The sequence below is a fragment of the Macadamia integrifolia genome, chromosome 14 (assembly GCF_013358625.1).
Source record: "Macadamia integrifolia cultivar HAES 741 chromosome 14, SCU_Mint_v3, whole genome shotgun sequence".
NCBI lineage: Eukaryota > Viridiplantae > Streptophyta > Magnoliopsida > Proteales > Proteaceae > Macadamia > Macadamia integrifolia.
In genome coordinates this window covers 5,570,751-5,642,839 of record NC_056570.1, presented here as the reverse complement: position 1 = coordinate 5,642,839, position 72,089 = coordinate 5,570,751, and the positions used below count along the sequence as shown (strand labels likewise).

General features: G+C 36.1%; 6 protein-coding genes across 6 annotated transcripts; all 6 read right to left on the bottom strand.

The window, feature by feature from the left end:
* Positions 1–13,063: 13,063 nt before the first annotated feature.
* LOC122061991 (dirigent protein-like) lies at positions 13,064–13,939 on the bottom strand. The gene has a single exon (XM_042625602.1). It carries the CDS (start codon positions 13,859–13,861, stop codon positions 13,298–13,300), a length of 564 nt encoding a protein of 187 aa, XP_042481536.1. The 5' UTR covers positions 13,862–13,939; the 3' UTR covers positions 13,064–13,297.
* Positions 13,940–18,822: 4,883 nt separating this feature from the next.
* Positions 18,823–20,250, bottom strand: LOC122060928 (acidic endochitinase-like). Its single transcript, XM_042624036.1, has one exon. The coding sequence runs from the start codon at positions 20,017–20,019 to the stop codon at positions 19,039–19,041; it is 981 nt and encodes a 326-aa protein (XP_042479970.1). The 5' UTR covers positions 20,020–20,250; the 3' UTR covers positions 18,823–19,038.
* A 1,424-nt stretch (positions 20,251–21,674) lies between these two features.
* Positions 21,675–22,844, bottom strand: LOC122060907 (hevamine-A-like). The gene is made up of 2 exons (XM_042624015.1): positions 21,998–22,844; positions 21,675–21,745 (listed from the first exon to the last, which is right to left on the bottom strand). Exons 1-2 carry the CDS (start codon positions 22,842–22,844, stop codon positions 21,675–21,677), a joined length of 918 nt encoding a protein of 305 aa, XP_042479949.1.
* Positions 22,845–27,574: 4,730 nt separating this feature from the next.
* Positions 27,575–28,727, bottom strand: LOC122061992 (acidic endochitinase-like). Its single transcript, XM_042625603.1, has 2 exons — positions 27,742–28,727; positions 27,575–27,708 (listed from the first exon to the last, which is right to left on the bottom strand). The coding sequence occupies exon 1, from the start codon at positions 28,689–28,691 to the stop codon at positions 27,774–27,776; it is 918 nt and encodes a 305-aa protein (XP_042481537.1). The 5' UTR covers positions 28,692–28,727; the 3' UTR covers positions 27,575–27,708; positions 27,742–27,773.
* A 13,757-nt stretch (positions 28,728–42,484) lies between these two features.
* On the bottom strand, positions 42,485–43,658 carry LOC122061167 (acidic endochitinase-like). Its single transcript, XM_042624368.1, has one exon. It carries the CDS (start codon positions 43,567–43,569, stop codon positions 42,667–42,669), a length of 903 nt encoding a protein of 300 aa, XP_042480302.1. The 5' UTR covers positions 43,570–43,658; the 3' UTR covers positions 42,485–42,666.
* A 20,401-nt stretch (positions 43,659–64,059) lies between these two features.
* On the bottom strand, positions 64,060–65,095 carry LOC122061311 (hevamine-A-like). Its single transcript, XM_042624538.1, has one exon. It carries the CDS (start codon positions 65,015–65,017, stop codon positions 64,115–64,117), a length of 903 nt encoding a protein of 300 aa, XP_042480472.1. The 5' UTR covers positions 65,018–65,095; the 3' UTR covers positions 64,060–64,114.
* Positions 65,096–72,089: the final 6,994 nt, after the last annotated feature.

The window sequence follows — 72,089 nt, the reverse complement described above, 5'->3', positions numbered from 1 at the left end:
TTTTAAATAATGCTCCAAATGTTGGCATTCGTTTGTTTGTTGGTCAATACTTCTCCTTCATTCCTGAGTTAGGATTATACTTAGTAAGTTCGGGAACAACAATAATACAGCAACATATATGTACGACAATTAAATGGGCCATATGGTAATTACACTTTCAAAAATCCGGTACAATAAAACATGTACGGTAATGATACGGTATGTATTTAATACGGATGCTCTGTGTTCTATAAAAATCCTAGAGCAAAAATACGTGTTTGTTTTGTTATTAAGAATGAACTAAGACTGACGGTTTATTACTAAATTCTAATATTCCATGTTTTCATAAACACCTAAATCTAATCTAGCTTTCCAATTGGGGATCATTTCTCTCTCTCTCTCTCTCTCTCTCTCTCTCTCTCTTTTGTTACATCTAATTAGGGGTGTCAATCGGTCGGTTCGGCTCGGTTTCAGTCCGGGTTGAGTCGGTTTCGGTGTGGGAAAGTTGAAACCGAAACCGAACCAATAAGAAAATTCCGATTTCGGTTTGGTTTCGATTTCGGTGCGGTTTGGTTTGGTTTTGGTTTGTCTTCGGTTTCTTAAATCGATTTGTAATCGGGTTGGTTTTGGTTTTTGGTCCAGTTTGGATTCGAATTTCCATACAAATGTTTACAAAACTATGCAAATTTTGATTTTTTTAATGAATTTTGGAGTGTTTCGGTTTCTTACCGGTTTGGTTTCTGTTTCGGTCTGGGTTTTGAGCCGGTTTCGATTTGGTTTCAGGTTCATCAGGTTTCCGGTGCGGTTCGGTTTGGTTTTGGGGTTGCAATACTCCAAACCGAACCGACCCAATAAGGCTTCGGTTTGGTTCGGTCCGTGTTGTTATCGGTTCGGTCCGGCCAGTTTTACCGGTTCGATTTAAGAATTGACACCCCTACATCTAATGTTAATTAAGTTTAACCATGTCTATCATAACAAATGTTGATGGGTGATTTATCAACCACTTTCTATCATAGCAAATAATAGTATACATTTGTCAGAAAAAAAATAAAAATAGCTTGTGGATAATCATTTAACAAATTAAAATATCATTATTGATGTTATCTTATCAAACAAAAAAACCCACAACAACCACTATTGATGCAGATCCGAATTCTAAAACTGGAATTAGATGGCATAGAGGCTCATTCAGATATTCAATAATTCAATCGTAATAATCAATGACATATTCGTAATTAAGGTAAGATTTTAAATTAGGTGAAAAAATTATAATTAAATAGACTTAATAGGCTAATAGATAGGAACAAAAGGATGGACACATAAGATATTTGATTAATAGATTTAAGATAAGCTTGGAATGAGTTAAATAAAAGGTGAAAGGTAATAAAGGAGAGAGATAGAGGGATAGAATGAAAAGCAGAGTTGAAATTAATAAAATAAGAAAGGGAAAAATGTGTCATCAACATTTTTCTAAAAACGTGTCATCCACATTTTTCTCAAAATTGAGAAACCTTCAGAAAGGAAGAAATGTCATTTTGACTTTTAGGGTTGAGTTTGTTTCTTACCCCCCAAACTATTATACCTTTTATTCACGGATAATACGACTATATAAGTACCTATAGAATACGTGTATGATACTATTTTTTTTGGATTGATATGCCAAATTGTAACTTTTTGATTGAAACGTTCAGATACGATGAAAATATGTGTATTACATGCTAATTTACTAACTATTATCTGGATGCAATCTTTCTGATGTTTAAGAATGCGTCTAATGTTTAAATATGCATTCTTAACTCATAATGCATTCTGCTCCCACTATATACAGTGATCGAAGATATATTTAGAAACGATGACTTTATTGCAAATTAAATCACAGCTTGTATTCAATAAAGGTACTTACTCATTTCTTAGTTACCTCCAATCTCCCATAACTTTAACAAAAAAAAAAAAAAAACCTCCTAAGTTTGTTAAATCCATCCATACAGCTCTATACAATCTTACAACTCCACAATAATATCGCAACCATTCATCCAAAAAAATATCGCAAGTATAATATCCTTGATTTATACTATAATTTGATGTGAATAAAATAAAGATTGAATTTCATGTGAATAGAATGAAGAAACAAACACAAAACATTGTTCATAGCGATGAAAAAAAAAATCACACAAAAATAAGGGCCCAACCGGGTTCGAACCGGTGACCTCTTGATCTGCATGCTCTACCACTGAGCTATGGACCCTGATGTTGATACAAAATAAAATATTAAATAATTAATATTAATGTTTCTTGCAAGGTGTAATTTTTTTTTATGGGGTTGGGATCGTCTACGTCTTAATCAACGTATACACCTTAAAAACGTGGCACATTGGTTAGATAATTCAAGTCGGATCCATTCGTTTGGATTTTTTTGTCGATATATACATATGAACAAAAAAAAAAAAAAAAAAAAAAAACCTTGATACGAGTTGTAAACTTGGACGTCCAAAGTTCGATTCCCACTAGATACACCTTGGGCCACTCACACAGGGGTGTTTAGTGCTCTTCATTGCTTTTAATGAAAGTTAAATGGTTTTCATTCAACCCCGGTATGACCCAGTTTATACGGTTGTGGAGTCAGTATAGGCTTGTGGGATTAGTTAGGCCGAAGGCTTGGATACCTGTCGATGGAAAAAAAAAAAAAAAACTCAAAGGGCCTAGTGTCTAGAGCATGGTTCTAAAAAATAGAATGTAACAGTCAGCATCAGTTGGATTGGATTGGTGTCGACTTTGAACGATCCTTGATTTTGATTTTTCTGATCTCAATCCACATTATGATCTAAGGGTAAAATTATAATAGAAAATGGATTAAAAAAAAAAAGAAAGAAAAGTAAAGAAAAGAAAAAGGTAGATCTATCCAATATGGTTCAATTCAGATTGTTCCAGAATGATATCAAAATGGTTTCGGCCTTGACCGCTCTCATGACCATTCCTGTATTTTAAAACCATGGTCCAGAAATAGGGTGTGAAATGACCGCCCCCCCTCCCCCCCATGAAAAGTACAAGTTCCACCTCTATTGATGTTTCTAAGTATGCTTTCATTGACTCAAGCTGATGCAAAGGACACACTGCCCTTCATGGAACCCTCTCACCATACATATATGAGATAAAGTTCTCCAAACCAACAAGGTAGAACGTAATCTCCCATGTCCTCCCATGCCAATGCCTTATTAACCATAAGATGGAGAGGGAAAATATCTCAGCCATTCAATCCATCCACTACTGCATCTTTCTCTCCATTGCCATTGCATCCTTTGCATCTCTCTCCTCCTTCACCATGATCACCCCCATTGCCACTGCCCACGTCGCCTCCAACCCCATTTTTATTGGTCGATACAACTCCATATCAGATTGACCATAGGGAAAAGGGGGCGTCAGAGATTCTATTTAATCACCGATGAAATGGATCAACCAAGGGAAGAAGAGGGAGAGGGAGAAGGAGAGGGGATACAAACTGTTGCTGCAGATTTCCACTTGCTTTGTACTTGCGGATCACAGGTAAGAAAACTGGCTCGGAGGTGGTCTCCGAGAATGGTCTTCTGATGCCTAAGTCAGTAGGTGAGGGAAGGAAACCTTCGAGTTAGCTCTGAGTGTTCTGAATTGCTTATCTCTGTTTTGGCTGGGTTCCCCTTATATCCTAGTCAGCGAGCCCTTCTATTGGTCCACAAGTCTCTTTCCTTACTGATGTGTGGACTGATTACTATCTGAGTAGAAGTGGTTGATGTCATAGTATCTAGCCCGATCGTAACGGTTAAATCAATTGTGGTTAATCCTGGGTTTAGTAACCATGGTCCTGACGGTTAACTCAATTGTGATCATGTTTGGGTGTGGCAAAAGTCTAACCTAATGACAGTCGGGTTTGATTGTTAGCGTTGGATAGGTTCGGAAATGGTAATAGATGTCACCATCTCAAGATTGGGTAACCGATCTGAATAACATGTGGATGGTAGATATGTGTCTTAAGGAGTGGGTACTTGGTAGAGGCATTGCCTTTTGCCAACTAGGATGGTGAGAGTTTCCCTGATTTCGTGGTCGGCTTGGGAAGGGGTGACCATTCCTAATGAGCCGGTCATTCTCTAGGTAAATATAGGGTTCGGTTTGGTCGTCTTCAATCGTACGAGAGGGTGGTCGGAGGAATAAGTGCCGACCACGAATGTTGTTGTCTAGTCAGATGGTGGTGTGTCTTGCTTAGTCAACAACTTATCCCTTCGACTACTTAGGACACTTGTTCATCTCTCAATGATTGGTCATATTATGGTATATCACAAACCATTTCGATCATAGTTCCATCGACCCTGGTTCAACCAAACAATTTGCATAAGGAATACAAACCATTTTGATCACTGATGAAGATGGATCAACCCTTTGAATTACTTAATTGTACATTAAAAATCTAATCATATTCTCAATATTTCAGAATTACTTTTTAAGTCTTAGGTACTGTTTGATAACGTGTCTGCTGTTTCTGTGTCTAGAATCACAGAAACAGCATAAACGACTTTTTACGTTTTTGAAAATAAAAACGAATATTTTGGTGTTTGATAAACTTATTTCTTGAAACATTTTATGCAAACATAGTGCCACAAAAAAACTCAATAGTATCATTGAATGCCCAAAAGGAAGAAGGGTTCGATTGCCTTTTTTTAAGTTTAAATAATTGAGAGATTTATCGGGCACAACAACATTTTTTCCTCTCAAATTTGTTTATAGAAATGACGAAACAAGTCTGACTTGTTTCGTCAAAGTTGTTTCTAGAATTGTAAATAGGCATAAATTTTGATTTATTTTTCTAGAAACGGGTGAAACAGAACAACTTTATCAAACACTTTTTAGGTTGTTTCTCCGTTTTTGGGAACAAGAAAATGTAGAAACTTCAGAAACAAAACATTGTCAAACAGTGCCTTAATGTTCTATGTGTGTTTTAAAATGTCCACCATTGGTTGGAAGAGGGAAGGGGAGGGCGGAAACAGCCGAGAGAGCCTGGGAGAGAGAAAAGCAAGTGGTGTACAGATTTAAGGTGCATGCTGGCATAGGAGGATGTGAGAGATTCCATTCTACCCTGCCGAAAGAGAAATCTTTTGAAAAAAATTAACCGTAGGGAGCTTGCGGACTTCCCTTCAGTTGGATGGATAGGTCTGCTAGGTATTCAATTCCATTAGATGTGTTCCTCTTCTTCGATGAGTGGTGACAGGTGCAACAATTGCAGTGGCGCTTTAGGTGCTTCAAATTTTTGGAGTTCCCTCATTGCTCTCTCCCGATGATGGAGTATTTCCCATTAACCCAAAATTAGGGACCCGTCACCTCTTCATTTGCTCTTGAATAACTACCTCCCTCTAATTTAATGCTGACATGGCACATATAGGCCGCATCAATTCACACTAGGTATGCCAATTGGTCGGGTTGGGTCGGTCTCAGTTGGACTTAGTCGGGCCTGGTGGGCCTATGTCCTTGGATCATGATCTACCTATTCAAGGAATGAGTCAGTCTCGGTCGATGTCGTGTCGGGTTCGATTGAATTCTGGGCTTTAATATGGCCTTAAACGAGGTAATGTACCAATAAAGCCTTAAACGGTCTTTATTTTTCTTAGATTTAAGATACTTTAATTTATTTTGTTCAATCATCAAACAATTTTGAAAAGATATTACACTTAATTACAAGCAAATAATTAATAAAAATATCATTTTATACCCTAATCTATCCCAAAAAAAAATCAAAATACCTATATAAAAGGTTGGGCTAAATGTGTTGGTCCAAGTCGGGCATGTAAACTGGCCAGGCTGGTTGGGAGGTTCATCGGACTTACCCTTTGCACTGTGTACTACCTATTTATGAACGGGCAGGACTTAGGCTCAACGCATTTATTAATTGAGCCGATACAGGTTAGGCCATAAACATGTCAGGCTCGATCGAGCTATCGGTGCGAGCTTGAAATTGACACCCCTAATTCACACATTTTACCCACATTTTTGTATGGTGTAGCATTAGATTCTTAGCCAAGAGGGATTCGGACTGGGTTTGGATCTAGCATTGGAAAATTGAATCTTGGACTTTGGACCCACATGGAGCCTATTCGTTTTAAGCCCTGCAAAGCTCCAGCCCAAGCTTGAGCCCATACTAACCAGCCCAACATGACTGTTGCCCTCTAGGCTTCCAATCTACTTGACTCGATTCCTTCATACCCCCTCTCTCTCAACCAAGGATTTAGCTCTTGGTTATCGGATGCAGAAATTTATTCAGATTGGATCGGATCGTATCGATCAATATTACTCTTACTTAACATAATAATAATAATAATAATAAACAGTTTTATTTATTTATTTACGATTTTACCCCTATTCTGATCCTAATAACCAATTCAAATCAACCAAGTATACAATATGACCAATACGATCAATTCAATACCAATACATAGAAATATGTTCTCAGTCCTCCTAGGTGAAGCAGGATTCAATTCCACAATATGGGAATAATATGCCATTGTCCTTACCAAGCTAGCAGGAACCCTTGATTTATTTCTATTTATTCTATATGTTATATCTTCTTTGGCTTCTACTTCTACTTCTTCTCTAATTAAGTTTTTGGAAAGTTCGGCTCTCAATAATATGACAAGATTAAAAAAAGGGATTCAATAAGAAGTAGGAACTTCAAATTTTTTTAGCTAAATGTTGAGAAGCAAGATCAATCTGAGTTCACCAAGTGACAAAACAATCAGTAGAAAAATTGAGACCGACCAAAAGGCTGCACAAGATTAGAATTGAGGGTGCATGAACATACACGATAGGATATTACATTATATGTAAAGAATTAAGTTTGCGGCTGAAATTTTATAGTTGTTGTTTAGAAATTTGCCACATCATTTTCCACATGATAAAACTAGGTCTTCTAATGGCCTCTTATTTTATAGTTGTTTAGAAAATTGTCACATCATTACTAAAGCCATGCACTCATTCCAAAAATAAAATAAAATAGGGATATAGTTTTTTTGACTAGAAACAACCTTGTAGCAAAGACATAAAGGGCATGCAATGACCACTGTGTCCTCCATCTGTAACATCGATCATCAATATTGTGATCCCATGGGACATGAAGAAGTCACCAGTACCACCAACAACTGAAATGTCCATGGCATTGTTGAGGCCTGAGGGGACCAGCTCCAGTGAAGTTTATGGTGCCCCTTATGGTCAGTAGTATTCTAAAGCCGAGAAGGTTTTCTTCTGGTCATAGAGATGGTGCCCCTGAGCACGTCCTACTGGCTTGGAATGAAGATCATTATCTAGTAGTCGCCAGAGTGATTGGGTCATTGAATATGACTAGGTACCCAAAATGATTCTGTGTGGTCAAGATGGTCTTAGTTAGTATATCATACTATTATATAAAAGCATGTACTCATGTTTCGTAGTTAAACTTTTCTTGGACTACTTTACCCATTTTACTTATTTAATTACCTTATCTTTTTCATTCTCTTTTTTCAATCATTTTTATTTTTTCAATATTATTGGTACCCTATATATATTTTTAATATTTAGTTATTCTCTAAAAAATTAATTTCTTTATTCTTCTCATATCCCTTTCCTTATCTATCCCTCCCTCACTTTTCTACTTTTCTTTTCAACATTTCCCTCCTCTCTCTCACGTTGCTCTCTTTAAAACATTATAAATTAATTTTTTTTACCAAAAAAATAAAATCTATATTTTCATCTAAAACAAAAAATATCACACGCTTCTATATTTTTCTCTTTTGATCTATATATTTTCTTAAAAAATTCTATATTTAAGGAATATTTTTTATCAAAAGAACCGTCCTCTCTTTAAAACCCTTCGATATTCCTATTCCTATATTTTAGGAATTGAAAATAAAAAATTATATTTAAGAAGACATCCATTTTAAGAAAGGATCAACTTTACTTATCTATTTTGATAGTAAGACCAAGTGGAGAACGACACCTTGCCACCCAAGCAAGGATCAAAATCATCCAAGCTTGGGCTATTCCTATATTTTAGGAATTGAAAATAAAAAAATATATTTAAGAAGACATCCATTTTAAGAAAGGATCAACTTTACTTATCTATTTTGATAGTAAGACCAAGTGGAGAATGACACCTTGCCACCCAAGCAAGGATCAAAATCATCCAAGCTTGGGCAGCAAAAGGGGACGGTTTTTGGGATCTTTATCTTATTATTTTTTTATTTTTTATAACTATTTTATGTGCTATGGATCCCTCCACTGATTGGGATTTTCAAATTAGTTTCTTTATTGGGATTCTCCTTATTTGTTTCTATCTTTCTTTCTCATTTTAGTTTTACTCCTCTCTCTCTCAATATCTTCTCTCACTTCTAATAAATTTGTTTATTTAATTCCATTAAAATTTAAGCTCCTCATTTGTCTCAAATATCAATATCAATTTAGTCGCTTAATATCATATTAGTCTTCTCCTTATTTCTCTCTCTCTCTCTCTCTCTCTCTCTCTCTCTCCATATATATATATAAATATAAATATCTTCCTTCACTCTTAATAAAATTCTTTATTTTATTCCTTAAAAAACCAGTCTCCTTATTTCTCTCAATATCAATATTATGACTTAATATTATTTTTTTTGTCTTATTTAATTTTAAATTAGTCTCCTTATTTATCACAAACTACCACGCCCTCCACTCTCTCTCTCTCTCTCTCTCTCTATATATATATATATATATATAAAATATCTCTCCCTCATGTATGGCCAATAATTTCATGCTACCTATTTTGGTAAAAAATTTCATGCCATCATATCCCTAGAATCCATCATTCTCCAAAATTTCATACAATTAGTTCATACCATTAGGGCTATTATTCGATTCCCTAGAATCCAAAAATCCCCAAAGTTTTCATACTTCTCTTTACTCATAATGGATTATTTGGTTGATCAATATTGTCTAATGGATTTTTTTTTCGAGGTATGTCCCCCCAAATTCACTACCCTTCAATGGTAGATTCTTAATTCAACGGTATGCGTTCTCAATTTCTCCTCCTTTTGATTGTAGTTTGACCTTCAACTTGCAATTTGCGAGAGAAATCCTCAACATGTTGGATAAATCAGTAGCATAGTAGTAATATTGGATAAATCAATAGCTAGATGATAAGCTAAGTTAATTTATGCTTTGTCAGTTATCATCGGCTGCAAGTTCTTTTCCAGTAGCTAGCACTCTTTCCCCTCCTTTCTTCATCCCCTTATTCACACAACTCAGTGGTGCTTCATCCCGGTGGTGCATGTTCATGTTGTCTTCATGTTGTGCTACAACATTGTCATCTTTCAAAAATAATCATTGTAAATTTTCTCCATGAATACAATACAATTGGATAAAGTTTGTGACCCTATTATGTTTAAGCAGCTTGATATTACATCACTTCAAAAGTCTTTAGAGGAGATTTTTGCAGACAAATCTTGGAGGAATTGGAATGGTGTAGCCTCTTGCTTTGACACTTCAGTTGGGTCTTGCATTAGTGGATACATTCTCCACCAAATGTGGTATAGTTAAACTTTGATGGGAATTTTTTTTGGTAATTCAAGCCCTTTGGTAAATTGGAGTGTTCCTGGGTGCAAAATTGTGTTACTCTGTTCCAGTGGTTAATGATGTTGGAGCTCTCTTTCAAAAGTTTATTTAGTGCAGGAAAAAAAAAAAAAGGTTAAAAAAAGGGAAAAAGAAGAAAAGCTACAATCCTGTAAGTTAATCAAATTTATAGACAGTTAAATCAGTTCTTTTTGTTCTAAGCTTCAATTTCTTCTCAATTTTCTTTATGCATGATTTAGTTTGACTTTACCTCTATTTGCAACTAAATTTTTATCTGTGATTTAGCTCGTCACTCCAGCTGAAAATAATATTGTTTCCCATGAAACAAGGGTATGCAAGAGTTGTTTCCTCACTCTTTTATGAAATATTTTTTATCACTCTTAATATTACTCTTTATTTTATTCCTTTAAAAAAATTAATCTCCTTATTTGTCTCAATATCAATTTTGTGGCTCAATAACTTATTTGTCTTGCTTGCTCCTCCTTTGGAACTGGCTACTTGAAACCCCCCCTAACGACACTCTGGTTCTCTCCCTTACTCACTCTGTGGCTTAATTTTCTTTTATTTTTCCTGGTGTATTACCTAACTTCAATTGTTTATAGATGAACTAGAACTACTTTCTACTTGTGGATTTGTTGTTCAAATTCATAGGAGAGGCCTCCTCCATTGATTTATAGGATTTATTCTTTTTTTACATATTATTAGGGTTTTGTTATAAAACCTTTCCTCTTTCTCTAACTGCCCGTTATGGGGTTGTGATCCACACTTACATTCCATCCTACCTGTGGCTGTGAGCTCTATCTTATGGTGGTGATTTTAAAGTTTTTAATTTCGCTTCGAACTTAACTTTTAGTATCTATTTATTCTAATTTGCAGTTTGTTGTTTTTTTCCCAGATTGGGTTTGCAACTTGACCTTTAGAACAATGATCAAATACTTAAGAAATATTTTTGGAGTCGTTGTTGAGTGCAGAGAAATGATGGGTTCATGGCCAACGTAGTGTAAAGAAAGGATCAAATGCTTTAGAAATATGGTCGTTGAGTGCAGATATCAAATTTTCCTAATATTTTGGTGATTGTTTTATTACTTCATCTCTTCTCAGATGCTCACGTGGGCGTTTTTATATGGATTTTTGTGAATTAAACAATAAGATGTATGCAAAAAACTCTCCTTGTTTTTTATTTGTACATAATCTTGATTGTTTTAGGGATGTTAAAAACTAAAAAACATTGTCCAGGCTCCAAAATAATACTATTTTCTTAATAATTTGAAAATTTTGGATTGAAATTTAATCTATTTTTGTAGCTGATATGGTTATGTTTTATGGGGAATTCTCAGTATTGGACTCCAACTATTTATCTCAGATTAGATAGAGGGGATTAGATGTTAGTCTAATTATTATTTTTTGTTCGTTCAGGTTCAACATACATTTTTGTACTTCCCCAAGTTGTTGACTTGAGAATATTCGTTGGACATTCAGAAGTTTCGGCATAGTAAGTTGTCTTTATTTTTGGATACACCTATAGATACTAATATAGGTTCTCAATGATTTTCGTTATTTTTGAACTATTATGACTTCATCTACTTTCTTGATGTAATTTATCTAAACTTCTTTTAAATGCTTCTTCACTAATGCAAAATTGAGGCAATTATCTTTATTATGGTTTGTGTGTATCTTTATTATATGATTTTTTCATCTCTTTATATCATTTTTTGCCCTTAAATTGTAAGGTGTTAATATACTCACATCCTCTACCATAAATACATCCCCTACGTCTCCCTTCATTTTATCTTATGCCCCTTGTTATCTTTATCTTTCTATCTCACACACATATCACGTCTCCCTCAAAACAAAGACATAAACTTGTGACTATATAACTAAGTAGTCGGCCAATTTTGGATGTATGTCAAAATAATATTTTATTTTCATATATTCATTTATTCTTTAATGCTTTATTTATCTTTATGTTTTTCACATTCAGTTACCCTTTCTTATAGCAATGCTTAATTAAACTTTTAATAGTCATCAATTCTCTTCTCTCTCTCTCTCCCTCAATGTAAGACAACACATATAGCTTTGATTTATTTTTAGTAATTTCTTACCCCACATGCATATGCACGTATATTTTTTACTACTATATATATATTCTTTGGCACATTGTTACTACAATATATTAGTGTTATAATAATGGGATAGGGTCCTTAAAAGGCAACGTGGCTCATATATCAGCACATGGGTCATGAGCACTAGTAGAACCATCAACATAGGTAGGAGTTGTCTTCCATGGGGGGCGGGGTGGTCATTTCACACTCCCACTGCATCTGGGCATAACAGCCATGTTGATGTGCACATGCTCCGTGACACGTTGCACATCTGACGGCCAGAAGCACCTTGGGGTATGCACCCATGTATTTGGGTGCATGCTCAGGGTGCTTGGCCATCGGATGTAGTGCACCGCGACGTAGAGGAGCCTGATCTGCCATGTTGCCTTTTAGGTTTTTTTTCCCTATAATATATTAGGGGAAAAATTTGTTTTGTTGCCTTTGTACAAATTCTTCGATACCCTTCTGAAAAAATAAACAATGGGGCCTACACCAACATTCTCTTCCCTATTCTAAACATGGGGGTCTCATGTGGATCTCATGTGGATCCTATATGGATGATACCATTTTCCAACCCCTTATTGATAAGTGTGCAGATTCCTTCTTACACTACTCTTGTAGGAAACCCTGCATTAATATATTAATATGGAGAGAAGAACGCTACTTGGTTGTGTGCTCCTGTGCTTAGACACATGGGTGACAATAGGACTACTTTGTCCCCCCTTTTTGGATTGCTCAATGCATGTTACCATTGCACCCCATGCGACCAAGTAGTATTTTCTTCCCTATTAATATATAATATAATATATTAGTATCACAATTCTGTTTGGTTTTAGTCTAAACTGATGGTTCATATTCTGGACTTGGAACCGACTAAATTGAATTGGGATCTTACATTCCAAAACCAGATTTATTTGGTTTGATTCGATTTATTCAATCTGCATTTGGTTTTGATTCAAATTTGACACCCTCACTTTAGACATAGAATTCATTGAAGAAGAGAATAGAAAAAGGGCGTTAGGAATATGTAGACAAAATCATCTTAAACATCAAAGATTGAAAAAATAAAATTAAATAAACATAAAGAACATCAAGTTTTCCTTTACCAGTGGAGTAGAGAAATCTCTTCTAGGCTCTTTGGCCATTAAGACACACAAAACATTTACCAGCATTAATACAAGTTGGTAGCAACACGTAGACAAAATCATCATAATTTTCTAAAAAATAAACTCTTGAACATCCAAGAATGGATTAAAAAAAAAAAAAAAAAAAAAAAGAAGAAAAGAAAAAAAGAAGTTTTCCTTCACGGCTTCACCCATGGAGTTGAGAAATATCTTGTAGGCTCTTCGGCCATTAAGACACAAAACACCTACCAGCACTCGGACAAGTTGGTGGAGTAGGGAAATATGTTATAGGCTCTTCGGCCATTAAGATACACAAAGCAACTACCAGCACTTGGACAAGTTGGTATCAACAAGTAGACAAAATCATCTTAAACTTCTAATTCAAGAAATCTAGAACAACCAAGATTGAAAAGAAAAAAAAAAGATCAAGTTTTCCTTCACCAATGGATTAGAGAAATCTCTTAAGAGGCCCTTTGGCCATTAAGACACACAAAGCAATTACCAGCATTCATACAAGTTGATATCAACACGAAGACGGAAATAAACCTCTCCCTCAAAGGCATCAGTCATCAATGTAGCAATCCCACGGGCCATAAAGAAGTCACCAGTGCCACCAACAACTGAAATGTCTCTAGTCTTGTTCATGAGAGGATCAGCTCCAGAGAAGTTTATAGTACCCTTATAGTCAGTACTATTGAGAACAAAGGAGAAGCCCATCCAAGCTGTGAAGATTTCCTTCTTATCATAGAGATAGAACCCTTGGGCACGCCCTACTGGATTGGAATGAAGATTATTGTCAAGAGTGATTCGGTCATCAAATATAACTATGTCCCCAAAATGGTTTTGTCCGGCCAAGATGGTCTTGTTAGCCCACGCCGGTGCGCCGACGATCGCCGCCGTTGCATTGTTAGCATTCTTGCCATTGTAAATGATGTCATGGAAGTAGAGAACTAAGCTCTTGCAAGGGTGGTGAAGCTTGATTTTCTTGCCATGCATGGCTGAGGATGGGGAGTGGAAGAAGAAGATAAGGAAGAGAATTGTAATGAGTCTTTGACTACCCATTGCTAGAGAGAGAGAGAGAGAGAGAGAGAGAGAGAGAGAGAGAGAGAGAGAGAGAGAGAGAGAGAGAGGATTGGCCTTCAGATGATGAAGTTGCATTTCTGCTACTCTCAATATATAAGGGTCTTAAGTGCCATTATTTGCATGTCCAGTTTGTTGAAACTTATCTTACAATACAATTTTTTGTTTATCACTGTGTGGCTCTTCTTCATCTGGTTCACTTCCTTTTGGAATTTTTAATTTTATATATTTGATTGGATGGGAAGCTAGGGTTTGCTTCATTTACACTTTAACTTTCATCATTTTGAAACAATAGGGGGATGATCTGAAGTCCCACTTGACACTTCCACTGTTATTATACCAAAAAAAAGAAAAAGAAAAAAGAAAATCCATAGTTGCGCTCACTTATTTAAAAATTAGTGTTGGATCTGCCGGTCTGACCCAGATCAGACTGATTCTTGTACAGAACTAGGTCTATACTTTATACACATGATTCTGATTCTAGGGCTGATCTAGGCCGATTCTGAATCACAACGCCGGGGATAGATTGATCTAGATCCCGATTCCATGTTTGTAAACCCTGGTTCCACTACTTTTTCCATGTGTGGCTCTTTCTTTTATGCTTGGGAGAGATAAAGTGATGGATTTTTTCCCCTTTACATGATACAACTCACAATTTGAGGCATGAAATAGTGGACCGTACAATATAACTCTACATCTCATATATATATATATATATATATATATGGTAAAGTCTACATTTCATATATTTAAGAGATGATTTCTATAGGCTCTTATAGTAAATTACAAGGAAAAAAAAAACCCTAAACCCTAAACCTAAACCCTAAAAAAAGGAAAAGGAAGTGAAATTAAAAAAAAAAAATGGAAACATGTATAATGATTAATAATGTTACTGTAGTGATTTGTAATGATTTTCAATGAGACCACCAAATAAGGAGGTTGGTAGGACCACCATAATTATTTGAAGAAAGTTTCTTAGGTGATATTATCGTGTAGTGATTTCTAACAAGATCACCAAATAAAGAGATTGGAAGGGATCCACCGGACTTATTTTAAAAAAATTCCTTAATTAGATAATGATTTTGAGAATTTAGAATAGAAATTAATATAATAAATAAAAATTCATAAATGAATAAAAAAAGTAGTTAAGGTTGGCGGATCAAGAACCGGTTGATTAATCCCAAAATACTGTAAATACAAAAAAGGAAAAAAAAAAAAAAATCAAATCTGGATTCTCAAAATTTTCAAACAAAACATCAATCTCACTCTTACTTTGGTTGAAATTTTGATTCAATTTTCTACCGATTTTTCTTTTCAATTAAGATGTAGGTCTATTTATTTTTTGTTCTTTGAGCAATAATTCTAAGGGATGAAATGGATTTAACATTCTGCAACCAAATTTCTTGACTTTAAGAAAGAAATAAAAATTACATTTGAAAACTTTGGTTGCCATATTTTTAGAAAAAAAAATCTATGGTGGTTAGACAATTATCATTTGAATAGTTACCCTTTCTTTTAAACTAACTTAATTTACTTCTTCTTTTACCAACCCCGCTGACTTTCACCCCAAAAAAAAAAAAAGAAAAAAAAAACCCCACCCACAGCCCATGGTGAAAATCATTATGGGCATATTTTCCTTTATGGCTTGTTATATTACTCTTTCTTGTTTCCTTCCGCAGCTCCCCTAGACTTGTATTTGTACACAAAAAAGAAAGAACAGTTAGAGACAAGAATCACTTCCATTTGTGGGCAGCAACAAAGGAAGGCTTTTTTGTGCCACGATTGGTGGGGTAAGAGGCTGAATGGGCAGACCTATTGCCATGTTTGTTACAAGAGTTAAGGTTTTTACCACCAAAAGAAAAGAAAGAGTCTAAGATAGTTAGACATTTCTCTCTCTCTCTCTCTCTCTCTCTCTCTCTCTCTCTCATGTAGTGACTTCATTGCCTTCCATTATATGAAATCATTACATTGCATCTCATTGATACACTCGTCTATCTCGCTTGTTTAGAGAATCCTTTTCTTTTTTTCTTCTTTTATTTTTTATTATATTTAGGAAGAGGAACCCTACTTGTCTGTCTTTCTCATGCCCAGACACAACCTTTGATTTTAGGAAGGTAGTGGCGTCAAACCACAAGCTGTGTCTAAGCGTAAAGGAACACAAACGAGTAATGTTCTTTCACCCTTATTATTAGATGTTACCAAAATTTATATGCAATATATATGTATATTGGGCTTGAAAGAATTTCTAATGCTCCTTTAATTTGTGAATAATTGTGTAGTAGCCATAAGAAATTATACTTCAAAGGTTAAAAAGATGGGGAAAAGAAAAAGTGCAAGCCTTTCAATTGGTAACCATCACACCACGTGCAACTGCCCTCAAAAGTTGCCTAAAAATGTTCTAAATAATATCAAAATTCACCCAAATTCAATACCTAACTCTCACCTCCAACCCCACCCCTACCCCCACCCTACCAAATAGATTGGACCACAAATCACGTCACACAACTCTCAAACCCTAATTAGTATTTGTTAATTTTGTTCCATGTTCCTTCTTTCTCCCTTATACTTCAAAGGTTAAAAAGATGGGGAAATGAAAAAGTGCAAGCCTTTCAATTGGTAACCATCACACCACGGGCCACTGCCCTCAAAAGTTGCCTAATAATGTTTTAAATAATATCAAAATTCACCCAAATTCAATACCTAACTCTCACCTCCAACCCCACCCCTACCCCCACCCTACCAAATAGATTGGACCACAAATGACGTCACACAACTCTCAAACCCTAATTAGTATTTGTTAATTTTGTTCCATGTTCCTTCTTTCTCCCTTTCCTTGTTGGGCTTTATCTTAATGGATATGTTGCTTCAAGTCACTCTTTGCTTGTGGATTGGTAGATTTGGCAACTAATTTTTAAGATTTCATCATTTGTTGTTTTTTCATGTCATCATGTGACATAAAGCCAAATTTCCCCTCACCTGTTGGCGGCTGTTGCCTTTCAAACATGTGGTTTTTCTTTTAGATGATCTTATAGTAATTTACTGAATTTGATTACTTGGACACTATATCGTCAAAGTGTTCAACTCAAAAACTTAAGCTACTAGATGGAAAAATCCAACCACTATATAAAGACATCGTTGGTATCAATGCCTTTTCAATTGTGGGATTATTCTCAACATGAGTAATGATTCGGATATTATTAAAAAAAAAAAAAAAAAAAGGAAGAAAAAAGAGTAGCAATTCGGATATATGCATGGTTACTTCATTGTAAATCGAAGTCTACAGATGTTCAACTGATTTTTTTTTTTTGTGTGTGTGTGTGTGTGTGGGGGGAGGGAGGGAGGGAGGGGAGATGTTCAACCAAATCAAAGCTTCAATGATACGACTAAACTCCTAATTTGTTTTTTGTTAATAGGTAACTAACTACACTATTCTATTAGGGGGGGGGGTTTAGTAGATAACTACACTCTTATCTTATTCTATTTGGGGGGCGCTTGAAACGCAAGACCTCTAGGTAGGATGGGCTTAAATACTCCACACACACCTGACTTATTTGTTTTGTTTACATCAAGGTGTGTTTTATAACTATTAAATTTAGGACCAAGTTTTCCTCGAGCCATGATCCTTCATCAGTGACCATCAATATGTTCGGAAGTGTGTCAAGGAGAAAAATATTGGATATTAAGTAAAGGTAACCAAGAATACTTCCAAATGTTAATTGATTGTCAATCAGAAAAGAATATATTGTAGATCAGGAATGATACATTTTATGCTGTTCCAGACCTAAGACCATTGCCTCTTTCTTCTTTTTTTGAAAGGATGGCTAGGAACAACATGATTATTAGAAAGTAAGGCCCAACCATTTCCTTATCCTTAAGTCTAGTCAGGGACCTTCCTCACCTTCCGACTACAACTCATCTAATAATTATCACAGATGGGAGCTTTGATCCACTTTCCAAGCTTGTGAGCTGTTCTCATTTTTAACCTCCACTTTACTGCAGCATATATGGATTTTGATCATGCAGGGTGTGCACAAGAAGCTAAGGGAAGGGGTATCCATTAGAGAATCTACAAAGCATTATCGATGGGATGCAAAAGGTTAGAAATTTTGACAGATTTCACAGAAACGGTGAACTAGATCATTTTCTCAGGTCACTCTACCCTTGGCCAGCCATGGCGGAATTTTCTCCTACCTTGTTGATATTCATGCATCTTTAAAACTAATGGATTTGCCAATGGGGTTGGTAGTCTAATTGAAGGAAGCCTTCGCCCCATCATTGCTTGGATCAATTGGTTGTGGGTTCAAGTGGGCCGAACCCATTATCACTACCATAGAGCACCGTTTTTTAACTTAAAAAAAAACAAAGAGTGATGTAGCAACAATATGTATCGGTGTCATATCAATATCAATACCTAAAACCACAAAAATAAAAATAAGATAGATTTGTGGGTATTTCCTCTAATGTGGGTTAAAGTAAGGGTGTCAATTCAGTTTGGTATCTCTTTGGTACATTGCATATTTACCCTATGTCAATATCATACCGATACTCTCTCAATACATGATCCTCATATTGATATCATAGAAGTATTTGGTACCAATATCCGGGGTGATATCGTTATTTTCTACAATATAGTGTGTTTTTTATATCATATCCCATATTGAATATTGACTTGATATGTGTATAATTAGTACACATTGACACTTGCCTGACTAGTCTTGCGGCCTTATACCATACTGGGGTTGAACGAGAACCATTCAACTTTCATTAAAAGCAGTGAAAAACACTAAACATCCTCGTGTGAGTGAACGGAGCAAAGAAATCTAACAAACTATTTACAGATAATGTACTTACCAAGTTTGTTGCTCACCAATTACGCTACCCCCTTGATTCCACATTGACACCTTAGATAGGCTAAAGGTGCTTGAGAATGAGAGCACCAGAGATAATTCACACAAATGAAAGGTAAATGATTGAATCTAACAAACTATTCACGGACAATAACACAAACACCTGGTGTGCACTTTGAGGTCGACCATAAACCTGAACAAGCTTCTTATGTTTTACAACTCCCAGAAAGAGCAAATGGCGTAATAACAAGATAGAAAATTCCAGTTTTATTCTATTTAGATTGGGCAAAGTATTCCATACTCAATTGGATTTCATAATGCCAACGGTTGCTGCTGTGGGAGTTTGATACGAATGCTCAGACCTAAACAATTCACATCTTCTACTCTGCCATGAACACTGTTCTTAATGGAAGAACTATACCCACTCTGATTATCATAATACTTATTCCACAGCATCACACCTCCATACTTGGGGGAAGTCTTGATCACTGGGAGTATCTGAGAATTCAATACATTTGCAGGAATGAACCCACTTCCTGCCGCCTCTGAAGCCGCCGGTAACCCCATCAATATCTTGGTCGCCGGCACAGACGATGTCCATTGCTTCCAAGAACTCAGTAGATTGTTAACATTCCCTGAGCTGTACTCGCAAGAAGGATTATTATAGAACTGAACCCAAACATAATCGAAAAGCCCTGTGTTAAGTGCACTACCCAGATAACTATCAGGGTAGGGGCATTGGGGAGCCGCCGTCAAGTACACCTTCTTCCCCTTCTTGCTGTACCCAGAGAGATACCTCGCGAGATCGTCCCAATACTGAGTCGATCCGCTCTCGATGTCGAAATCTATGCCGTCCAGAACAGCATCACCGAGTGGGCTCGACGATGAATTGCCGCCCAGGAAGTTGTTCCAGAGGTAGTCGGCGACGTACTTGGCATCTGCAAGGGATGAGAGGGAGTAATTACCGACGCCTCCTCCGATTGAGAGAATAACCTTGATTCCTCTGTTTTGGCAGTATCTTATGCCGTCGCTAACCACGGCGCAGCCACCGGAGGAGGGGTTGCAGTGACCGGCGAGGTTGATCTGAGGGGTCTGGCCGTAACCGAAAATGTTGAGAAAAGCTATATTGACGAAACCATAATTTCCTGCCCCGCAAGTGTTTGTTAAAGTGCCTTCGTTTCCGTTCTGACCCCAATAAATGGCGATTCCGTCAGCGAGAGAGCTCCCCACCAGGGAGAGCAGCATGATCGTGAGGGATAGAAGTAGGGTCGGTGTGCGATCTCGATCTGCCATAGCCACTAACAGAGTCACAGATTTAAGTCGAGTTCAAGACATAATTTTGAACTTGAATTGAAGAAACAAATTCGAAAGGGAACCCTTGTTAGAGGAGGAAGAAGCACCAGGCCAGGCCTCACTTTCTGATTATATTGATCAAAATTGAGGGGACAGCCATTAGTGTTATGGCCACACATAGTCATGAGTTGTGCTTGACTTTGACCTTTCCTTGTTGTTGCTTCTTCTCCACTGAGCCCAACCAGGAAGTCAATCAGGCGTGGATCACTCTCTCATCTTTAGGCTCTATGGGAACGAATCCTATTCGTTCCCATTACGGTAGAAATTGTGTAGACTGTCAATGTCTTGACTCTTGACCCTGAAATTTCCAAAAGTCTCGATATTGGTGGAAGGAAAACAGGACATTCATGAGAAATTGAATAAGCTTCTTTGAGAATTTCTAATTCCTTCCAGGTTATGGAGGGGTTCGATTCTAGCATGATCATGGATAGAGTTTTGTGGAGGATAAGGTTTCAGATAGCAGACCCCATGTAAGGGAGATCCCTATGATGCATCTTTGATTTTTGCCTTATTTGCTTTTCTTAGTCCCTTTTCACTTATTTTTCTTATTTTTTTTTGTATTTCTTGATTTTCCTTTTGTTAATATCGGATCTATGTAGTTGAACCCATTTAGTTGGGATAAACCTTTTTTTTGTGTTTGATATCAGATTCTGCTATGGTATGTATTATGCCATGGAATTTAGTCTTACATCGGCAATTCTTAGATAATGGAATGTTCATATAAGTGGTATCCACGTTCACATGTTTAGGACACAATTTTAACGTTGTTCAGTGAAATTTAACCAAAACAGACAGTATTGTGATGTGTGAAGGCCATCGTGGACATGTGGTGCTTCAATATGATAATTGAGAACTGTAATAGGCTGCCAATTCTGAAACTACTGTATATATTGAATGTGAAGATGACACTCTTTAATGGTCAAGTGTCAAATTTCAAGGTTAACTAACTAGACTGTACCTGAATATTCATGGACAACCTAAAAAACAGATTGTAGAATGTATGGAGAATAGGGGTCCTCTTCATCTAGTGGTGGATATTTATCAGACCTGGGCCAGGCAAGGTCAAACCCATAGATGAGGGCCTCATGTTGGGCCGGCCTTGCCTGACCTTGAGGCCTAGGCCCAAGCCCACCCTATGATGACCTGGTCAGAGTGTTGGGCTTAATGGCTAGTACCCCATGAAACACTTTTTAGTGGATAGACACTAGAGAAATATATGAAATGAAGCCAAAGTTTGGGTCTTTTGCTTTTGTTCTGTTTTCCCCACTTTCAATTTGTACCTTATGTTGAGATGTTAAATATTGTTTCAATCCTTATCCCTAAAAAAAAAAAAAAAAAGTGTTTCAGCCTTTTATACGTGTATATCCTATTATGACGAGAGGAAAAGTGATGTGATAAATCTGATAGTTGGATATATAGTAAATGTCTACTTTATTCATATTTCAAATTTTGCTTCAATAACACAGACTCCTATGTAGTCTTATACATTTGATGTGAGCTAGTACGTTAAAACACCTACAAAGTAGGAGGAAGAAGAAGAAGAAACTATAGTTCCAATTTAAGAATACTGAAAAAACTATTGTTCCATTATCTGATCAAACACTATCCCTAATGGAAGAACTATATCCACTCTGCTCATCATAATATTTATTCCACAGCATCACACCTCCATGGGTTGAAATCGTCTACAATTCCGATCTCGTACAATTCCGTACAATACCACCTTCAGGCGGTGATACGTGTATTGATACCAATACAATGGTCCAGATCTGGTACAACTAATAAAACATTAAATCAGTGAAGAGACATTTAAATCAGATCTGAACCATTGCATTGGTATCAATACACGTGTCACCCCCTGAAGGTGATATTTCATGGAATTGTACAAGATTGGAATTGCTGACGATTTTTTTTCCACCTCCATACTTGGCTGAACTCTTGATCACTGGGAGTATCTCAGAAATCAAAACGTTTACAGGGCCGAATCCACTTCTTGCTGCCTGTGAAGCCGCCGGTAATCCCAAGAATATCTGGGTCGCCGGCACTGACGACGACGACGACCAATATTCCCCCCAATAGCTCAGAAGATCGTTCACATTCCCAGATGAGTTTTTGTACTCACAAGGAGGATTATTATAGAACTGAACCCAAACATAATCGAAAAGCCCAGTTTTAATTGCAGGGACCAGATACCCATCAGGGTCGAAGCATTCTGGAGCCGCCGTCAAGTACACCTCCTTGCTGTACTCAGAAAGATACCTCGCGAGATTGTCATAGTACTGAGTCGACCCGCTCTGGATGTCGAAATCTATGCCGTCTAAAACAGCTTCACCGAGTGGCCTCGACGATGAAGTGCCACCTAAGAAATGGTTCCAGAGGTAGTGGGCGAAGTTCTTGGCATCTTCAGAGGAGATGAGGGTGTAATTACCAATGGCACCTCCGATTGAGAGCATAACCTTGACTCCTTTGTTTTGGCACAATTTTATGCCGTTGGTGATGGTGGTGCAACCACCGTGGGAGGTGTTGCAGTGACCGGTGAGGTTGATCTGAGCTTCTTGACCACTGCCGAAGACGTTGAGGAATGCTATGTTGATGATAGCAAACGCTTTCGTGCCATTTTCACAAGTATTTGTCAAGTTGCTTTCTAATTCTCCGTTCTGGCCCCAATAAATGGCGATTTCGCCAGCGAGTGAACTCCCCACCAGGGAGACCACCATGAGCATGAGGAAGAGAAGCAGGGATGGTGTCAGACCAGGGCTTGCCATGGCCTTTAACAGATTTTGACTGCTGCTGCTGAGGAAGAGTTCAAGATAGTAACTTGAACTACAAGAGTGCTGCTGAGGAAGAGTTCAAGATGGTAACTTGAACTACAAGAGCTTGAATTGAATTTGAAGAAACAATATGGAAAGGAAACCCCTCTTATAGTGTTTTTTTTCTTTTTTTTTAAATAATTAACACGTGATGAATAATTGTTTATAGTAATTACTCGCAAAAACATCTTTTTGCAGTGAGGGTGATGGTGCAATGAACATCGGATGGCAGAGAAGACCTCGAGGCGCATACTTGGATGCTCTCAATCATTCGATGCTCATTGCACCGCCTCACCCACTGCAGAGAATAATCACTCCAATTACTTTGGATGTACATTAGTAATTAGTTAACATGTGGAACACCACTATGATTTGTTTTTATTTATTAGATAAAAAAATGTTATCTAATAGTGTTGTGTACGTTCAGACACATGGAGAAGTCGAATCAAGCTGCGATGTCAATCCCTGGATCCACTTTCTCATGTGTTTGGGCATACACAACACTATCAGATATCATTCTTTTTCCTTTTATTTTTTTAGGTGAGAGAATCTTGTCAGTCTAACATAGGAAACATCAGACTAGGGGCCAATGGAGGCCAAGTAAGAATGTATTCATCACACCTTAAGGGGATAGAGTGCTCTTTATGCAGTCTGAACATTTTCTGCGCCAAACTGACTGCTATTGACAAATAGCAAGGTTCTTTTTCTCTAAATTTTATAACAAAAGGATCTCTAGCAAATTACAATTTATAAGCTAAGACATAGAGAATGGTGAAATACCATCCTACACTGGTTAGTTGCCTCTGCGCCTCTTTGATTGGTTCCATATGACGCAATGGCCAAACAATTAGGTAGCCATCTTTAGCCCATTTTTAAAAAGCCCATTTTTCATTCATCTCATCCTTGTTCTCTTGACGTAAAAGGAAATCTGGTTGGATGGATGTAACTTTTAAAGTAAATCTCAATAGTTGAAATATATCGATATGGATTTGGATACATTTTAGACTTTTGCTTCTTAAAACTATATATTAAGGGGAAGGCATTGGTGCATGAGGGATTCTCCTCAATACCATTCCCCTTTGTGTTTTCTTTAAAATAAAACCTTTTTCATTTCCAAGCCTTCTTTCAACCATTATATCCCAATGTTGGCTTAGGCGGATCATTCCAAACTCATCTATCTTGGCTTTATGGGGTATGGGGGACCTGATCTTAGGAGTCAATAATAGTAATGGATGAGATGATTTCCTCTTCCGTAAATATCTATTCTTTCTATTTATGAACTAATAGGAGTAACTTGTATTCTCTTTGGATGTACTCATGTAAACACTTAAGGGCTTTCTTATGGAAACCAATGGTATATTATTGTTTTTCTTGACACTTTTCCTGACAACACCTAGAATTTAATTCCTTCTTTGCCTCTTACCGGAGCTTCCTTGAGGACACTAATTTATTGTGTCATATCAAATGGTTTTGCCGTCAATTTCAATTAATTAAAAAAAAAAAAACATTATTTTTGAATAATTTTTGCTGTCAGCAAGAACCGTTCCACTTATACAGGATCAGATGATGGATATCAATATTTAATTAACTTGGAAGGATCCCATTTGTTTTTTGGTGAATTACGTGATGACATATGTTGACCTGCATGTTACCATTATTAGTGCATGAAGGGATTATTTATTTATTTTTTTTAGGCATAAAGGGATTTTTATGAAAATAAAAATAACAGATTTTATCACCTAACCATATGTGAAGCGCACGCATATCGGAATACATATCGATAGGTGATCCAGACTCCAGTATTACACCTTCGCATGTAATGTTATTGAAAATAAAGTGAAAATGTGGGAGGTGGTATGTTACCATTATTAGTGCATGAAGGGATTATTTTACCAATATTTTTTTTTTTTGGGTAAGGGGATTATTTTATCAATATACCTCCTTGGTTATTGGTACTCCCTCTGTAAAAACCTCTAAAGAAATGATTTAATTTTTAGCAAAGTTTCATAGCTCTATATATGCTTTCAAGCAATGTCTAGAATAAGGTTACAATTAGTGTAGTGGGATGAAGAAAATTTTCGACCTTCAAACTCTAAGTATTGGTTGGAGTATAAATGATAATCTGCTGATTTAACTGAAAAATTTTCAATTCTAATTAGCTTTTTCATAGTTATTAATACAAAAATAACAATGTACTTCTCCTCTATTCTTCCATGATGACTGGATAGATGAGGAAGTTGAACACATAAGAGAGAAAGCCATAAGAAACCCTGTCTCTTACTCACTTCTCATTCTTTTCAGAATGCACGTTGTGAATAAAGATTAGTGTTAAAGAGAGAGATAGTTCTCTACTTATACAATTTCCCAATGAATTCACTCATCACAAACCCAATGATTAACTGAAGTCCATATTAGACTAAATGATTAACCTGATTTTATCAAAGAAAAGGAACTCAATTACTATAAATTCACATAGGAAATATTCTAATAGTCTACACAATCTTTGTTATAACAAGGAAAAGATCAAAGTCAAGCACAATCCATGGCTATGGCCTATGTATTGCCATGCCCAATAATGGTTGTCCCCTCAATTTTGGTTTGCTTTTGACACTTGTCAAAGTCAATATAATCAGAAGAACCTTTAAAAGGGAATGAATAGCTCTTCAATAGTTATAAAAGTCAATATAATTAAAAGAACCTTGAAAGAGGAAGGGATAGGCATGTTGTCCACTCCAAGTAATTAAGCTGATGGGTAGCAAACACATGGGAGGGGGGAGGGGGGAGGGGGGAGATAAGGGAGGGCATGGGATCTTTTCACTAAAAGGGGGGAGAGGGAAGAGACAGACACATGCTAGCTACACGGCTAGCATGCCCAACCTTCTCCCTTGTTAAAAAAAATCCAAGTCTATGACGATAGTAAATAGGATTATAGAGGGTGCATGCACAAAATATGGTAAATGATTGACTCAGACTGTGTTTGGTATGCATTCTTAGAACAAGAATGCACATTCCCATTCTAAGTACCTAGAGTGCATTCTTAGTTGTGAATCAGAATACCAGTGTGACTAAAATGCATTATTGAGTATAGAGTGTTCCAACATTTCATTTCACACCTCATGAGTGTCTACAATTTTCTACTACATATAGAACAACAAAAACTCATAGTAACAAAGTATCCAAATCATTTCCAACTTGAATTTAATAAATATTTTCAATAAAAAAAAATATAGAAGAATTCAAATACGCCAAAGCTAGAAGTAGCGCTCTCTATTAAACCATCGATTTGCAACTTGCAACATGCAACCTATGACCACAATTCCAAGGGCACTCCTTCCCACCATTCTTTGGCCACCGAACCACAAAAAATGGAATAAGAAGAAATCAAGGAACAATACGATAACAATCCTTCAAATTCAAACCCATTAAGGAATCGTCTCCTGCGAGATGATGTGAGATGAGCCGTTGATACATGATGGACATGATCAAGGTTGATGCTGATGTCGTTGTTGGTGCCGACTTTTCCGGTCTCTCCTACGCCTACGAGCTCAATAAGAACCCATCAGTTTAATTTCAAGCTCTTCAATGCTGTGGCTTTAGGTTGATGAATCATGAAATATGGGATCTCTGGTGTGGTTACTAATTGGGCTCTAGGTTGATGAATCATGATACATAGGCGTGTATGGATCCTAATCGTGGTCACAAAGGTATCAAATGCCCTTTATTTCTGATTTTCGAATATCTCTATTCTCTGCAGCAGCGCCATGTTCGAAGAGGCTACTTCTACGAGAACGAGAATGCCAAAATGGGGTTGTTAGCCCGTTCCGAAACGAGGCTTGTTCTTGAGCCCATTTGAGGGATTTAGAATGAGAATGCATGCCAAACAACATTTTTATCGTTCCAGAACACATTTTACACTCATAATGCGTTCCAATAATGCAAACCAAACTCAACCTTAGTATGCATTCTAAGGTCAAGAATGCTTTCTAGGAAATCTTAACCAAGACAGCGTCGCATTTCTACCCATGATCTTAAATATATGGACCCATTATTTAACTGGCATATATTTTTCATTTCACCTTCTCAATCTTGATATTTTATTAGTCGCTACCCCACCCCTTAACAATCTTGATCCTAAGTTATGGTTAAAGAGAATGAATTATACAACTATACTTTAAAACATTTGGGATCATTAGTGGAAGTTTTGAGATTAAGACTCTGCATTTTTTTAGTCCCCATCATTTAATCCCCCCTATTTTAGTAGGCGCATGTCTTCTTCATCTTGTCGAATTGCATCAATATGGATAAAAAAATTCATTGGGTGTATATCCAGAGATGGATAAAAGTTGCTTTTTAACCTTATTTTTATGTAAATGATGTAATAGGTCGAGTGGCTTCAACTATCTTTTATTCCATTTGGATTTTTTATGCTCCTAGTACTTCCCAAAACTAGATAATATGGAGGTTAGGGCGAGGTTTATGAGTCAGCCATGGCCCCGCTTAACCAACCTTATCACTTCTCTCCAATGTTGTCTTGGAGCGTAACAATGAAGTTTCGCTCGGTAAAGAGAGTTGTAGATTTGTAAGATTATGATTGGGTATCCATACTTTAGCACACTACTCTGGTTTGTTTCAGAAAGCAGAGCTTGATTAAAATATGATTTTTTAGAATGGTACTGATCCAACGGTTAAAAACTGCACCATACTGTTTATTAAAGGTTGAACTTTTTCCAAAATGAAAGATCACATTCAGGTCTTCAACGTTAAACTACCAAAACACAAAGCTTCTCATGTTTTACAGCTCAAAAAAAAAAAAAAAAAGGGTAGCTAAAAAAAAAAAAAAAAAAAAAAGGAGAGTGAGCTAAGTGATCCATATCCAATTGATATTCAGACATTGTTCTTAATGGAATTACTGTATCCGGTCTCATCATCATAATACTTATTCCACAACATCACACCTCCATACTTGGCTGAAGTCTTGATCACTGGTAAGACCTGAGAATTCAACACATTTGCAGGGATGAACCCACTTCCTGCCGCCATTGAAGCAGCCGGTAAACCCATGAATATCTTGGTCGCCGGCACCGACGAGGTCCATTTCCTCCAAGAACTCAAAAGATTGTTAACATTCCCTGGGTTATATTGGCACAAAGGATTATTATAAAACTGAACCCAAACGTAATCGAAAAGCCCTGTTTTGAGTGCACTACCCATACTAAGACTGTACGGATGACTATCCGGGTAACGGCATTGAGGAGCCGCCGTCAAGTACACCTTCTTCCCGTGTTTGCTGTACCCAGAGAGATACCTCGCGAGATCGCCATAGTACTGAGTCGACCCTGTCTCAATATTGAAATCTATCCCGTCCAAAACTGCATCACCAAGTGGCCTCGACGAAGAGCTCCCACCCAGGAAGTTGTTCCAGAGGTAGTCGGCGACGTTCTTGGCATCTGCAGAGGAGGAGATAGTGTAACTACCGGAGCCACCTCCGATTGAGAGAAAAACCTTGATTCCTCTGTTTTGGCAGTTTCTTATGCCGTCGCTGACGGCGGTGCAGCCACCAGAGGAGGAGTTGCAGTGACCGTCAAGGTTGATTTGAGGGGTCTGGCCGTAGCCGAAGATGTAGAGGAAAGCTACGTTGACGAAAGCGTACTTGCCTGTTGCGCAAGTGTTTGTTAAGGTGTCTTCGTTTTCGTTCTGGCCCCAATAAGTTGTGATTCTGCCGGCGATAGAACTCCCTAACAGAAAGAGCACCATAAGAGTTAGGAAGAGAAGCAGGGGGGGTGTGAGGGTTCGGGTTGCCATTGCCACTAGTTGAGGAGATCAAGAGAGTAGCTTGAACTTGGAAGTTGGAATGAAGAAACTTGGAGGGGGAACCCTTTCTTATAGGAGGGGAAGAAGAAGGGCCCTGGGCCCCATGTTACCACCTACGGATCACGGATGGCAGATGAGAATGAATTACTAGATGCCATATCCACGGATCAAAGACATTCACATACATTCACTTATGTGAAGATTCATTGCTCTCGATGGCTAATGAAAAAACCGAGGGAATGGTCATGGTTGACTTTGACCCTTCCTAATTATTGCAGTGACTCTTAACAAGGGTTTAAAAATTCGGAATCAGGATCTGAATTACTGGGTCGGACTTGACCAGAATCGGCCAAACATACCCTAACCTTGGTTTCAATACAAGGATTATCAAAAATTGGGATTGGTCCCAAGCATGGTTTCAAGTATTTGTATCATATCAATCGTATCATATTGGTATCAGCTAAGACTGATCTTTGATTCTTGATCGATCCAGATCAGTTGCTCGTATTGCTTCAGGGGCAAAACAGTAAAAAAATGGTACCTTTGAAAGAAAAAGTAATGACAAAATTGATCGATACTCGCCGATCTGATCCAATCCAATCTGGATCAGTATCGACAGATATTGATATCGATATCGATACCATCCCCTAAATCCATGGTCTCGAGTCTTGACAGATCCAACATTCTTGAAACGGTGGTCTTTACTTTATATTGGGATCTAGGGTTATCAATCGGTCGATTTGGGCGGGCTCAATAAGGAAAGTTCAGTTTAGTTTTTGGATTTATACTGATTTGTTATTGAATCAGTTTCAATTTCAACCCGATTGAGGTTAGGTTTAACATACATTTATACACAATGGAAAAATCTTGGTTTTAATGACTTTTACGATGTAATTATGCTTTCATAATATCCCAATCCAAAACAAACCCAATAAGACCTTGGTTTGGTTCATGTCATCTTAACTAGTTCGACTCCAATTTTGACACCCCTACTGGGATCCATAGTTATTAGATCATGGTTTTAGTAATCGGAATCTACCTAGTCTTGACTCTTTCTGGTGATCCATCCCCGTTAACCATGATCAAAGTATCTAACGGTAATGGATCACCACGTAGGCTTTGATTCTGATATCTTAAACCATGATCAAAGTATCTAAAGGTTATGGATAGCTTCAAAGACTTGAGACTTCAGAGCGCATCTGATCCATGTGTTCGGATGTGAAAGAGCATAGAGTTGTTCTTCGGTGGAAAGTTCACGGTCACTGCAGAGGGGAATGAGACATTTGTCCTATCCAATAGATAATGGATACTAATCATTTCTTTTTCTTTCTTTCTTATTTTTTCTTTCCTATGTCTTATTTAAAAACTCATCCATTTTTCCTTTCAGGATTTGGATCATAATACAAATATTTATTTAGTGGAATATGAGATAAGATATGATTTCCCTTCCTCAAGTGGAAGAAGCACAACCCTATGCAACCATGCCACTAATGACTCTCTCCTTAATTCTCTCATTAGCAATCCGATGGTGGTCAAATTCAAAATGATAAAACGTGGGGTTTGGGCTTTCTTCCTTCTATAATAATGGCTTCCTTTCCAAATGGATTCCGATTCTTGCTGATTTGATTTGGACTTTCACGCCAATTCAAGAGTTTTAAACAATTTTGGTTGAACCGTAATCAGAGTCGATGCAGGCTGGTCATGCTGTCGATTCACTTTTTTGAATGAATGATTTATACACCACTAGATAGCATTTGCTCAATATTTAACCAATTTGGACTTTCTTCCAAGAGAAAGGTGTTGTGTATCAGATATACTTCCATCAACTTCATGAAATAGGAGAAAAGGGGATGTTTATATCGTTTGGATGGGCATTTATGCATATTTGACTACATTTAATGTCAATCGTGTATATGCACGGTCATGCATAGAAACTTTTGCCTTCTTGTACTTATGTAAATTTAATAAAATAAATATGAAAAAAATAGGGGAAATAGGTAGGAAGGTCTTGGATTTGGCTCCTCTATGGAGCAACATAGTGTCCGGAGTGCATCCAACGCCTAAAAACGTCTTGGGCTATGTGCGACCGGCTTGGGCTCCATGCCAAGGTGTTTCTGACCATTGGATGTGCGCCGGACACTGTGTTGTGCCATAAAGGAGCTCAATCCGGAAAGCCTCTATGTTCTTCCATGTTAAGTGTGAAATCTATTGAATGTGAAGAGGACCCCATATTAGTAAGTGTGACATTCCAGGAAGTACCTAGAAACCCACCAGTTATTATACAATTATTTTGCCTTTTCCTTTTCTCACTTGTCTAAATTTGTTGGATGGGTGTTTTTTCACATGTTTGTAAACGATAAGGAGGGTGGACCAAAACCCTTGTGAATTTTGGACCTCAACAAACCATGTGGTAGAAAATTATGCCATGGTTGCATACATTTGATCATTAAGTATTACTAGTTAGGACACCAATTTCCAAATTTCCTACGCTAAAATAGATACATGATATTCCTTGCCAAGTAAGTAAGACAGATAATTGTAATTTAATTTACGGATAGAGTTTCCCATAACACTAGTATAAGGAAAATCTACACACTGTACCAATGGCTGTTCTGAAGTAGGTATCATCCATATAGAATCCACATATTCAAAGTAGAAGAGAGAAATTGCATTCTAGCATTATGTTGCATCCTTAAGATTCAAACACCAAATGAGTATCTAAGAATCGTGATTTTGCCAAAGTTTTTACATAACTAGTCCAATCTTATATAGAGGAGGATGGTTGATGTATCGGGTCAGTACTTGGTATTGTAAAATCTTTGGCGAAACTATTTAATATTGATCCAAGAATTGTATACTTAGCATCATTACAGATTAGTATTACTAAATTCATAAATTCATTAAAAAAAAAAAAATCATGACTTCAACATGTTTCCCTTATGTTGAATAAACTTAAGGGCTGTTTACACAGCCCCCCAAAAAACAATTATTTTGAATAAAATTAAAGCTCAAAGTTCATCATTTCCTTATTAATTATTTTTTTCCTGCTACCGATGGATGGGTATTCAGGCCTTCGGCTTGAATAGTCCCGTGGTTCTATATTGACGTCACAATTGCATAGACCAGGGTTAAATAAGAACCATTCAATTTTTATCGAAAATTGTGAAAAGCACTAGACACCCGTATAAGTGGCTCCAAAAAGATAAAAGGAGTTAAACTTGAAACCACACACTTCTTCTCTTTATAATTTCATTTTCTACTAAATCTCAATTGGCAAGCAACCCCTATTTTCTGCCTTGCTATGGGGGCAATCTATCAAATTTAAGTAGGACACCGTCTCTTGAGAAGAGTCAAATCTCTGGTGTTACCTAATGTACATGATCGACCATTTATTCTACAATTTTTGGTCTTTTACATTTTCAATGGTCCAGACTCTAGGATGGACCAAATTTTTTTTTTTTTTTTTTTTGGGTAGGACCAAGGTGAGAGAGAAATTTCTTCTTTATATCCATTGGATACGACTTAAAATGAGACCAATTTCAAAATTTACTATGCTAAAATAGATATCTGATGCTCTAGCTGTGAGACAATTTTATTTTTTAATTCTTAGGCATTGTGACTCAGATTAAATACGGTTGGGATAAGTAAAAAATTAAAATTATTTTTCAAACACTCAATTGACCCAATGGGTATCCACGCCATCGGAATGACTAATTCCGTGGGTCCATACTGACCCCACAACTGCATGGATCGGGTCATACCAAGGTTGATTGAGAACCATTCAACTTTCATTGAAAGTAATGGCCCAAAGTGTGCCTAGTGGGAATTGAACTTAGGATGTCCAAGTTTACGGTTCGTACCAAGTTCATTGCTCACCAACTACGCTACCTCCTCGAGTTTGGTCAACACTTATACTATAGAATTGAAGAATTCTAAAAATACATAACTGTGGTCTTTGCCTCAACATAAGGGTCAACAAGAACACATATATAGGCATCAACATTGATAGGTTTTTATTTTTTTTATGGAGGGCAAAACGATAAATTCACATACTCTTGTGTCTAGGCGTAGGAGCCATGCAATAGGGTAGTATTCTCTTTCCATTTAAATATATAATGAACGCTACCTGCTTACATTCCCCATGTCCAAGCACATGGGGTATTTTTTCACAGCCTTCTCCACTTAGCCATGAGTCTAAGTATGTGGAACACAAACGGGTTACTTGCTTTCTCTCTAAATATATTTTGAAATTGAGCTTATGATTTTCCTTTATACTTTCATCTTATGTTGAACTATATTAAAGCTCCAATGTAATGAAAATTAACCTCTCTCTCTCTCTCTCTCTAAAGAGGTATGCATACTAATGGTAAAAAATGGAAATAGTTAGGCAAGACCCTATTCTTCTGCCATGCTAAATGGGCAATCTATTTAATGTGAAGTGGGACACCTCTATTGAAAAGAGTAACTTTCTTGTGTTACCTAGACTACACCACCTACCATATATATATGTCCAGGTATAGTCCTGGCCTATATATACCCATAACTTACAAAGGGAAAAAAATGTTAGAAGTGATAGTACTTATAACGTACTATGAGAGTATAATTCGTGGGAGTACTTATAGACTATTGTTAGTGTAATCCGTGAGATTGCAGCGTTCTTGTCACTATTTGCTTCATTCAAAAGAATGCTTTGTCCTTCACTGTTTCTGTGTTCTAATTTTCATTTGTTTCTATCTAATATTGTTGTTCTCATCAACCACCGCTTACAAACCACATGACTAGGGAGGACCTATATTCTATTGTTCCAGAACATATTCTACACTCAGAATGCGTTCCAATAACGCAAACCAAACACAATTTTAGTATGCATTCTAAGGTCAAGAATGCTTTCTAGAAAGTCATAACCAACACAACCTTGCTTTTCTACCCATGATTTTAAATATCTGGGCCCATTATTTATCTAGCGTATATTTTTCATTTCACCTTCTCAATCTCGATATTTTATCAGTTGCTACCCCACTCCTTAACAATCTTGATTCTAAGTTATGGTTAAAGAGAATGAATTATACAACTATACTTTAAAATATTTGGGATCATTAGTGGAAGTTTTGAAATTAAGACTCTGCATTTTTTTTGTCTCCATCATTTACTCCCCCTTATTTTAGTAGGCGCATGTCTTCTTCATCTTGTCGAATCACATCAATATGGACAAAAAAAACCATTAATTGGGTGTATATCCAGAGATGGATAAAAATTTCCTTTTACGCTTATTTTTTATGTAAAGGATGTAATGGGTCGAGTGGCTTCAGCTATCTTTTATTCCATTTGGATTTTTTATGCTCTTAGTACTTCCCGAAACTAGATAATAAGGAGGTTAGAGGGTGGTATATGAGTCAGCCATGGGCCCGCTTAACCAACCTTATCACTTCTCTCGAATGTTGTCTTGGAGCGTAATGATGAAGTTTCGCTTAGTAAAGAGAGTTGTAGATTCATAAGGTCATGAAAGAGTATCCACACATTAGCACCCTACTTTGGTTCGCTTCTGAAAGCAGAGCACGATGCTTTACGTCGTTTGGTATGGTTTTTTAGAATGGTACTAATTCGACGGTTAAAAAACACACCATACTGTTTATTAAAGGTTGAACTTTTTTCCAAAATGGAAGATCACTTTCTGGTCTTTAACGTTAAACTACCAAAACCCCAAGCTTCTCATGTTTTACAATTACAAAAAAAAAAAAAAAAAAAAAAAAAAAAAAAAAGAAAAGAAAAGAAAAGGAAAGAAAAGAAAAGAAAAGAAAAGAAAAGATAATGCTTCCATGGCGTAATAGCAATTTATCCACGCTGAGTTTTATCCTATTTAGACTTCGAATGACACATGCTAGGCACACGACTAGCATGCCCAACCTTCTCCCTTGTTAAAAAAAAATCCAAGCCTATGAAGAGGGTAAATGGGATTATAGAGGGTGCATGCACAAAATGTGGTAAATGATTGACTTAGGTTGTGTTTGGTATGCATTCTTAGAACGAGAATGCACATTCCCATTCTGAGTACCTAGAGTGCATTCTTAGTTGTGAATCAGAACATTTTTTGGATAACAATATGACTAAAATTCATTATTGAGTATAGAGTGTTCAGACATTTAATCAAACACCTCATGAGTGTCTATGATTTTCTACTACATTTAGAACAACAAAAACTCACAATAAAAAAGTATCCAAATCATTTCCAACTTGAATTTAATTAGGGTGTCAAAATATAACCGAAACCGTTTATCGGAACCGAAACCGATCGGTTACAATCGAACTGAACTGTACCGTAGGAATATGATCCGGTTTTGGTTTTATAGGCCATACACTGATTAGGTTCGGATCAAAACCGGAAAACTGATGGTTAACCAACACCTAGTAGTAAAGTGTTTTGAATTACAATGGGTCTCTAAGAAAAAAGAAAAAGGGAAGTACTGATGAGAGGGGAGAGAGAGGGGAGTTTCATTTTCTCACATCTTGATTTCCTAATTTGTTATATTTTATATAGAAAGTATATTGTCCTTAGAAAAAAAAATGTATTGTCTTAATTCTTTAGGAAGGTTAGTGCAACAGTTGCCCGCTAAAATGGATTTATGGTTCTCAACTTTGCTACATTTATATCTTCCTTACCTTCCATTACAAATTGAATATGCAAACCATTTTCTAAAACAACACTATTAATCGTATGTGAACAGGTTGTGAAACGAATAGCAAAACCAATTAGAAACCGCTAAAACCGAAACCAGATGAAAACGATTCTAATTTCACCTTATGCTTATCCGGTGTGGTTTCGGTTTCACCTTATCAAAATGTAAACCGAACCGGAACTGGACCAGATAACCAAAACCGCACCGTTTGACACCCCTAAATTTAGTATAGATTTTCAATGAAAAAAAGATAGAAGAATTCAAAAACACTAAAGCCAGAAGTAGCGCTCTCTATTGAACCATCGATCTGCAACCTGCAACCTCCAACCACAACTCCAAGGGCACTCCTTCCCACCATTCTTTGGCCATCGAACCACAAAAAATGGAATAAGAAGAAAGAGAGGAACAAAATGATAACAATCCTTCAAATTCAAACCCATTAAGGAATCGTCTCCTGCGAGATGATGCAAGATGAGTAGTCGATACATGATGGACATGATCAAGGCTGCTACTGATGTCATTGTTGGTGCCGACTTTTCCAGTCTCTCCTACGCCTACGAGCTCAATAAGAACCCATCAGTCTAATTTCAAGCTCTTCAATGGTGTGGCTCTGGAGGATTTGATCGTGAAACAAGGGATCTCTGGTGCGGTTACCAATTGGGCTCTAGGTAGATGAATCACGATACACAGACATGTATGGATCCTAATGCGATAGCATTAAAGATGGTTCTGAGCTATCGTCATCACAAAGGTATCAAATGCCCTTTATTTCTGATTTTTGAATTTCTCTGTTCTCTGTAGCAGCGCCATGTTTGAAGAGGCTACTTCTACGAGAACAAGAATGCCAGAATGGGGCTGTTAGCCCGTTCCAGAACGAGGCTTGTTCTTGAGCCCATTGGAGGGATTTAGAATGGGAATGCATACCAAACAACATTTTTATCGTTCCAGAACATATTTTACATTTAGAATGCGTTTCAATAATGCAAACCAAACACAGCCTTAGTATGCATTCTAAGGTCAAGAATGCTTTCTAGGAAATCTTAACCAAGACAGCGTTGCTTTTCTACCCATGATCTCAATCTCAATATTTTGTGAGTCACTACCTCACTCCTTAACAATCTTGATTCTAAGTTATGGTTAAAGAGAATGAATTATACAACTATACTTTAAAACATTTGGGATCATTAGTGGAAGTTTTGAAATTAAGACTGCATTTTTTTAGTCTCCATCATTTACTCCCCCTTATTTTAGTAGGCGCATGTTGTCTTCATCTTGTCGAATTGCATCAATATGCATAAAAAAATTCATTGGTTGTTTATCCAGAGATGGATAAAAATTGCTTTTTACCTTTATTTTTATCTCCTTTCAATAAAAGACCCTCGGTCGGTTGGCTTCATGATTGTTGTAGATAATATTTGGAGGGAAAGGAATGACAGGCGATATGGAGATCGATGTCATACTTCCCACTAGATTTTCGAGATGGTTCTCAAAGAGTTGGAGAATGTAAATTTGACATGAATGGTGTAATTAGGCTGCCATGTAATTTAGTGTGATGTCGACGAATGGGCTTGAAGGGTGTCTCAAGAATACATAGATCGATTTTGGAAGTTCACTAGTGCACTCCCACACTTGGTAGGATGAAGTTGAATGTAGATGGATGTTCAATTGGTAACCCAGGTAGGGCGGGTGCAGGTGGCATTTTTTGGGACCATAATGGTAGGGTGCTTGATTCTTTCTACTCTTTTTTAGGAAACCAATCAAATTTTGCTGCTGAATTTAAAGGCCTTGTTGAAGGAATATTGAGGGCCAAGGATAGAAATTTTGAGGCTCTCTGGATCGAATCTGACTTTGAAGCAGTGGTGGTTGCGGTTCAGGCAAAACGATAAATTCACATGCTCTTGTGTCTAGGCGTAGGAGCCATGCAATAGGGTAGTATTCTCTTTCCATTTAAATATATAATGAACGCTACCTGCTTACATTCCCTATGTCCAAGCACATGGGGTATTTTTTCACAGCCTTCTCCACTTAGCCATGAGTCTAAGTATGTGGAACACAAACGGGTTACTTGCTTTCTCTCTAAATATATTATGAAATTGAGCTTATGATTTTCCTTTATACTTTCATCTTATGTTGAACTATATTAAAGCTCCAATGTAATGAAAATTAACCTCTCTCTCTCTCTCTCTCTAAAGAGGTATGCATACTAATGGTAAAAAATGGAAATAGTTAGGCAAGACCCTATTCTTCTGCCATGCTAAATGGGCAATCTATTTAATGTGAAGTGGGACACCTCTATTGAAAAGAGTAACTTTCTTGTGTTACCTAGACTACACCACCTACCATATATATATGTCCAGGTATAGTCCTGGCCTATATATACCCATAACTTACAAAGGGAAAAAAATGTTAGAAGTGATAGTACTTATAACGTACTATGAGAGTATAATTCGTGGGAGTACTTATAGACTATTGTTAGTGTAATCCGTGAGATTGCAGCGTTCTTGTCACTATTTGCTTCATTCAAAAGAATGCTTTGTCCTTCACTGTTTCTGTGTTCTAATTTTCATTTGTTTCTATCTAATATTGTTGTTCTCATCAACCACCGCTTACAAACCACATGACTAGGGAGGACCTATATTCTATTGTTCCAGAACATATTCTACACTCAGAATGCGTTCCAATAACGCAAACCAAACACAATTTTAGTATGCATTCTAAGGTCAAGAATGCTTTCTAGAAAGTCATAACCAACACAACCTTGCTTTTCTACCCATGATTTTAAATATCTGGGCCCATTATTTATCTAGCGTATATTTTTCATTTCACCTTCTCAATCTCGATATTTTATCAGTTGCTACCCCACTCCTTAACAATCTTGATTCTAAGTTATGGTTAAAGAGAATGAATTATACAACTATACTTTAAAATATTTGGGATCATTAGTGGAAGTTTTGAAATTAAGACTCTGCATTTTTTTTGTCTCCATCATTTACTCCCCCTTATTTTAGTAGGCGCATGTCTTCTTCATCTTGTCGAATCACATCAATATGGACAAAAAAAACCATTAATTGGGTGTATATCCAGAGATGGATAAAAATTTCCTTTTACGCTTATTTTTTATGTAAAGGATGTAATGGGTCGAGTGGCTTCAGCTATCTTTTATTCCATTTGGATTTTTTATGCTCTTAGTACTTCCCGAAACTAGATAATAAGGAGGTTAGAGGGTGGTATATGAGTCAGCCATGGGCCCGCTTAACCAACCTTATCACTTCTCTCGAATGTTGTCTTGGAGCGTAACGATGAAGTTTCGCTTAGTAAAGAGAGTTGTAGATTCATAAGGTCATGACAGAGTATCCACACATTAGCACCCTACTCTGGTTCGCTTCTGAAAGCAGAGCTCGATGCTTTACGTCGTTTGGTATGGTTTTTTAGAATGGTACTAATTCGACGGTTAAAAAACACACCATACCTGTTTATTAAAGGTTGAACTTTTTTCCAAAAGTTAAACTACCAAAACACCAAGCTTCTCATGTTTTACAACTCAAAAAAAAAAAAAAAAAAAAAAAAAAAAAAAAGAAAAGAAAAGAAAAGAAAAGATAATGCTTCCATGGCGTAATAGCAATTTATCCACGCTGAGTTTTATCCTATTTAGACTTCGAATGACACATGCTAGGCACACAGCTAGCATGCCCAACCTTCTCCCTTGTTAAAAAAAAATCCAAGCCTATGAAGAGGGTAAATAGGATTATAGAGGGTGCATGCACAAAATGTGGTAAATGATTGACTTAGGTTGTGTTTGGTATGCATTCTTAGAACGAGAATGCACATTCCCATTCTGAGTACCTAGAGTGCATTCTTAGTTGTGAATCAGAACATTTTTTGGATAACAATGTGACTAAAATTCATTATTGAGTATAGAGTGTTCAGACATTTAATCAAACACCTCATGAGTGTCTACGATTTTCTACTACATTTAGAACAACAAAAACTCACAATAAAAAAGTATCCAAATCATTTCCAACTTGAATTTAATTAGGGTGTCAAAATATAACCGAAACCGTTTATCGGAACCAAAACCGATTGGTTACAATCAAACTGAACCGTACCATAGGAATATGATCTGGTTTTGGTTTTATAGGCCATACACCGATTAGGTTCAGTTCAGAACCGGAAAACTGATGGTTAACCAACACCTAGTAGTAAAGTGTTTTGAATTACAATGGGTCTCTAAGAAAAAAGAAAAAGGAAAGTACTGATGAGAGGGGAGAGTGAGGGGAGTTTCACTTTCTCACATCTTGATTTCCTAATTTGTTATATTTTATATAGAAAGTATATTGTCCTTAGAAAAAAAAAATATATATTGTCTTAATTCTTTAGGAAGGTTAATGCAACAGTTGCCCGCCAAAATGGATTTATGGTTCTCAACTTTGCTACATTTATATCTTCCTTACCTTCCATTACAAATTGAATATGCAAACCGTTTTCTAAAACAACACTATTAATCGTATGTGAACCGGTTGTGAAATGAATAGCAAAACCAATTAGAAACCGCTAAAACCGAAACCAGATGAAAACGATTCTGATTTCACCTTATGCCTATCCGGTGTGGTTTCGGTTTCACCTTATCAAAATGTAAACCGAACCGGAACTGGACCAGATAATCAAAACCGCACCGTTTGACACCCCTAAATTTAGTATAGATTTTCAATGAAAAAAAGATAGAAGAATTCAAAAACACTAAAGCCAGAAGTAGCGCTCTCTATTGAACCATCGATCTGCAACCTGCAACCTCCAACCACAACTCCAAGGGCACTCCTTCCCACCATTCTTTGGCCATCGAACCACAAAAAATGGAATAAGAAGAAAGAGAGGAACAAAATGATAACAATCCTTCAAATTCAAACCCATTAAGGAATCGTCTCCTGCGAGATGATGCAAGATGAGTAGTCGATACATGATGGACATGATCAAGGCTGCTACTGATGTCATTGTTGGTGCCGACTTTTCCGGTCTCTCCTACGCCTACGAGCTCAATAAGAACCCATCAGTCTTATTTCAAGCTCTTCAATGGTGTGGCTCTGGAGGATTTGATCGTGAAACAGGGGATCTCTGGTGCGGTTACCAATTGGGCTCTTGGTAGATGAATCACGATACAGCAATTAGCGTAGTAAAAGATGCTAGTGATTTAACAACAAACTAAAAGGTAGGAACGGCATCCATATTCCAATCTGGTGACACACATGTGAGTCTGAATTCATCTCAATCATGTGTTGATACTGTGGCTCGTTATCATCATGGATGTTACTGGTTGCCTTGTTTTACTTGAAATGCCCTCGATGAAGGAACTCACGGATTTTCTTTTTAAAGAAGGAAATTGGGTATGGTAGACAACGAATGATGGTACATAGACATGTATGGATCCTAATGCGACAGAATTAAAGATAGTTCTGAGCTATCGTGGTCACAAAGGTATCAAATTCCCTTTATTTCTGATTTTCAAATTTCTCTGTTCTCTATAGCAGCTCCATGTTCGAAGAGGCTACTTCTACGAGAACATGAATGCTAGAATGGGGCTGTTAGCCCGTTCCAGAACAAGGCTTGTTCTTGAGCCCATTGGAGGGATTTAGAATGAGAATGCATACCAAACAACATTTTTATCATTCCAGAACATATTTTACATTCAGAATGCGTTCCAATAATGCAAACCAAACACAGCCTTAGTATGCATTCTAAGGTCAAGAATGCTTTCTAGGAAATCTTAACCAAGACAGCGTTGCTTTTCTACCCATGATCTCAATCTCAATATTTTGTGAGTCGCTACCTCACCCCTTGCCAATCTTGATTCTAAGTTATGGTTAAAGAGAATGAATTATACAACTATACTTTAAAACATTTGGGATCATTAGTGGAAGTTTTGAAATTAAGACTGCATTTTTTTAGTCTCCATCATTTACTCCCCCTTATTTTAGTAGGCGCATGTCTTCTTCATCTTGTCGAATTGCATCAATATGGATAAAAAATTTCATTGGTTGTATGTCCAGAGATGGATAAAAATTACTTTTTACCTTTATTTTTATCTCCTTTCAATAAAAGACCCTTGGTCGGTTCGCTTCATGATTGTTGTAGCAAATATTTGGAGGGAAAGGAATGGAAGGCGATATGGAGATCGATGTCATACTTCCCACCAGATTTTTGAGATGGTTCTCAAAGAGGTTGGAGAATGTAAACTTGACATGAATGGTGTAATTAGGCTGCCAAGTGATTTAGCGTGATGTCGATGAATGGGCTTGAAGGGTGTCTCAAGAATACATAGATCGATTTTGGAAGTTCACTAGCGCACTCCCACACTTGGTAGGATGAAGCCACATGTAGATGGATGTTCCATTGGTAACCTAGGTGGGGCGGGTGTAGGTGGCATTTTTCGGGACCATAATGGTAGGGTGCTTGATTCTTTCTACTCTTTTTTAGGAAACCAATCAAATTTTGCTGCTGAATTTAAAGGCCTTGTTGAAGGAATATTGAGGGCCAAGGATAGAAATTTTGAGGCTCTCTGGATCAAATCTGACTTTGAAGCAGTGGTGGTTGCGGTTCAGGCAAAAGTAATCCCATGGTTTGTGCTGTAGGACTGGGGTGCTGCTAGTCATTATCTAAATTCTATGAGGTGGAAATAAACTCATTGCTACCAAGAAGCTAATGTGATAGCTAACTTCCTAGCTAAAGCAGTTGCAAAAACAGGTGCTTCGGAAACCTCTCCTTCCTTTCCATCTCATATATGGGAGGAGATTTCTAGAGATGCTTCAGCTAGGCCGAGATACAGGTTTATGTAAAGTTTTGTAAGCGTCCCTGCTGATGGCATTGCCGAAGATGTGGATCTTAGCTCATCAAATCATCTTGACGTATTTTTTTCTTCTTCCTTAATAATATTCTTCGATCTTTGGCAAAAAAACAGTGGCTTCAACTATCTTTTATTACATTTGGATTTTTTGTGCTCATATTACTTCCCAAAACTAGATAGAAGGGAGATCAGGGGAAGGTATATGAGTTAGCCATGGGCCTGCTTAACCAGCCCATCACTTCTCTTGAATGTTGTCTTAGAGAGTAAAAACGGAGTTTCGCTCAATTAAGAGAGTTGTAGATTGGTAAGATCATGATAGAGTATCCGCACATTAGCGCACTACTCTGTTATGTTTTTACAACCCAAAAAGAAAAAACACAAGAAAAGATAATGCTTTCACGGCTTAATAGAAGTGAGCCACGCCCAGTTTTATTCTACATAGAATCTAGAATGAGATTCAGACGTTGTTCTTAATGGAATTACTGTATCCACTCTGATCATCATAATACTTATTCCATAGCATCACACCTCCGTACTTGGCTGAAGTCTTGATCACTGGTAATACCTGGGAATTCAACACGTTTGCAGGGACGAACCCACTTCCTGCCGCCCCTGAAGCCGCCGGTAAACCCATGAATATCTTGGTCGCCGGCACCGACGAGGTCCATTTCCTCCAAGAATTCAAAAGATTGTTAACATTCCCAGAGCTATACTGACAAGAAGGATTATTATAAAACTGAACCCAAACATAATCGAAAAGCCCTGTGTTAAGTGCACTACCCAGATGACTATCAGGGTAAGGGCATTGAGGAGCCGCCGTTAAGTACACCTTCTTCCCCTGTTTGCTATACCCAGAGAGATACCTTGCGAGATCGTCATAGTACTGAGTCGACCCTGTCTCAATATCGAAATCTATGCCGTCCAAAACTGCATTACCGAGTGGCCTCGACGAAGAACTCCCACCCAGGAAGTTGTTCCAGAGGTAGTCGGCGACGTTCTTGGCATCTGCAGAGGAGGAGAGAGAGTAACTACCGGAGCCACCTCCGATTGAGAGAAAAACCTTGATTCCTCTGTTTTGGCAGTTTCTTATGCCGTTGCTGACGGCGACGCAACCACCAGAGGTGGGGTTGCAGTGACCGGCGAGGTTGATTTGAGGGGTCTGGCCTTTGCCGAAGATGTAGAGGAAAGCTATGTTGACGAAAGCGTACTTGTCTGTTGCGCAAGTGTTTGTTAAAGTGTCTTCGTTTCCGTTCTGGCCCCAATAAGTGGTGATTCCGCCGGCGATAGAACTCCCTACCAGAGAGAGAACCGTGAGCGTTAGGAAGAGAAGCAGGGGGGGTGTGAGGGCTCGGGTTGCCATTGCCACTAGTTGAGGAGAGCAAGAGAGTAACTTGCACTAGGAAGTTGGAATGAAGAAACTTGGAGAGGGAACCGTTTCTGATAGGAAGAGGAAGAAGAAGGGACCCGGGCCACGTTTTCCTTGGTCATTTTGATTTTGAACTTTACCACCGACTACGGATGGCTCATGAGAAAGACTCATGGAAGACTTTGACTTTGACCTTTCCTGGTGAGCGTTTATTCTTTGCAGTAAATGCGGTGGTGTGATGAGTATTGGATAGCGAAGAGCATCTGGGCATGCGCCCTGAGGTCTTTTCGGTCATCCAATATTCATCACACTGCCGCACTCACTGTAGAGGATCCATGTCGCTCTTAATCAAGGTTTAAAAATCCAGAATTGTAATCTGGATTACTAGATCGTTCTCAACTAAAATTGGCCAAACAAACCCTAACCTTGGTTTTTTTACCTAATAACCTGGTTTTAATACAAGGATCATACAAAAATTGGGATTGGCATATTAAATGTGTATTTTTGCCACATCTAAACACATTTTAATTTATATAAAATACTAAAATATTCATTTATTAAGAGATCGTATTATTTCTTTTATCAGTATTTTTATTAAAAAAAAAACCAAAAATCTTTGTTCCAATAAAAAATCCAAACCTAGAGAGGGGTGTAGGAATACTCCTTATATGCTTCTTTGCCTTAATATATATTTCAACTAATCATAAAGAGGGTCTTTTAAGTTCTTTTTTTACTTAAAATCCAAAATACATGAATGTTTTATATATATATATATATATATATCTGTATTTTTGCTTACCAAGCGACCATATTAAAAATATACCGTATCATTATTATACACGTTTTACTATATTGGATTTTCGAAAAGTATTATTTTCGTATAGCCCATTCAATTGTCATGCGTATCCGTTCTCATATCATAGTTGTTCCCAAACTTACTAACCATGGTCTCGACTAATCAAACATCCTTGAAATGTTAGTCTTTACTTTATGCTGGGATGTAGGGTTATCAATTGATCGGTTTGAAGAGATTTTTTTGTAAGAAAAAATTTGATTTGATTTTTGGATTCATATTGATTTGATATTGTTTGGGTTTCTGTTTCAATCCGATTGGATTCGGTTTAAGATGAGCCAAATACAGGTTATGGATAGCTTCAAAGACTTAAAGATCTCAGAGCGTATCTGGTCCGTGTGTTTGGATGCGAAAGAGCACAGAGTTGTTGCTGTTCAGTGTAAAGATCATGGTAACTGCAGAGGAGAATGAGACCTTTGTCCTACCCATTAGATAATGGATATTAGTCATTTCTTTTTCTTTCTTTTGTATTTTTCCTTTTCTACCTCTTGTTCAAAAACGCGTCAATTTCTCCTTTAAAGACTTGGAGCTTTATACAGATATCTATAAAGTGGAATACGGAATAAGATGTGATTTCCCTTCCTCCAGTGGAAGGGTCAAAGTCAAGCACAACCCATGGTTATGCAACCATGCCACTAATGATTCTCTCCTTAATTCTCTCATAAGCAATCCTATGGTGGTCAAATTCAAAATGATCAAACTTAGGGTTTGGGCTTTCCTCCTTCTATAAGAATGGTTTCCTTTCTAAATATGAGAAAAAGGGGAAATAGGTAGGAAGGCCCTATGTTCTTCCATGTCAAGTGTGAAATCTATTGAATGTGAAGGGGACCCTGTATTAGTCAGTGAGACATTTCTAAACACATAATAATATTCATTTGAGCCTATCATGAACCAAGGAAGGTGGACGAAAACCCTTGTGAATTTTGAGCCTCAACAAACCATGTGGTAGAAAATTATGCCATAGTTACATACATTTGGCCATGATATGTTACTAGTTGGGGCACCAATTTCCAAACTTCCTATGCTAAAATAGATACATAATGTTCTTTGCCAAGTAAGGGTGTCAATTTCAAACCGAAATCGAACACCGAAATCAAAACCAAAACCAAAACTGAGCCCAATTAATCAGACCGAACCGAACCAAATAAATTCTGTTCATATTTGGGTCTCGGTATGTGAGTATTGCTATTTGGTTCGGTTCGGTTTGATTTTGGTTTAGGATGTTAAAACCATCGGTTTGGAATCAAAACCGAACCGAATTACTCCTAAAATTTAAAACCAAAAAATTAAAAAAAAAAAAAAAAAAACAAAAAACAAAAAACAAAAAACCCTACTATCGCTAAAGACTTAGGAGGGATTTTCCATATTACCTTTTGAGTTTTTTATTCTTAGAGGATTTTTTTTTTTTTTTTTAACTCTAACTTAGATCTTACTTAGAGAATGGCATTTACAATTTTATTCTGTAGGTCGTAAATTGATACATGTTTTGACTATGCTATGATCAAATTTTGATGGGTTTTTAATATTAATCCACGAACATTATTACATGTTAGAATTATTACATTCTTAAGTTCATTAAAAAAAATCATAAGTTCAACACTTTTTCCTTCTTATGTTGAATAAATTTATGGATTTTTTTTCCCCTTCTTGGGTAAACTTATAGATTGTTTACCCCCCACCCCAAAAAAAAAAAAAAAAAAAAAAAAAAAGATCCTATTGAATAAAACTAAGGCTCAAAGTTCATCATTTTCCTTCTTTTATAATTTTATCTCCTATTAAAGCTCAATTGGAAGGCAGACCCCTATTTTTTGCCATGCTAAGTTTAGCGTTCTATCTAATGTGAATAAGACCACCTATCTTGAGAAAATCAAATCACCGGCATTACTAATATGAACATGACCGACCATTTATTCTACATTTTTAGACTTTTACATTTCAATGGTCCAGACTCTAGACTCTAGACTCTAGAATGGACCAAGGTTTTTTACTTTTTTATTTTTTATTTATTTTTGATAGAAGGACTAAGTTTCTCTCACCCACGGTGAAGAAATTTCCTCTCAATTTCCATTGGATATGACATAAAATGTACCAATTTTGTTAAAAAAAAGAAAAAATGTACCAATTTCAAAATTTACTAAGCTAAAATAGATACCTAATGCTCTAGTTATGAGACAATTTTATTTATAAAGTTTTAGGCATTATGACTCCCAAAACCGTTGGGGTACATTAAAAAATTAAAATTATTTTTCAAGCACTCAGTTGACCAAGTGTTTCTAGGTGGTAATTTTTAAATCTAGATAAAAGAGGGTTGTCATACCAAGTCATTAGTAAATAGGGCAAGACATCATTACTTGGTCGTTTGGCCTCGTACTAGCACAAGGTTTGATGAGAAAATGCCCATAGGCATCAACAGTGATAGATTTTTTTTTTTTTTTAATGGAGGACAAGGCAAAAAATTCACATACTCTTATATCTAGGCGTAGGGGTCACGTAACCGGATAGCATTCTCTTTCACATAAAAATATACGAGATAAAGAACACTGCCCACTTGTATTCCCCATGCCCAGACACACGAGGCATCTTTTCACAGTCCCTCCACTTTCCCATGTGTCTAGGTGTGTGGACACGATTGGGTAGCTTGCTTTCACCCTAAATAAATTATGAAATTGAGCTTATCATTTTCCTTTATACTTTCACCTTTTGTTATCATGGTTTGATTGGTTTCTTAATATCCTTGTCCAAAACAAATCCAACAAGACATTGGTTTGGGTCATGTCATCTTAATCGGTTCAACTCCAATTTTGACACCCCCACTAGGATCAATCACAATTAGATCATCGTTTAGGAATCAGAATCTACCTACTCTTAACTTTTTGTGGTGATCCATCACCATTAGCCATGATCAAAGTATCCAACAGTAATGGATCACCGCGCAGGGTTTGATTCTGATATCTTAAGCCATGATCAATCTAAAGGTTATGGATCACTTCAAAGACTTTAGACTTTAGACTTTAAACGCATCTATTCCATGTGTTCAGATGCAAAAGAGCACATAGTAGTTGTTGTTCGGTGGAAAGTTCACGGTAATTGTAGAAGGAAATAAGACCTTTGTCCTATCCATTAGATAATGGATACTAATCATTTCTTTTTCTTTCTTTCGTATTTTTCCTTTCCTATTTCTTGTCCAAAAATTCATCCATTTTTCTTTTCAAGACTTGGATCATAATAGATATCTATTTAGTGGAATATGGGATAAGATGTGGCTTCGCTTCCTCAAGTGAAAGGGTGAAAATCAAGCACAACCCATGGTTATGCGACCATGCCACTAATGAATTATCTCCTTAATTCTCTAATTAGCAATCCGATGGTGATCAAATTCAAAATGACAAAAACGTGGGTTTTGGGCTTTCTTTCTTCTATAAAAATAGTTTTCTTTCCAAATGGATTCGATTCTTGCTGATTTGATTCAGATTTTCATGCCGATTCTAGAGTTTTAAGAGATTCTGATTGAACCGTAATCAGAGTTGGTGCAGACTGGTCATGTTGCTAATTCAGTTTCTTGAATACACCATTAGATAGCATTTGCTCAATATTTAACCAATTGGGATTTTTTTTCCATTGGGAAGGTGTTTGTGTACCAGAGATACTTCCATCAACTTCATGAAATAGGAGAAAAATGGATGTTTATGTCGTTTGGATGTGCATTTATTCTTATCTGACTTCATTTAATGTCGATCGTGCACATGCACGGTCGTGCATAGAAACTTTTGCCTTCTTCTATTCATGTTAATTTAATGAAATAAATATGACAAAAGGGGAAATAGATAGGAAGGCCCCTATGTTCTTCCATGTTACATGTGAAACTATCAAATGTGAAGAGGACCCCAGTAAGTGTGACATTTCAGGAAGTACCTAGAGACCCACCAATTATTATACAATTTTTGGCCTTTTCCCTTTTTCACTGGTCCAAATTTGTTGATGAGTGGTTTTTTCACTTGTTTGTAAACACATAATAATATTCATTTGAGCATATTAGGAGCCAAGGAGAGTGGACAATAATCCTTGTGAATTTTGAGTCTCAACAAACCATGTGGCAGAAAATTATGCCATAGTTGCATACACTTGATTATGAAATATTACTAGTTAGGGTACCAATTTCCAAATTTTTCATGTTGAAATAGATACCTGATGTTCCTTGTCAAGTAGATTAGACAGATATTTATAATTTAATTTATGAATAAGGTTTCCCATGACACTAGTATAGGGAGGATTCTACACACTACACCAATGGCTGTTCTGAAATAGGTATCATCCATATAGAACTCACATATTCAAAATAGCAGAGAAAAATTAATAAGAAAATTTGAATGAGAGAAAAATTGTATTTTGACATTGTGATTTGTGACAAACACTTCAGATTCCAACACCAAATGCATATCTAAGGATTGTGACTGCACCAGTGTTTTTACATTGCTAGTCCAATCTTAGATAGAGAAGAATGATTAATGCACCGGGTCAATACTTGTCATTGTAAAATCTTTGGTGAAACCATTTTAATATGGATGCACAAATTGTACATCTGTCATTGTTACATAATAGCAAGGATTAAAGTATTGGTATCGATTGTCGTATCGATCGGTCGAAATTAAGATACATATCGAAGAGTATCGTATCGTATCGGAGATACACTAAGATACGCTAAAGATACACACATAAATGTATAGGAAACATTTTTTTAAACACTTTTGCATAAAGAGTTTGTTAAAAAAAGCTATTGATAACATGTATTATGCATAAGCACTAAATTGAAGGTATCGTACTAAGAATTCAAGGTTTGTAGTTGTCCCATAAATGTAAAATCCTTGTTCACAACCTTGATTTCCACTTTAGTTAAAGAGAAATATGGCTGACAGCAACTTTGGAACAAAAACCCTTCAAAAAATCGTGTTTTTCTGAAAAATTACCCATCTTGGCCATTATATGACCATAGCGCACTGTATCGGTATATACCGATACTCACCGATACGTATTGATACTCACCGATACGTACCGATATATATCGATACTCACCGATATATATCGATACTCACCGATACGTGCCAATATATACCGATACGTACCAATCGATACATACCGATACTCACCGATACGTACCAATACATATCGAAACGTATATTTTACCTCAATTTTATAATTTTCATAGTCGTATTGAGGCATATCGTATCGTATCGTTGTGTATTGGTAGTGTATTGATGCATATCGGTATGTATTGTAGGATATATATCGATACGAAAGAATTTAAAAATTTCATGCATCGTATCGATGTGTATCGTATCGGTCGGTTAAATTTAAGATACGTATCGGAGGGTATCGTATCGGTATCGGAGATACTTAAAACCATGCATAATAGTATTACTAAATTCATAAGTTCATGTTAAGCAAAATAAAAATTCATAAGTTCATTCCACCCCACAATATATATATATATATATATATTTATACGATCATATTTTTTCCTTTTTTTTATAATTTCATCTCTTTGTTGAATAAACTTACGGTAAAAAAAAAATATATCCTGTTAAATAAACTCAAAGCTCAAAGTTCATCATTCTCCTTCATTTATATTTTCTTCTTCAATAAACTTAAAGTAGGTAACCCGTATTTTTTACCGTGATAAGTGTGCAATCTATCTAGTGTGAATAGGACACCCTCTCTTTAGAAGAGTCAAATTTCTGGCATTACCTATAGTACATGACCGACCGTTTACTCTACATTTTCAATTGTCCAAACTTTAGATTGGCCCATTTATTTATTTATTTTTTTATTTTTTTAAACAAGGACCAAACTCTAGAATGGAAAAAGGTCCTTATTATGAAATTGAGCTTATCATTTTCCTTCTTTATACTTTCATCTAATGTTGAAATATCTTAAAGCTCAAAGTAATGACATTGACCTCTCGGAGGGACACCTCTAATGATAGGAATCTAACTTTCTTGTCTTACCTAGACTACACCACCTACCATTCATTTTACAATGTTCTATCTCGTCCTTTTTCATTGGTCTAAATTGGAACCGGGGGGGGGGGGGGGGGAGGGAGTGGTTCATAATCTTGTGAAATTTGAGCCGAACCAACCATGTGGCATAAAATTATGTCAATGCCACATCCACTCACCCATGAAATATTATTACTTACTATCTAGAATATTGATTTCCAAATTTATAATGCTAAAGTAGCCCATACTGATGGGGTTGAAGTTCTAGTCCAATGGTAAGTGATTAGACAGTTAGGTCTAACATAGAACCAAGGAACGTCGAGAGTTCAATTTTACTTTCTTCTGCATGAAAATATTGACAAAAGCATGTGATGTTAATCCACAAATTAAAGTTATTGATCGACGACAACAATTTATGGTCTAAAAAAAGACAATAAAAAAAAAAGGCTAAAAGGTTGATAAATCCAAGCATCCATTCTTGAGTCTTGACGAGCCAGTAATTTGTCCTAAATGGACCTTTATCTCCTCTCAATCCATGGTTTTGGCTAGGGATTGGTAATGGGTATCAAACATTAATTCATATCATTTTTGGCAAAGTTTCATAGCTCCATTAATTCATATGTTGATTCAACTGAAAATTTTCAATTCTAATTAGCTTTTTCCAACTCATTAATACAAAAATAGCAATGTACTTCTATTCGATTCCTCTATGATCACTGGATAGAAGATGAAATTGAACACACAAGGGAGAAAGCCATAAGAAACTCTATCTCTTTCTCACTTCTCCTTCTTTTCAGAATACACGTTGTAAATAAAGATTAGGGTTAAAGGAGAGACATAGCTCTCTATTTATACAGTTTTTTAATGAATTCACTCATCACAAGTCCAGTGGCTAACTAAAGTCCATATTAGACCAAATGATTAACCCGATTTTATTAAAGAAAAAAATCCAATTAATATAAATTCACATAAGAAATATTCTAATAGTCTACACAATCTTTGTTATAACCAGGAACAATCAAAGTCAAGCACAACCCAGGGCTATGGCCTATGTTTAGCCATGCCCGATAATGGTTGTCCCCTCAATTTTGGCTTTCTTTCGGCAACTGTCAAAGTCAATATAATCAGAAGAAACTTTAAAGGGGAAGGGATAACTCTTCAACAATTGTCAAAGTCAATACAATCAAAAGAACCTTGATAGGGGAAGGGATAGGCATGTTGTCCGCTCCAAGTAATTAAGTTGGTGAGTAATAAACACATGGGAGTGGGAGTGGTAGTGGGAGTGGGAGTGGGAGGGTTGGACAAGGGAGGGCATGGGGTCTTTTCACTAAAGGGGGAGGGGGAAGAGTGAGACACATGCTAGGCACACAGTTGGCATGCCCAACCTTCTCCCTTATTAAAAAAAAAAAAAAACATTCGCAGTCTATTTGTAATATGATGTTGCGTAAATGAGATTATAAGAGAGGTCCATCGGACAAAGGGTTCAAATGAACAATGAAAGGGAAATTAGCGAGGAACAAATGTATAGTCAATCCGTTCCATAATCCGAACTCATTAAAGGATATTGGTCCTCATGCGAGATGATGCAATGACCATCGATCATGATTAGGTATCAGATACAAGGGGTACGTGATTACTATATGATTCGTTGTTGTTGGGCCTAGAAGTTTGTTTTCTTCGGGCACTCTCTTTTATCGTTCCTAGTATCGTCTTTATTGATATAGACCATCAGTCTAATGTCAAGCTCTTCAATCTTGTAGCTCTGGGGGATTTGATCGTGAAACAAGGGATCTCTGGTGTGGTTACTAATTGGGCTCTAGGTAGATGAATCACGATACACAATCATGTATGGATCCTAATGTGATAGAATTAAAGATGGTTCTGAGCTCTTGTGGTCAGGAGGTATATGATGCCTTTTATTTATGATTTTTGAATTTCTTGCAGTAGTGCCATGTTCGAAGAAGCTGCTTCTACAAGAACAAGAACGCCAGAATGAGGCTATTAGCCCCTTTTAGAATAAAACACCGTTCTAGAATAAAACTTGTTCTGGAGCCCATTCGAGGAATTTAAAATGGGAATGCATACCAAACAACATTTTTATCGTTCCAAAACATATTCTACACCCATAATATGTTCCAATAATGCAAACCAAACACAGCCTTAGTATACATTCTAAGGTCAAGAATGCATTTTAGGAAATCATAACCAACACAACCTTGCTTTTCGACCCATGATCTTAAATATCTGGACCCATTATTTATCTAGTGTATATTTGTCATTTCACCTTCTTAATCTCAATATTTTATGAGTCACTACCCTACCCCTTAACAATCTTGATTCTAAGTTATAGTTAAAGAGAATGAATTATACAATTATACTTTAAAACATTTGGGGTCATGTGGAAGTTTTGAAATTAATACTATGCATTTTTTTAGTCTCCATCATTTACTTCCCCTTATTTTTACCCTTATTTTTATGTAAACGATGTAATAGGTCGAGTGCCTTCAGCCATCTTTTATTCCATTTGGATTTTTATACTCCTAGTACTCCCCGAAACTAGATAGTAGGGATGTCACAAGGAGGTATAAGAGTCAGCCATTGGCCTGCTTAACCAACCTAGCAGTCCTCTCGAATATTGTCTTGGAGTGTAATGATGAAGTTTCGCTCAGTAAATAGAGTTGTAGATTCGTAAGATTATGATAAAGTATCTGCATATTAGCGCACAATGAGTCATGATTGGGCCCATTTAACCAATCTATCACTTCTCTTGAATGTTGTTTTCAAGCGTAAAGATGGAATCTTGCTCAATAAACAGAGTCATAATAGTATCAGAACCTACTCATGGTGGATTAATGGACTGTAATTTTATCAGTTTTTGTAATGTATAATTGCTGGTTGTTTTTTCTTAATTAAAAAAAAAAAAAAAAAGAGATTATGTGCCTTTTATATATCTTTTATATATTGAGAGATGGCTATGGAATCAGACATCAGTATTATTGTTGTCGATGACCCTATGCCAAACAGGTGGGTGGCGATGGCAACCGACATCTGTGTTACAAAGTCATCTTCTCGATGGCAAATTTTTTTTTGGTTTGAAAACCGCTTCACGATGGTGGTTTTCTATTTTGAAAACCACTACAAAGGAAAAGGCATGATTACTTTAAAAGGTAATGATGAAATTAATTCTGTTCTCTCTTTCGGAGAAACCGTAAAAGTTTTTTATTTTATTTTATTAATGTAAAAAAAAAAAAGACACAATTGGCAAACATTATGTACGTATTTTCAATAAATAAAAAAAAAAAAAAAAAAGGAAAAATTCAGCATCTTGTACATCTTTTCAAGGTGGGGTCATGAAGTTTAATTGGTTGGATCATGATAAAACCATTAAAACATATTTATTTATGGTTTTATTCCTCGTGACATTTAGTTTAATCACTAGTACATTATATGATTTTATTATTTCATATTTTTGCTTGTGCTATTTTGTTAAGTCACAATAGGGAATTATTATGCAACTTGTGTTATTTTATTTTATTTAAAAAAAATTCATTACTTGATAGAGAACTGGTGCAAGGCATTATTAGCTCCCAAAAATCTTTTGATCCTTCTATTTGAAATGAGTTTTTGAGTGTTTTTTATCGGTATGAGTCGCTCTACGTTGGGGTACCTTTAAAATTAGTATACAGGGCATATAAGGGAGCATTTTATTCTTTTGGCGGGATTGTTCTAAACTCGTTATCATGAGTATTGAATGTCAATACTTGAGATTAATCTAATTTTATTTATAACAATGGATTTGTTGTTTGAATTTTTCATGCTGGCCATGGATCTGGTTATGGTGGACCAGGACATAGCTTCAACATGGTGATGACTTGCCAAATTGTTGTGAAACAGTACTGTGAGACTTGAATTCTGTTATTTTTGAGAACAAGATAAAGTAAATTTTCTCATATATTGTACATTAATTTACATAAAAAGAGCATGACTTGGCTAAGTTGATCTTGGCTTGTGTTGATTAGTCAAATTTAAACTTTGGAATCCATCACCTGGTCAAAGCCCCTATGAAGCTAACCAAACAACATGATATTTTGACATGGTTATAGGAGTGGCAATTTTTTTTTAATACAACCTACCAGATTGCCACACGATCTATTTCATGACGTATGATAATTGGTTGAAACCTGAAATCAAAATTTTCCTAATCATACAAAATCTAACATATAATTTTCTACTAAGGAAGCCACAACCCACACTAAGTCATGCTGGTATGATTTCTAACATGTTGTCATCTCCCACTTGTTTGGCCTCATAGAAAACTTACCAGTTTGAGTCATGAGCTAAGTTAATGGATTTTAAATTTTCAGTGGTGGATGATAGGTGGATCCCCATTTTGTTTCCTTAAATGGAAGCAATGGGTTAAATTCAAATGTTTTCTTGGTTGATATTGGATTTGTTGCATTTTATAATGATCCTTATAGGTTTCTTTCATGGTGTTGCAAGACATATTTGATTACAAAGTTCATGTTACAGGGAAGTGTTTCCATCTTCAAGAGTTCACTAAAATGGGGCATTATTGAAATATAAAGTAATAGGCAGTATTTATATATTGCTTAAAGTTGGATTTAAAAAAAAAAAAATTAAAGATTCATGGTTGTAAATTATTTCAGTTGTTATATTGGAACCTCTACAATTCGATGTTATAATTACTAGCCCATTAATCTATTTTAGAATTAGATTTGAGAAATTTGGGCCATGTAGAACTAGGTGATCTGTTAGGATTTAAAATGTAACAGCAAGCGTACGGATCACTGTAGCTACGGGTTGAACACAGGGAGAGCAGTCACTTTATTTTTTACTTCCTTTAATAATGCGAAAGTGAACCGATTAATGGTTGTGATCTAATTCTAACTACCGTCCTAAACGTATATATCTCCTAATCATTCGTCATTTAAGAATTTAAATACACAAGCCACGCAATTAAAAAGCAATGAAGGAAAAAAATGCTGAAATAAAAATAAAGTAAAAGAAAGGGGATAAAGCGAGAGAGAGGCTCACAAGTAGGTTTCTCTATTTAGTCCGATGGATACATCATAATATGAGATTCTCTACTTGACCAGGGCGTCACTCTTACAAGGGTTACTCTACTTGGCTGTAGGAAAAATGAGGCAATTAAAATAAAAACAATAAAATGATGGTTCTATGGCTAGGAGGGGTAAAGTCAATACATACACTAGCCATTAACCTTGGGGAAAGGGAAAGCAATAATGTAATGACTGAAATTAAAATCCTAAATTAAGAAAGAAAGGGAAGTCTGAAGAGGGTATGAGAGGGGGGAGAGAAGACTATTGAAGAAGCCTACCTACCTGAATCAATGCTTGAACTTGAAAGCTTGGGTGATTTGAGATACTGTCAATCCTAAAAACTAGATCTGGAATGAACCAAATCTGAAATTTCTAGGCCTAGAGAAAACAAATCTTGAAAGAAAAACTGAACTTGAAAAAGAAATGCTCCATGGCTCTTGATCTTGTCACCTAGATCTAAGCTTTGAACTATAACTTAAAAATTACAACTCAGTTACATAAATCATAAACATAAAAGGCTGAATAAAAATAAAAGAGTGCTTGCATTAATTGAAATAAAAAGCTATTGCAAAAGTGATTAAAGTAAAAACAAAGAAGAACTAAAACTAGAGAGAGAGAGAGCAATTAAAAAAAACCCTAGAAGAAGAATAAAGTGTCTCCCCTCCTCTTACATGAGTTGTATTTATAGAGAATGGGGAGGTAGTGTAACAAATTTCTCTTTCCTTAAAGTAAAAACCCACAATTGGTAGGTGAGATCTTTTGAGACCAAAAGTGTTAAGGTGGAGGAGAGAGAAGAGAGAAATAAACTTGGAGAAATTTTCTATAATTTTTTACTTATTTTCTTTCTTTTTTTATTTCTTTTTATCTTCTTTTTCTTCCTCTCTTCAAATCTTGCGCACAACCTTTGTTGGTCGATTTTTTTTCCTTGAACGATTTTCCTTCTTGCTTTGTGTGATTTGGACAATCTTTTGGTGATGATGTGGAGGAGAGAGAATATTTGGACAAGATTTAGTTTTTTTTTCTTTTTTTTTTCTCTTCTTGTGCAAGAAACCCCTCTCACGATTTTCCTTGCTTTAAAGATTTGGACAATCTTCTAATTTGATGTGGAAATTTTCTCCATGCCCTTAGTGCTTTAAGTGAGTGAAAAATAGGAAATCTTCAACAAAATTCTCAAAAAAAAAAAGACAACCATGAGATTTAAAATTGAAACTTCCTGGTGAGGAAGAGAATTTTGAACACTATAGATCACCAACTACATTAGGTAATTGTTGTTGGAAAGATATGATACCCGATAATACTTAAGGTCTTTAAAATACAAAACCTATAAAAAGAGAGTAAAACCCAAGGTAGCTCCATGCTAAACACGTAAAAATGCATGCTTTACTACTTAGATTTCACACATAAATATGTTCATTATGATCCAATTTAAAATGAATTGGTTGTTGGCTCTCATTAGAGGTATTTTATTGCATCACTTGGGAAGATGGAATATTGTCATACTTGAGATTACAAAATTTTTACACTCCCATTATGATTCATAGGATAAAATTTTGTCCTACTATGGGCAACATCTATTTTAGATATGAAAATCTTCAATTATGTAGTTATGTGGTGAGGTTGGATGTAACATTTGTGACATTACAAATATTGGGAGGTGCTGTTGTTTAGAGGACAGAAAGTTATAGTTTTGTTGAATATAGAGCCTTTGTTGATAAGTCTTCTAGTATGTTTAATTGTTTTATTTGGTGAACTTATTTTTTGAAAAATTCTAATGTTGATGTGAGACTGTGGATGGAAGGTAAAAGTAGGGACAAGTGACCCCCCATCTTCAGGTGAGATCTATTTAGAAGCTACACATTGCATGACCTGCTTTGGCACAGGGATCAGAACATACATGTGAATTCATGAAGGATATGAAATTCTCATTAAGGCCAATAACTCATGTTTATGTTTGGTCATCCACTTGGTTGCACTTACACTACTTTATTATGATGCTTTATGTTACCCCAATTTTGTAAGGGGAAGGTGGAGTTTGTATATTCTTATACATTATATTCCTTGATATTATCTATTTGCATCATTAATCAAATGGCGCTCTATAAGAATATTATGAATTTTTGAATCTTTTATCAACTGACTTAATCAGTTCTTATAATCTGGAAGTGTATTGACATCATATAACTATTATAATTGACACTTGGCAATGATGACTGTAAATACAGTTCACATGTCTAAAAGACTTCCTAGTTTTTGACAGACTACCAAACTTATGTAGTGGCCCTTGGACAAATAATATGCATATGTCTCTATAATTATATTGATGTAATCATTACAGTCAATGCAAGTGAATCTCACCAAGTTGAATTTGGTTACTGGTTTGGTCTATTCGTCATGGATTTTTCAATTATGTAATCTTATGACTTTTACAATTAAATAGGCTTTAGTGAAAACCCTTTGCGGATAGAGTTGACATCTTAAAGATTAATATTAATGTTGATACCTATACACACATTTAAGATGTTATGATGCAAGATCATCCTAAGTTGCTTGTACATATTGGTGGTTTATTAACTCTTTTCATCATAATTTTAATGAAATCTAGTTTTGAAGTCTAATAATTAGATATACCATAAATAGTTTATGCAAGTGAAATAAGAAATTATTTGATTTTCGTTTATTGAAATGATTTTTGAAATCTGTTTATGTTGTTGACTATTTTGACCATGTTTGTTCAAGTCAACAATTAGATCTAGTTCAAATATGAAGTGGTGTTGACTCTTATAACTAGTACTTTATGGGGAAATTATTTAGATCTACTAGATAAGATAATTTATTATAAAATAAAAGGGTGTAAAATTTCTTTTACATTCATTAGCTTCAAATTTAAAAATATTTACTTAATTTCCAAAGTTAGTTATTGTTCATGGGACCCAAGAAAAAATAAATGCAAACTTCCTAAAATAACCCTAACCTTACTTACCTTGCATAACTGCTGAGGTGGAATGACGTTAATATTATGTCTTGGAAACCAATGTGATGACCAAACATATTTGTTCAAATAATTTTCTATTATTGGGATGAAACACGGATTACATCTTTGTTTAACAACACAATGCACATCTGCTATGAAAATACAGGGGCAAAAATATGATAGTAGAAAGGAGGAAATAACATTTTAAACACATGAAGTCCTTTCATCGTCTTTAAACCGTTTTGAATCTACTACTACCCCCTCCCACCCCTGCCCACACAAAAAAAGAAGAAGTCCAAGTCGAAGGTCTCCGTTAGTGCTACCTGCAGTTTAGATCCCAGTTCAGTAAAAAGCAATGGAACAACAAGAAACTTCCCTCATGTCCATAAACCCAATCAAGTGTATTGATTAGGTAAAAAAGAAGAGAAGGAATGAGTGGAAAAAAAAAAAGAAAAGATGCGAGCCACCCCATAGCCATTAAACTAAACGAAAGCACAACGCATCAAACGAACATAGTGAGCTATATTCAGGAGGAGGGGAATAATGGGGAAGGAAATCTAAAGTATCCAATCAGAGAGAAACGGGAAGGAAGAATACTGGGGCAAGAAAGGGGTTCCCTCTCCTCTAATGATCTATCATCACCCAAGATGTACTAGCACAAAAGCATGGTTGCACAGCGTTGAAGTACATAAATCCTGACCCGTTGCTCTTTCACTAGAGAGGCACACCTGCTAGAGAAGCCATGCACCCTCTTCTTCGAGAGGGTACGAACATAGTTATTATGTTGGTGGGGTTGCTCAACTTGAACCATATTGGTTGTTGTTGATCAAAGATCACAACGCCTGCTTCCTATATATAAGTCCGTATTAGGATCCGAGGTAGGGAGGATTGAGGAGGGTGGGTTTCATGTGCCTCTTTTCAACTTTGATTATCTTTTAGAAACAAATAAGATATTTATTTGTTGTACATAGCAGTTATGTGATTGGATTGGCTGAAAGACAACAAACTGACTTGCAAGAACCAATCTTCAACATCTTTTGCTGCTATTTTTTTTTTCTATTGACATCTTCTGTCGCTAGTTGCTTCACCCAAAGCAGGGATTGTCAAATTAATTATTTGAAGAAATACCTTTGGTCATCCTATTGGTTTCCAAGATACAATACTAATGTGATTCTACCTCAGCAGTTATGAACGGTAAGTAAGGTTAGGGTTATTTTAGGGAATTTGCTTTTATTTTTTCTTGGGTCCCATGAACCATGACTAACATTGGGAATTAAGTAAATATTTTTAAACTTGAAACAAGTGAATGTAAAATAAATTTTAGACCTTCTTATTTTGTAATAAATTATCTTATCCAGTGGATCTAAGTAATTTTTCCTATTTTTATTGAGTCATCTAGTCCTCACTCTCTTGTGTTAGTGGGGAAGCATAATATTATCCTATTGAGGGTGATAGATGCATTATACATGTTTTATTATGTGTACTATACTATTCGTTTTCATGAATTTTAAGCCAACTTGGGGTATTTCGATGTTTTTTTCGATACTATATTTATCGTCTGTGACATCCGATTTCATTACAAGATACTTAATTATGAGTTTTGACACCCCATTATTAATCAAAATATCAGAAGTGCATTGTTTAAGTAATATTTCTTTGAATTTATATGTCCTATATGTATTTGTCATAAAAGTCCAATTTTATTATAAATTCATCGAAACAAAATAGATATATCATACTTGAATGATTTAAATGAGTCAATTGAAGTTTTAGTGGCTTATTGGTATAAAGTCTATGAAGTTGTTTATATTTACTATGGATCTAAGCTTACATTACTTTTATTTGTTAAGGGCTTATTGCTGTTTTGGCCTATTAGTTATTTGGTTCATGTGCCCTATTAGCTAATGAATTTTTTGACTTAAAAAAATTATAAGGCTTTATTGTGATTGACTCTAAAGTTTATAAATAAATATTTGTATTAGATATTAAAGTCATTTAGGCCTAAAGATCATATTTGTATACAACTTCTTATATCTAATGCATTATGGATAAGGTAACATATTTCATGTGTTTTTGTTATCATGAATAAATGTTATGAACTATCATATTTAGCATATTATCATTATTGAAAATTATCAGATTTAGTTATTTATGGTAATGGTCAGAAGTACAAAATTGTCATACTAAAAATGTACTCACTTTGATAATCGCTAAATTATGGTGTTGCCTAAGGATGTGAATTTGAAATCGAAACCGTTTATTGAAATCCAACCAAGCCATTTACACCGAAATCGTAAAACCATTTAGTCAATGGTTCGGTTATGATTTCAAGTTTCAGGCCGATTGGCTAAACAGGTTGAAACTGAATCGAGCCGTTTAGCCTGTGATTTCAAACTGAATTGAAACTGTGAAAATTGAACCATTTAAACCATCAAAACCAATCCAATTAACTCGTTCAAAGATTAAATAAGGTAGTTGCAAAATATCATTAGTATCTCATTTGATTCAAAGATTGAGTGCTGCAAGCCTACAAGTAATTCTAAAGGTAGCTTACTCATTATTTGGAATGTTGATTAAATTAATCCAATGCATTAAGTAGAATCTACACTGATAAAAAAGCAAAATTTGCTTATACCATGAAATATTAAATATATATTTTTCAATGTTACAATAAATTATTTGGGAGAGGGGGAAGAAGAAGAAAATCCCTACTGCAAGCATTATTTACTCACTTGTTAGATGCGCTTGAGACTATTTTCTTTTGCTTAGTTGTTTGGTTGTTTTAACAAAACATAATGGTTTGTATTTTACATTCTCAAGATTGAATCATTTATCACTAAAATCAAATTTTAGTAAACATGTGAATAAACTAGCAAATCGATTGCTAATCATATGAAATAAATCGAAACCAAAACCATTTAAAACCGTGAAATTGAAACCATTTAAAATCCGTGGAAACCGAAACCGTTTACTAAATGGTTGTAGTTTCAGAAAGTGGAACCGTTTGGTAAATGGTGCGGTTATTGTTTCATCCAAAATATATGTGAACCTAATCGAACTGAACCGTTTAAACCAAAATCAAACCGATTAACACCCTTATCTTAGTGTTGCCATAGTAACTATTAGGGTTTACAATGGGTTGCTCTTGTGGGCTTAGGCTAAAAATATTTCAGTTACATATTGAAATAGTTTATCTTGTTATTTGCACCCAAATCTAAACCTATGGGCATTTAGTAGCAATAAACCTATGGGCATTTAGTAGCAATCAAAGTCTATAGGTTTTCATAATTTCGATGATTATGCTTCCACTTAGTGGGCTAATTGTTGAGCTTTTAAAATCGCTATTGACTATTCGGGATGGGTTGCAATTAAAGAGACCATATGACGAATGATGTGCTCTTGCACCACAGGTGAGTCTTCGTTTGGTCAGTTTTTCTTGATAGTGTAAGGGTGACATTTTGGGCTTTACAACTTTGGAGGTTTTTGTCTTGCCACCATAGGTGAAGGAATCTTCAGAGTGATGTTGTTTCGAGTGTCTTACTTTGTATGTGAAAGATTTCATTATGTGTTGGGTGATCTTACCACCACAAGTGTGACCCTAATGACGTCGTATCTTTTTCTAGTTGTGTTTTCCAACAACTATTGAAAACAATATTGGGATAAATCTGATTAATAGCCCAATTAGTCAAGTTTAATTAAATTATTGGGATGTTAATATGCCTTCTGTTATTGCATATATTGTATATTTTGGTAAATATCTATGGTTATATTTGTCAGCTTTGACTTCCCAGTTATTTTCTATTAAAACCTTAAATGGTTCAAATTTTGAGGAATGAAACTAATCCTTTAATATTTCTTTGACTATTATGATAATGGATTTTAATCTTGGATTGATGTACCTCCTAAGTTAGTGGTTGTTAATTATGTTTAAGCTAAGGTTCGTTATGAAAAGGGGAGAAATCGAATAAGTTTATCTAAAGATCAGTGGGAGTAAGCTCATGAATCATAAATTTCTGTAGAACTATATTACTATAGATAAATAATTATTTGTCAAATAGTTAAAGGTTTGATTCCAAAAGTTTTCTAAGAGCATATCACTGATAAGAGACTTGTTAGTTTTTTTGATATATTTATTAGTGGGAGTTTTGCTCATATATTCAGTTGCATCTGACTTTCAATTTATTTCACTTTGTTTTTGTTTTTATTATTAGTCATTATTGTTCTCAAGAATATACATTTTATCATGACCATTAGTTTATGTGTATATACTTATTTATTTGCCTCTCACAGAAAATTGAGGATATATGTGGTGTATTTACCTCATTCGGTATTTGAGGTTCCAGTCAATACACACACATTCAATCACTAGTAAAGTCTTGATTGATTGAGGTCTAGTACTAGTGTTTTGGGAATCCGGACCCAATCCCAATAAACTTCTTTGATAAAACTTGAGCATTTGGGAGATCCTTATAGTTAATAAGATTTTCAGTATCTGTCTCATATGGCTCATTTGGTTTTCGAGCCTAAACCATTTTGAAAATAGGCATGATGATCACTATTGCATGTTATTTTAATACTGTTTAGCCCAAGTCGGTGATGTTATAAGCACTTGGACGTGTTTGGTCCCCATGTCGCTTTAGATGTGATGATCAATATGGTTGGGTGTTTGTAATTCTCATTCAGACCAAGGCATTTGGTTTAAGGTGCACTTCATTCAACATTGTTTTGTTTGTGACCACATTCAGTTTGTCCAAATCGGAGAATCTTGTTACATAAGTTTTAAAATCTAAAACCTGTGACATAAGCTGCCCAAGTGAAAGATTGTAAGATTTTCAATTAGGTGGGTTAGCATAGTCCAATATTTGTTTCCAAAAATTGGTTTAGTGGTGTTGACTACAGATAGAGTAAGCAGAAAGAATCCAATAATGATAAGTGATCTCTATAAAAATATTGGATTTTATTAGCACACCTTAATGGTATGAAATATATATTATTATGTGTGGACTTAAGGTATTATTTCCTTAATAGGGAAAAAGCCATAATTTCCTTACAGGTTTGGTTCCTACCTTCACCCCTATATATAGCTAAAATTGACTCATTAAGTGAGGCTAATGATCTAAAGCAAAAGGAAAAAAGGGTCGACCAAACCAACATTGATCGTGTCGTACAAAGAACATACGAAAAGTGTCTTGAGGAGTTTTTATTCTTCAACCATGGATTCAGATATACCTAAAACATGTCTTTGTAGTGTTTATCGTCCATGTTTATTGATCTCCATGAATCATTTCCACATTTATTTTTTATCAAGCTATAGATTCTTAAGATCATGATAGAATTTTCGCACACCAGAGCACAACTCTGACTATCTCAAAGTAGAGCTCGCTGGTTTTCTCTGTCTGGTATGATTTTTTAGAATGGTACTAATCCAAAGCTTAAAAACCGCACCATACTGTTTATTAAAGGATGAACTTTTTCCAAAATGGAAGATCACTTTCTCGTCTTCAATGTTAAATTATCAAAACACCAAGCTTCTTATGCCTTGCAACCCAAAAAATAAAAAACAAAGGAAAGATAATGCTTCCATGCTTAATAGCAAGTTAGCCACGCCCAGTTTTATTCTACATAGAATCTAGAATGACATTCAGACATTGTTCTTAATGGAATTACTGTATCCACTCTGATCATCATAATACTTATTCCATAGCATCACACCTCCGTACTTGGCTGAAGTCTTGATCACTGGTAATACTTGAGAATTCAACACATTTGCAGGGACGAACCCACTTCCTGCCGCCCCTGAAGCCGCCGGTAAACCCATGAATATCTTGGTCGCCGGCACCGACGAGGTCCATTTCCTCCAAGAACTCAAAAGATTGTTAACATTACCAGAGCTATACTGACAAGAAGGATTATTATAAAACTGAACCCATACATAATCGAAAAGCCCTGTGTTAAGTGCACTACCCAGATGACTATCAGGGTAAGGGCATTGAGGAGCCGCCGTTAAGTACACCTTCTTCCCCTGTTTGCTATACCCAGAGAGATACCTTGCGAGATCGTCATAGTACTGAGTCGACCCTGTCTCAATATCGAAATCTATGCCGTCCAAAACTGCATTACCGAGTGGCCTCGACGAAGAACTCCCACCCAGGAAGTTGTTCCAGAGGTAGTCGGCGACGTTCTTGGCATCTGCAGAGGAGGAGAGAGAGTAACTACCGGAGCCACCTCCGATTGAGAGAAAAACCTTGATTCCTCTGTTTTGGCAGCTTCTTATGCCGTTGCTGACGGCGATGCAACCACCAGAGGTGGGGTTGCAGTGACCGGCGAGGTTGATTTGAGGAGTCTGGCCTTTGCCGAAGATGGAGAGGAAAGCTATGTTGACGAAAGCGTACTTGCCTGTTGCGCAAGTGTTTGTTAAAGTGTCTTCGTTTCCGTTCTGGCCCCAATAAGTGGTGATTCCGCCGGCGATAGAACTCCCTACCAGAGAGAGAGCTATGAGCGTTAGGAAGAGAAGCAGGGGGGGTGTGAGGGCTCGGGTTGCCATTGCCACTAGTTGAGGAGAGCAAGAGAGTAAGTTGAACTAGGAAGTTGGAATGAAGAAACTTCGAGAGGGAACCCTTTCTTATAGGAAGGGGAAGAAGAAGGGCCCTGGGCCCCACGTTACCACCGACGGATCACAGATGGCTAATGATAAAACTGGGAAAAAAATCGTCTGTTTTTCTTCATCCATGTTTTTCTTGTTTTGCTACCTTCAGAAGGCAACATGTGGCATTACTTTAAGTGAACGACCAAGATTGAGTTAAAAATCAAACTGGATGTAATAACCATCACCCAATTGAATTAATCTTGACCGTTGATGACACGTGTCATCTTCTGCAACTAGCAAAACACAAGAAAAATAGGGATTAGAAAAACAGACGATTTTTATCCATAAAACTGAGGGGACGGTCATGACTGACTATGACTTTGACTCTTCCTGGTTATGGCAGGGACTCTTAACCAGGGTTTAAAAATCAAGAATCGGGATCTAGATTACTGGGTCGGACTCGATCAGAATCGGCCAAACATACCCTAACCCTGATTTCAATACAAGGATAATCCAAAAATTGGGATTGGTCTCAAGCATGGTTTTAAGTATAGGTATCATATCGGTCATATCAGCCGTATCATATCAGTATCAGCTAAGACCGATCCCTAATCGATTTGGATTGATTATCGTTATCATTTTAGTGTAAAATTGTAAAAAAAAAAAAAAAGGGTACCTTTTAAAGAAAGCAAAGGTAAAACCGATCGATGAGTGTGAATCCGATCTGATCCAATATGAATCAGTATTGGTAGATATCGATGCCGATAACATCCCCTAAATCCATGGTCTCGAGTCTCGACCGATTCAACATTCTTGAAACGATGGTCTCTCCTTTATGTTGGGATCTAGGGTTATCAATCAGTCGGTTTGGGCAGGTTTTGGTAAGGGTTGAATCAGCTTCAAATGTTTCAATGCGGAAATGGTGAATTTGAAACCAAATCAATAAGAAAAGTTCAATTTGATTTTTTAATTCATATCGGTTTGTTGTTGGGTCGATTTCAATTTCAACCCGATTGAGGGTCAGTTTAACATACATTTATACACAATTATGGAAAAATCTGGTTTTTAATGAGTTATGTGATGTTATTATGGTTTCGTATAGGGGTGTCAATTCCTAAACCGAACCGGTAATACCGGTCGGACCGAATCGATAACAACACAGACCAAACCGAACCGAAGCCTTATTGGTTCGGTTTCGAGTATTGCAACCCCAAAACCAAATCGAACCCCACCGAAAACCGGATGAACCCGAAACCAAACCAAAACCAGCTCAAAACCCGGACCGAAACCGAAACCAAACCGGTAAGAAACGAAACACTCCAAAATTCATTAAAAAAAAAATCAAAATTTGCATAATTTTGTATACATTTGTATGGAAAGTCGAATCCAAACTAGACCAAAAACCAAAACTAACCCGGTTACAAATTGATTTAAGAAACCGAAGACAAACCGAAACCAAACCGCACCGAAACCAAAACCAAACTGAAACTGGAATTTCCTTATTGGTTCGGTTTCGGTTTCAACTTTCCCACACCGAAACCAACTCAACCCGGACTGAAACCTAGCCGGACCGACCGATTGACACCCCTAGTTTCGTAATATCCCAATCCAAAATAAACCCAATAAGACCTCGGTTTGGGTCATGTCGTCTTAATTGGTTCGACTCCAATTTTGACATCCGTATTGGGATCTATCACTATTAGATCATGGTTTTAGGACTCGGGATCTACCTAATCAAGACTTTTTGTGGTGAACAATCACCGCTAGCCATGATCGAAGTATCTAAACGTAATCATAGTTAGCAAATTCGGATTCGGGAATTATTCGGACGGAGAATTATTCGGAATAATTCGGACGATTAATTTAAGGATTCGGTCAAAAAAGCGGTCAAAAAATCTTATTGGGGTTTTTTTTTTTAAATAATGTTTAAATGGACCGAATATTTTTAATTCGGATTCGGTCCGAATTTTTGATAAAATTCTTTAAAATTCGGTTCGGCCGAATAATTCGCGAATTATTCGGCCGAATTGATAACTATGAACGTAATAGATCATCATGTAGGGTTTCATTCTGATATCTTAAACCATGATCAAAGTATCTGAAGGTGATGGATCGCTCAAAGACTTAAAAGACTCTAGAGAACATCTGATCCATGCGTTTAGATGTGAAAGAGCACATAATTGTTGTTCGGTGGAAAGATCATGATAACTGCTGAGAGGAATGAGACATTTGTCCTATCCATTAGATAATGGATACTAATAATTTCTTCTTCTCTTTTTCGTACTATACTCATCAATTTCTCCTTTCAAGACTTGATCATAATACAGATATCTTTAGTGAAATATGGGATAAAATGTGGCTTCACTTCCTCAAGTGGAAGGGTCAAAATTAAGCACCACCCATGGTTAAGCAACCATGCCACTAATGACCGTCTCCTTAATTCTCTCATTAGCAATCCGATGGCGGTCAAATTCTAAATGATCAAAACGTGGGGTTTGGGCTTTCTTCCTTCTAATATAATGGTTTCCTTTTCAAATTGGATTTCGATTCTTGGTGATTGGATTTGGATTTTCTTCCAAGGGGAAGGTGTTTGTGTCCCAAGAGATACTTCCATCAACTTCATGAAATAGGAGAGAAAGGGATGATTATGTCATTTGGATGCGTGCATTTATACCTAACTGATTACATTTAATGCCAATCATGCACATCTACATGCACGGGCGTGCAAAAGTTTGGATGCATGCATTTATACCTATCGGTCTTCATTTAATGCTGATCATGTGCATGCACATGCACGGCCGTGTATAAAAGCTTTTGCCTTCTTCTACTCTATGTAAATTTAATGAAATAAATATGAAAAAAGGGAAAATAGGTAGGAAGGCCCCTAATGTTCTTCCATGCTACGTGTGTAATCTATTAAATGTGAAGAGGCCCACTGTATTAGTAAGTGTGACATTTCAGAAAGTACCTAGAGACCCATCAATTATTATCCAATTTTTTGCCTCTCCCCTTTTTCATTGGTCCAAATTTGTTTTTTTGTTTTTTTATTTTTTTGCTACTCTATCCTACTAAGTATTGGTCCATGGCTAGCCTATTGGGTTTTAATAGGGTCAACGATCACCTACTCTTACACACACACCCACACACACAAAGCATATGATAGGGTTGATTCCATGACCTCCTCCCCTGGCGTCGGCTCTTCAAGCCGAAGTTGTCACCACTAGGCTATCCTAGTGTTCGCACTGATCCAAATTTGTTGGATGAGTGATTTTTTCACTTGTCTGTAAACACATAATAATATTCATTTGAGCTTATTAGGAGCCAAGGAGGGTGGACAATAATCCTTCTGAATTTTGAGTCTCAACAAACCATGTGGCAAAAAATTATGACATAGTTGCATACACTTGATCATGAAATATTACTGGTTAGGATACCAATTTCTAAATTTTTCATGCTGAAATAGATACCTGATGTTCCTTGTCAAGTAGATTAGATAGATATTTATAATTTAATTTATGGATAAGGTTTCCCATGACACTAGTATAGGGAGGATTCTACACACTGCATCAATGGCTGTTCCGAAATAGGTATCATCCATATAGAACTCACATATTCAAAGTAGCAGAGAAAAAATAATAAAAAAATCCATATGAGAGAAAAATTGCATTTTGACATTGTGAATGCTTATCTAAGGATTGTGCCTGCACCAATGTTTTTACATTGCTAATCCAATCTTAGATAGAGGAGAATGGTTAATGCACCGGGTCAATACTTGTCATTGTAAAATCTTTGGTGAAACCATTTAATATGGATCCACGAATTGTACATCTGGCATTGTTACATATTAGTGTTACTAAGTTCGTAAGTTTATGTTAAGCAAAATAAAAAATTCATAAGTTCATTCCACCCTCAAATATATATATATATATATGATCATATTTTTTCCTTCTTTTATAATTTCATCTCTTTGTTGAATAAACTTATGGGTAAATTTTATCAAAAAAAAAAAAAAAAAGAATCCTGTTGAATAAACTCAAAGCTCGAAGTTCATCATTTTCCTTCATTTATATTTTCTTCTTCAATAAATTTAAAGCAAGCAGTCCGTATTTTCAAGTCCGGTGAATCTTCACGTACGTGAATGTACGTGAACATCCCTAATCCGCGGATATGGCATCTATTTTTTCTCTCCTCATTTAATAGATGCCATATCCATGAATCAGGTACGTTCACAAACATTCACGTACGTGAAGATTTACCATTCTCATATTTTCTACCATGTTATGTGGGCAATCTATCTAGTGTGAATAGGACACCCTCTCTTGAGAAGAGTCAAATTTCTGGCATTACATATAGTACATGACCGATGATCTTCTAGTCCAATGGCAAGTGATTGGACAGTTGGGTCTATAATAGGTCTCAGGAACGTCAAGAGTTCAATTTTACTTTCTTCTGCATGAAAATATTGACAAAACCATGTGATGTTAATCCACAAATTAAGGTTATTGATTGACAACAACAATCTATGGTCTGAAAAAAGACAATAAAAAAAAAAAAAACTAAAGGGTTGATAAATCCAAGCATCCATTCTTGACTTGAGCCTGTAATTTGTCCTAAATGGACCTTTATCTCCTCTCAATCCATTTTGTTACAATTTTTAATACACTTAAATGCATGCACCTTATATATACATACACCTTACGTATATGTGTATGTACACTGAAGACAAGGACATATCCATACATACATGCATATATGTCCAGGTATAGTCCTAGCCTATATATACCCATAACTTACAAAAGGAGAAAAATGTTAGAAAATCATAGTACTTGTAACATACTATGAGAGTATAATTCGTGGGAGTACTTATTGACTATTGTTAAGAGTGTAATCCGTGAGATTGCTGTGTTCTTGTCACTATTTGCCTCATTCAAAATAATTTTTTGTCCTTCACTGTTTCCGTGTTCTAATCTTCATTTGTTTCTATCTGATATTGTTGTTCTCACACTTAGAACAATATACCAGAATTCTATCCTTATCTAGTTTTGTATTATGAGTAACTAAGAATAGCTTGCGGACTCCCTATGTAATCACACTTAGGAGTCCAACCATTATGATTAGGAGGAGGTTTTATCTTGAAAGTATAAGTCTGTATATCTCTGACTCATATTTATGAGATGATAAAATATGGTAAAACCTATACCAAGAATTAGTTCTCGTAGGAATGGACATATTGGTTCACGTAAGAATGGATTTAGAATAGCAATGAGAGTAGGTCATCAATGTGTGCACTTTGGTATACATTCTTAAAATGTATTCAGGGTTGAGAATGTGTTCTAGATTGTAAGGCTGCGTTTGGTAGTCATTCAGTTCCAGAAACTACGTTTCGTGTCAAAAACAGAATTTTCAGTTTCTGCACCAAAATGCCATGAAAAAAAAATGGTGTTTGGTGAACTTGTTTCAGGAACAATTACACTAGTTTTCACCTTTTTTTTTTTTTTTTTTTGGAATGAAATGGAAATGACGGAACAGAGTTTTATCGTTCCATTATTTTGCATTTCTAGCATTTTTTTTTCTCTTTCTTTTTCTCTCTTTTCGTTCTAGAAAAATGAAAAAACACCAAGTTGACACCAAATGCTTTATTCCATTTTTTGTTCCCATAGAACGGAAAAATGGCAAAAGCTTTTTTCTAGATGACTACTAAACACAGCCTAAGAAACGTTGTTTGCTAAGCATTCCATTCTCAAATCCTTGGAACGTGGGCAAAAATGTAGCCCATTCTGGAATGAGATTTTTGCTCATTCCACGTTCTCATTCTGCAACTTGCCTCTCAAATCACCTCTCATGAGCCTAGATTGTGCTCCTTTCTTCCTTCATTATCTCCTACCTTCGATCCTCCCATTTTCAACGGCATGATATGAGACCTCTATTGAAGAATTTTTCGATACATTCAGAAATATAAAGAAAGATGAAGTTGACAATGTTGATTCGTCTGCTAGAGGGGACGCTAGATTAGGTCACATTGGCTCCAGTCTCAGAAGAGGTAACAAATCCGAGTTCCCTTTCTCTGGTAAGTTATTTCTTCTCAATCTTTTTCCTCGGGTCATTCTATAACACTTCCATTGTTCTTCTATGTTCCTTATTCTCATTTTCCTTTCTCTGTTTTTATTGGAGGAAAAAGTAGTTGAGTTCAGGTCTACCAAGCACCTAACCACCCTTTGTTTTTCCGAGCTACCTTGCAACATTTTTTTGACCTCAACATTGGGTAGTGAAGAATTTTTGCATTAGCTGTTCAATGAAATGTTTAATAGATGTGAGCATTTTATAATCAAGAAAGCATTTAGTCAAATATCTATCCAAACGGTGTTCTTGTTCTCAGTGAAGAATGCATTCTACATTCTGAGAATGAAAATGCATACCAAACATAGACTAAAAATCTTAAGAAAAGTATCCAATATGACTTCATCTTGTGTATTGGATTATTGTACATCAATAACATTGTCTACCAGGTTTTTCTACATCTACAAGAAATACTACACATAATCAAATTCAAATCATTTTGATGAGAAGTCCTTGACAACTTACTGCAAGGAGTCAAATACTAGGTAAGGTTCATGGATTGGAATGGTATTGGTATCAGTATCATCTGTATTTTTTTATATCAATTTGGATCAGATCAGTAAGTATTGATCGGTTTTTCCCTTGTTTTTTTAAAAGGTACAATTTTTTAACTGTTTTACCCCTAAAATGATACGAGTAACTGATATGAATCAATCAGAGATATAGAATCAGTCTCAATTGATAAAAATACAATATGCTCGATACGATACCGATATTTTAAACCATGGTCAAATTCTTATTAATTTGTGCTAAACATCAGTTTTGTACTTTCTAGAGATAAATCTCACAATGGCTATTAATTTCTTCTTTTTTTGGTTAGCTAACAACAAAGTCTTGAGTTCTGACTAGTCCTGTGGACCCATATTGACACTAGAGATGATTGACTAATCCATTTTATAAACAAAGATAATTT

Bases quoted from the DNA above. Each gene is read 5' to 3' on its own strand.
- LOC122060907 (XM_042624015.1), bottom strand. From the start codon at position 22,844: ATGGCAAGCCCTGGTCTGACACCATCCCTGCTTCTCTTCCTCATGCTC. The intron at 21,746-21,997 runs GTGGAAAAAAAA...CAACCCATGGAG, and splicing joins GAGTTCAGCCAAGTATGGAG to GTGTGATGCTGTGGAATAAA.
- LOC122061992 (XM_042625603.1), bottom strand. From the start codon at position 28,691: ATGGCAACCCGAACCCTCACACCCCCCCTGCTTCTCTTCCTAACTCTT.
- LOC122060928 (XM_042624036.1), bottom strand. From the start codon at position 20,019: ATGGCAGATCGAGATCGCACACCGACCCTACTTCTATCCCTCACGATC.
- LOC122061991 (XM_042625602.1), bottom strand. From the start codon at position 13,861: ATGGGTAGTCAAAGACTCATTACAATTCTCTTCCTTATCTTCTTCTTC.
- LOC122061167 (XM_042624368.1), bottom strand. From the start codon at position 43,569: ATGGCAACCCGAGCCCTCACACCCCCCCTGCTTCTCTTCCTAACGCTC.
- LOC122061311 (XM_042624538.1), bottom strand. From the start codon at position 65,017: ATGGCAACCCGAGCCCTCACACCCCCCCTGCTTCTCTTCCTAACGCTC.